Below are 60,948 nucleotides of genomic sequence, written 5' to 3' on the forward strand. Positions count from 1 at the left end.
GGAGAACTTGGACAATCTCTACAGGACCCTGCAGGGACGGTGCGGCTTAGCTGACGTGCCCGCCCGGACCTAGGGACAGTCTAACCAGGCCCGATCCTCCTGCTCGAAAGGCACTGGCGTTTCTGTCTTTTATATTCTTGGGTTTTTTCGGTAAAGTCACGTAGGTAAAAATAAATAAATAAAAAATCACGACGTTTCGGAGGCAACACAAGCTTCCGTCTTCCTCCTCGTAGAGGGCATTAATTAATTATTAATACCCTCTAATAATAATTAATGCCCTCTACGGGGAGGAATTCCACCTATCTGTTAGAATTTTTAACAGACAACGAGACAAGAAGTCACAGCTTCTCGAGACGCTGGCCTTCCTCAAGAGATGCCACCTGAAGACGGAAGCTTGTGTTGCCTCCGAAACGTCATGATTTTTAATTTTTTACCTACGTGACTTTACCGAAAAAACCCAAAGAATATGAATCCTTGCAGTCACGAAAGCTTCAAATCTAGAATTTCTGTCTTTTTTTTCACAAGCATTCGTTCGCTGATTGCGATCTGCCAGACTTAGCTATTGATGCTTTGCGAGCTTCTCACCACCTTTCTATTGGCAGACTGTGGGAGGCCGGCCACCAAACCGATTTAGCAGGGAGAGCCACGAGTCGGTCTCCAATAGGCGGCTGCGGGTTCCTCCCGTACATCAAAAAGAAGGGGGAGAGCCCTGTCGATGTGTGTGGTGCCCTACGGTATGCCCCTATGCCTCCTGGGATGTGTAAGTTCCAGTCTGTCTGATCATCCGTGACAGCATTTCACAACATCGCTGACTGTGTACGGTTAAGCCTTTCCACCTGTCCATCACACTGAGAGTGGTACGGCAAAGTTAGAATTTTCTTAGTTGCCCACGATGTCATAGACATCACGCAACAGTTTAGCAGAAAAATTAACCCGTAAAAACAAAGTTTTTCACTATAAATCCTTTATATGCGTGTTCAATGGGCCACAACCCAGCCCACAATGGTCTTTGAAACGGGCGGCTAGAGTCCTCTCGTCCTCTGGCTTGAGATGGCTGCCACCTATGGGTCAGATGATTGCCTGCCACCATTAAGCAATTGGTAATTAAATATAATTAATTTTTTCCTAAAAAGTGTAACATTTTGGAAAATTTTGCACGAAAATTAATTGTCACGCACAACGAGTCTGTGTGGAAAATGTCAGCTCGATTGGATCACGGGAAGTGGGTTAAAAAACGACCGAAAGATTTGCACGGTCGTAAGCGCGCAAGCAAGCAAGAAAGTGAACTTAATATAAAGGATTAAAAAATGGCGACCCTGGTCTGTGAGCAGTTTCTCAGGATGTGCCTTTGTCCAATACATACCCATGGAGAAAGGCTTCTGCTATAGTCGTAGCCATCTGATCTGGTCGTGGCCATGTGACTGGACGAGTTCTAGATTTGAAGCTTTCGTGACTGCAAGGATTCATATTCTTAGGTTTTTTCGGTAAAGTCACGTAGGTAAAAATTTTTAATTAATAAAAGTAAAATTAAAATAAAATTAAAATCGCGACGTTTCGGAGGCAACACAAGCTTCCGTCTTCATGTGGAACCGTCACAGCACGATTGCTGTATCAAGTGAGAGAAGTTCCAAAAAAACAGTCCTTGTATATATACCGGTTGAGGGTGGGAGGAGCCAAGGTAGGCCCTGAATATTATGAAAAAAATTATAAAAAAAAATTCAGGGCCTACCTTGGCTCCTCCCACCCTCAACCAGTATATATACAAGGACTGTTTTATTGGAATTTCTCTCACTTGATACAGCAATCGTGCTGTTACGGTTCCACCTGAAGACGGAAGCTTGTGTTGCCTCCGAAACGTCGTGATTTTTATATTATTTTAATTTTACTTTCATTAATTTTAATTTTTTACCTACGTGACTTTACCGAAAAAACCTAAGAATATGGACAATGAGTGCAATACTGCGTCCCAACAAGCAAATATTTATTTCCCCTTGATGTGTTTAGAAATTGACCCAGAATATCCAATACCACCAGCTCGTTCACCCTTGATACTGCGATCGACTGCCGGGGAGTCTGTATTGGTTGGGAAGGAGGTTTCCTTTTAGCACAATCTTGACAGCGATTTACGCACTCTCGCACATGCTTAGACATCCCCAGCCAATAACATCGAGATAGTAGCGTGAGCAACTTTCATGGTGGCACAAGTACATAAGTTGTTCGGCGTGCACTTCGAATAACAACTGTTGTCATACGGGGCTAGGTACCACCAGGCAACGACGCTAGTGCCCCACCTCATCAAAAGCCCTCGCCATTTCATAAATGGCGCCCTTGCTTGTCCATTTAATTCACCTTGCCATCTGTCCCGAAGGTTGATTCATTTTTAACAATAATTGCAATGCCGCATGATCGGTCTGCGTGGTAAACCAGCCACTGTATAGGCAGGGCCCAAACAAAATGACAAAATAATACACTTCTTGGTTCTTTTGGTAAAGTCACGTAGAAGGGACATAATAAAATAATAAAAATAAAACATAATAAAATACAATTCTCACGACGTTTCGGCCACAACGCAAGCAGCCGTCCTCAGGTGAAGAACAGGGCTGTCGAAAAGACAGCGTCTGAATGGCTGTCAGTGAATGACGCTTGTGTTGCGATCGAAACGTCGTGAGTTTTTGGTTTTTTATATTTGTATTTTTATTTTATTTTCTATCTATGTGACTTTACCCAAAACAACCCAAAAAATCATGAATTACTGCAGTCACGAAAGTTTTAAGTCGAAATTATGTGTACCGTCTGGCCGGTTGTCCAGGGTGTTACAACTAGCCTGATTCTTTCTCGTGAAGTCCAGCGAAGTCGCTTGGAGATGACTTGATCCTCTTGCCACGTGGCCCGGCCTCCTGCAGTGGTAGCAGTTGATCTCCGCACGACCCTGGGTACCTCTGTGGGTCTGCCACGGCCTCTGCTGTTGATCACGTCATGGGCTGTTGAATTCCCGGATGGCCGCTACCAACTCCTCCAAGGTCCCCTGAAGATCGTTACCCACACTAGACCTGGTGGGGGCCGCTGTTGTCGCTGCTCCTGTCGGTTCCATTGGTTCTCTGGCTCCTCCGCTGTCTGCTGTTTCTGTCACCTGTGTCGCCATCTGAAATAGTGCTCTTGTTTCTTCGTGTTCTCGGAGGCATTTCTCGAACCACATCGAAATGTGGTCGTTCTCTGGCACAATCGTTAGCACAAGGCCACTCCCTTGGATGAGTCCTTGCATCCACTCCGCCACCAGCACGTGCCCGACTTCCCTGCTCAGCACCTCCGGGTCTTCTTACAGGATACCATAGACGGAATCCCACTGCTGCCACCAGTGTAAAGAAGCTCCTTGTAGACGTCCATTTTGTAGAAGAAGAAACTCGAAGAAGCTCATTGGAGACGGCCATTTTGTAGAAGTAGAAACTCGTAGAAGCTCCTTGGAGACGTCCATTTTGTAGAAGTAGAAACACGAAAAAGCTCCTTGGAGACGTCCATTTTGTAGAAGTCGAAACTCGTAGAAGCTCCTTGGAGACGTCCATTTTGTAGAAGTAGAAACTCGAAAAAGCTCCTTGGAGACGTCCATTTTGTAGAAGTAGAAACTCGAAAAAGCTCATTGGAGACGTCCATTTTGTAGAAGTAGAAACTCGAAAAAGCTCCTTGGAGATGTCCATTTTGTAGAAGTAGAAACTCAAAGAAGCTCCTTGGAGACGTCCATTTTGTATAAGTAGAAACTCGTAGAAGCTCCTTGGAGACGTCCATTTTGTAGAAGTAGAAACTCGTAGAAGCTCCTTGGAGACGTCCATTTTGTAGAAGTAGAAACTCGAGGAAGCTCCTTGGAGACCTCCATTTTGTAGAAGTAGAAACTCGAGGAAGCTCCCTGGAGACCTCCATTTTGTAGAAGTAGAAACTCGAGGAAGCTCCTTGGAGACGTCCATTTTGTAGAAGTAGAAACTCAAAGCAGCTCCTTGGAGACGTCCATTTTGTAGAAGTAGAAACTCTGAGAAGCTCCTTGGAGACGTCCATTTTGTAGAAGTAGAAACTCGAAGAAGCTCCTTGGAGACGTCCATTTTGTAGAAGTAGAAACTCGAGGAAGCTCCCTGGAGACCTCCATTTTGTAGAAGTAGAAACTCGAGGAAGCTCCTTGGAGACGTCCATTTTGTAGAAGTAGAAACTCAAAGCAGCTCCTTGGAGACGTCCATTTTGTAGAAGTAGAAACTCTGAGAAGCTCCTTGGAGATGTCCATTTTGTAGAAGTAGAAACTCGAAGAAGCTCCTTGGAGACGTCCATTTTGTAGAAGTAGAAACTCGAGGAAGCTCCTTGGAGATGTCCATTTTGTAGAAGTAGAAACTCGAGGAAGCTCCTTGGAGACGTCCATTTTGTAGAAGTAGAAACTCGAAGAAGCTCCTTGGAGACGTCCATTTTGTAGAAGTAGAAACTCGAGGAAGCTACTTGGAGACGTCCATTTTGTAGAAGTAGAAATTCGAAGAAACTCCTTGGAGACGTCCATTTTGTAGAAGTAGAAACTCGAGGAAGCTCCTTGGAGACGTCCATTTTGTAGAAGTAGAAACTCAAAGAAGCTCATTGGAGACGTCCATTTTGTAGAAGTAGAAACTCGAGGAAGCTCCTTGGAGACGTCCATTTTGTAGAAGTAGAAACTCGAGGAAGCTCCTTGGAGACGTCCATTTTGTAGAAGTAGAAACTCGAGGAAGCTCCTTGGAGACGTCCATTTTGTAGAAGTAGAAACTCTGAGAAGCTCTTTGGAGACGTCCATTTTGTAGAAGTAGAAACGCGAAGAATCTCCTTGGAGACGTCCATTTTGTAGAAGTAGAAACTCTGAGAAGCTCCTTGGAGACGTCCATTTTGTAGAAGTAGAAACTCAAAAAAGCTCCTTGGAGACGTCCATTTTGTAGAAGTAGAAACTCGAGGAAGCTCCTTGGAGACGTCCATTTTGTAGAAGTAGAAACTCGAAGAAGTTCCTTGGAGACGTCCATTTTGTAGAAGTAGAAACTCGAGGAAGCTCCTTGGAGACCTCCATTTTGTAGAAGTAGAAACTCGAAAAAGCTCCTTGGAGACCTCCATTTTGTAGAAGTAGAAACTCGAGGAAGCTCCTTGGAGACGTCCATTTTGTAGAAGTAGAAACTCAAAGAAGCTCCTTGGAGACGTCCATTTTGTAGAAGTAGAAACTCGAAGAATCTCCTCGGAGACGTCCATTTTGTAGAAGTAGAAACTCGAGGAAGCTCTTTGGAGACGTCCATTTTGTAGAAGTAGAAACTCGAGGAAGCTCCTTGGAGACGTCCATTTTGTAGAAGTAGAAACTCGAAAAAGCTCCTTGGAGACGTCCATTTTGTAGAAGTAGAAACTCGAAGAATCTCCTTGGAGACGTCCATTTTGTAGAAGTAGAAACTCGAGGAAGCTCCTTGGAGACCTCCATTTTGTAGAAGTAGAAACGCGAAGAAGCTCCTTGGAGACGTCCATTTTGTAGAAGTAGAAACTCGAGGAAGCTCCTTGGAGACGTCCATTTTGTAGAAGTAGAAACTCGAGGAAGCTCCTTGGAGACGTCCATTTTGTAGAAGTAGAAACTCCAAGAAGCTCCTTGGAGACGTCCATTTTGTAGAAGTAGAAACTCGAAAAAGCTCCTTGGAGACGTCCATTTTGTAGAAGTAGAAACTCTGAGAAGCTCCTTGGAGACGTCCATTTTGTATAAGTAGAAACTCTGAGAAGCTCCTTGGAGACGTCCATTTTGTAGAAGTAGAAACTCTGAGAAGCTCCTTGGAGACGTCCATTTTGTAGAAGTAGAAACTCTGAGAAGCTCCTTGGAGACGTCCATTTTGTAGAAGTAGAAACTCGAAGAAGCTCCTTGGAGACGTCCATTTTGTAGAAGTAGAAACTCGAGGAAGCTCCTTGGAGATGTCCATTTTGTAGAAGTAGAAACTCGAGGAAGCTCCTTGGAGACGTCCATTTTGTAGAAGTAGAAACTCGAAGAAGCTCCTTGGAGACGTCCATTTTGTAGAAGTAGAGACTCGAGGAAGCTCCTTGGAGACGTCCATTTTGTAGAAGTAGAAACTCGAGGAAGCTACTTGGAGACGTCCATTTTGTAGAAGTAGAAATTCGAAGAAACTCCTTGGAGACGTCCATTTTGTAGAAGTAGAAACTCTAGGAAGCTCCTTGGAGACGTCCATTTTGTAGAAGTAGAAACTCAAAGAAGCTCATTGGAGACGTCCATTTTGTAGAAGTAGAAACTCGAGGAAGCTCCTTGGAGACGTCCATTTTGTAGAAGTAGAAACTCGAAGAAGCTCCTTGGAGACGTCCATTTTGTAGAAGTAGAAACTCGAAGAAACTCCTTGGAGACGTCCATTTTGTAGAAGTAGAAACTCGAAGAAGCTCCTTGGAGACGTCCATTTTGTAGAAGTAGAAACTCAAAGAAGCTCCTTGGAGACGTCCATTTTGTAGAAGTAGAAACTCGAAGAATCTCCTTGGAGACGTCCATTTTGTAGAAGTAGAAACTCTGAGAAGCTCCTTGGAGACGTCCATTTTGTAGAAGTCGAAACTCGTAGAAGCTCCTTGGAGACGTCCATTTTGTAGAAACAGAAACTCGAAGAAACTCCTTGGAGACGTCCATTTTGTAGAAGTAGAAACTCGAGGAAGCTCCTTGGAGACATCCATTTTGTAGAAGTAGAAACTCGAGGAAGCTCCTTCGAGACGTCCATTTTGTAGAAGTAGAAACTCGAAGAAGCTCCTTGGAGACGTCCATTTTGTAGAAGTAGAAACTCGAGGAAGCTCCTTGGAGACGTCCATTTTGTAGAAGTAGAAACTCGAGGAAGCTCCTTGGAGACGTCCATTTTGTAGAAGTAGAAACTCGAGGAAGCTCCTTGGAGACGTCCATTTTGTAGAAGTCGAAACTCAAAGAAGCTCCTTGGAGACGTCCATTTTGTAGAAGTAGAAACTCGAGGAAGCTCCTTGGAGACGTCCATTTTGTAGAAGTAGAAACTCCAAGAAGCTCCTTGGAGACGTCCATTTTGTATAAGTAGAAACTCTGAGAAGCTCCTTGGAGACGTCCATTTTGTAGAAGTAGAAACTCTGAGAAGCTCCTTGGAGACGTCCATTTTGTAGAAGTAGAAACTCTGAGAAGCTCCTTGGAGACGTCCATTTTGTAGAAGTAGAAACTCGAAGAAGCTCCTTGGAGACGTCCATTTTGTAGAAGTAGAAACTCGAGGAAGCTCCTTGGAGATGTCCATTTTGTAGAAGTAGAAACTCGAGGAAGCTCCTTGGAGACGTCCATTTTGTAGAAGTAGAAACTCGAAGAAGCGCCTTGGAGACGTCCATTTTGTAGAAGTAGAGACTCGAGGAAGCTCCTTGGAGACGTCCATTTTGTAGAAGTAGAAACTCGAGGAAGCTACTTGGAGACGTCCATTTTGTAGAAGTAGAAATTCGAAGAAACTCCTTGGAGACGTCCATTTTGTAGAAGTAGAAACTCTAGGAAGCTCCTTGGAGACGTCCATTTTGTAGAAGTAGAAACTCAAAGAAGCTCATTGGAGACGTCCATTTTGTAGAAGTAGAAACTCGAGGAAGCTCCTTGGAGACGTCCATTTTGTAGAAGTAGAAACTCGAAGAAGCTCCTTGGAGACGTCCATTTTGTAGAAGTAGAAACTCGAAGAAACTCCTTGGAGACGTCCATTTTGTAGAAGTAGAAACTCGAAGAAGCTCCTTGGAGACGTCCATTTTGTAGAAGTAGAAATTCAAAGAAGCTCCTTGGAGACGTCCATTTTGTAGAAGTAGAAACTCGAAGAAGCTGTTTGGAGACGTCCATTTTGTAGAAGTAGAAACTCTGAGAAGCTCCTTGTAGACGTCCATTTTGTAGAAGTAGAAACTCAAAGAAGCTCCTTGGAGATGTCCATTTTGTAGAAGTAGAAACTCGAGGAAGCTCCTTCGAGACGTCCATTTTGTAGAAGTAGAAACTCGATTTACAACGTAACGTATTTACAGTTCCAAGCGTAACGACCGCCACACCTGTAATTCCTACGGCTATCTTCAGTCCCGATGGTTTCCACCAAAATTGTTCACGAACAGTCAGCCCCGATGTCGTCCATCTTGGTCATCGATTAGTCCTTGAGGAAAAGCTCCGACCACGAGCCTCGCTCCCCCTTATATATTCGCTCGGCCCTGCCCCTGTCGGAGAATGGCCCCCTACTATACTACAACACGTGTGTTCTTTATTGAATTATGAGAACAGTGCCGTCTGGGCACTTGTTCCTAATGATCTCAATGCGTGCCTTCTAGCACTTTATCTGTAGAGTTCCCTACAATAGGATTTCAATTACAGTGGTACCTCGGTATACGTCGTTAATTCGTTCCAGCAGGTAGGACTTATACCGAAAATGATGTATACCAAACGCATTTTTCCCATAAGAAATAAAGGGAAAGGAAATAGAGTATAAGAAATTATATTTTAAGTGGCATATTATACATTAATGGGGTTGTATAAAATTATTTAGACACTACTTATTACTAAAATGCATACATAAATTAAAATAAATTTAAATAAAAATCAAATGTAACGTCACTTTACCTTGCTGAGAGGAGTTGATCGCCTACGAGGATGGTGGTGAGAAAGGGAAGGAGGAGGAGATGTTATTATCATTCAAACTTCGGCAAACTGAAATTCTGGGTTTTTAAAAAATCCTTTATATTAAGTTCACTTGTTTGCTTGCTTGCGTGCTTACGACCGTGCAAATCTTTCGGTCGTTTTTTAACCGACTTCCCGTGATCCAATCGAGCTGACATTTTGCACACAGACTCGTTGTGCGTGACAATTTATTTTTTAGTATTTTTTTTCATATTTAATTTAAATTACCAATGTGATAAAAATGAAACTCTTACTCAAGAAAAACAGAAATGAATAATATAATAAAATAAAACCGATGCCACGCATATAAAGGATTTATAGTGAAAAACTTTGTTTTTACGGGTTAATTTTTTTCTTTCTCTTTTTTTGTCTTTTTCTTGACTTGGACCTGGTTGAAGCTCACCAGGTTTGAGTTTTACTAAAAATCTGCCCATTGAAGTTTGTTTTTGCCTTCAACTAAGAATGATCCTAAAGTGTGACATTGTCTGGTCATTCCACACAATACTCTTACGGCTTGTTGACTGAGGAGCGGTGCTTTGTTTCAGTCGTGAATGGGGTATACTGTACGCGGGTACGCGGTGATTCGTCTCGACCCATACAAGTTCTAGCAAGCGCGTCGTATCCCAAGCAAGACGTCGTATCCCAAGACATTTTTTTCTCGTCAAAACACGACGTATACCAAATTCGACTTTTTCCAAAGTGGTCGTATACCGAGGTATGACTGTACATTTATTTTGAATACAAATTGTATTTCACTAAGTGGAATGCATTCTCCATCGATTTCCTTCACGTAAAATTTCAATATTGCAGCCTCCAGTAAACTTTCACTAAGTCACAACATAACATTTTTGGGTCAAGTGAGCCAGACTGCTGATGAGACACCGGAATTTGAAACCGGTTCAAAATGATTGCTTGTGTTGAATCAGTGGTCTAAGCAAGATTGAATGACAATGATCTGTTTTTTAAACTACTTACAGAATTTTGTGTGAAAGTGGTGTCCTCTACGGGGTGATTTCGGAGGTCGATCTATGATATTCACTTCCACGGGCCATTCCCTAAACTCCTCTCCCCCTCTTCCCTCCTCCCCCCTCCCCCGTTCTTCCCCTTCCCCCTACCCCTCACATATTCCCATCCCTGAAATTAAACAGGTCGATCCCTCTGCACCCGGACTTTAAGACCCTGCCCTTCAGCGCCAGCCTGAAGGCTCCATTGAACGAGCGGTTGAAGACCATCAGCAGGACCGGGTTGACGGCCGAGTTGAGGTAAGGAAGCCAGCACACCACCTCCCAGGCGGCTCGGCTCGTCCCGTAGCCCAGCAGTGGCTCGCTCGCCACCAAGATGAAGTATGGCATCCAGAGCAGAATGAATGCGCCCGTGATGATGCCGAGCGTCCGGGTCGCGTTGTGTTCCCGCTTCGTCGAGGCACGGTCGTCCCGCCCCGAGACCATCGCCGAACCCTCGATCCTTCTCGCCTGGGCCCGGGCGAGGCGGTGAATCTTCGCGTTCGCCACGATCATCAGCAGCATAGGCATCACGTAGGCCACCAGGACATTCGTGGCGGTCGACGCCGGGTTCATGTAGACGCGGCAGTCGTGGCGGCAGCTCGACTCGGCCACCTGGCGCTTGATGCCCACGAGGTTCCAGCCCAGCATGAAGGTGGCGCCGTACAGGGGGAGGCCGGACCATGACAGGAGCAGCATGGCGGCCAGGACACGCGGCGTCACCATCTGGCGGTAACGAAGGGGCTCCGCGATGGATGCGTAGCGTTCGAGGGAGATGCACGCTAGGTTGGCGATGGAGGAGGTGCAGGTGGAGAAGTCGAGCCACGTGTGAAGGCGGCAGAAGAGGTCGCCGTAGAACCAGCAGTTGTAGGCGGTGCGTGCGGCGCTGAAGGGCATGATCAGGAGGCCGACCAGGAGATCGGCGACTGCCAGAGACGCCACCAGGACATTGGAGCGAGATTGGAGCTGCCTGGACTCGCACACAGACCGATAAACTCACACAACAACAACAACAACTGGCAATTGCCACTCAGTGGTGGTGACATCACCTTGACACTTGTGCCAGGTCTTCTTGGTTCTTTCGGTAAAGTCACGTAGAAGGGAAGTAATAAAATAATAAAAATAAAACATAATAAAATACAATAATATAATAAAATAATAATATAAAATAATAAAATAATAAAATAATGTTAAATAATAAAATAATACTATTTTATTACTTCCCCTCTACGTGACTTTACCGAAAGAACCAAGGAGATGAATCCCTGTAGTCACGAAAGCTTTAAATCGAAACTTGTGCCAGGCTTTGTGCACTTTGAGGCTATGTAAAATATCGAACACCAGCTGGCAGGAGGTCAAGGTACAGTCCCAGGTGCGATGGGTTCACTGACTAAGATGATCTAGATCTGAAGTTTTCGTGACTGCAATGATCCATACTCTTTGGTTATTTCGGTAAAGTCAGAAAGAACCAAAGAGTATGACTAAGATAACTTTCCAATGCAAAACCTGTGCCACCTATCATTCCAATTTGCTGTGTTTAAGCCGCCCAGTGCTCGGCTCGTTGTTGCTCCTCTGTCCTTAATTGTTTTTTGAGGGCGACTGCCTCTTACTGCCTAGTAGCCTCCTCCACAGAGGGTGATCTTGACACTGCTGGTATCAATCATTGGCAAGTCCACTCAGCTCCACATTCTCTCGTGCCACATAATTCCATCTCTTCTCTATCCCTTGCCACGTCCGTTTAGCCCCCTCTATCCAGCTGAAGAGAATCGGTTTGGGCATTCTATTCTATTTCGAATTTATATAGCACCCTTTTCAGGGTGCTTTTAAATGCAAGCCGACAGCATTCAGTGAGGGAGGTGACAGAATGGTTGGAGGGACAGGGGCTGGGAATGGAGCTGATGTTGCTGGGGTCGGTAAGGCAGAGATGATGGTAGACAGCTCCAGAACGGAAATGGTGGACAAAGCATTTAAGGAATAAGTAGTACGGTGGGGGGGTCATTAGGTGCATGGATATCAGAAGGGTTCGCATTGATTATGGAGGAGTGGACGTGGGCGATCTTGGTCATGAAGCAGTTGGAGAGGACCACAGGAGTGGGGGCAGAAGTTTCAGGTGCAGTAGAAGATGGATGGAGCAGAGAGATTAGGGTATTGAAGAGCAGAGCAGGGTGTGAAGATAGGGAGGAAATGAGGGAAGGAAGGTTTGATTGGCGAGAAGCCTCCAGGGCTGAAGTGTAATTTGAAAGGAGGGAATTATATGAGGAACGTGAGTCATGGGTTGGTGAAGTTCTCCAGATGTGCTCTGCTTTGTGCACGAGCCGGCGCTGTTACTTGAGCGTTGATGATAACCGAGGACATGGGGGGCGTTGCCGAGGGTGTAAGGGGAGCATAGGTACAAGCGTTTCGATTGAAAGCTTTCGTGACTGCGGGGATTCATCTTCTTGGTTCTTTCGGTAAAGTCACGTAGAAGGGAAATAATAAAATAATAAAAATAAAACATAATAAAATAATTCTCACGACGTTTTGGTCACAACGCAAGCAGCCGTCCTCATGTGAAGAACAGGTCTGTCGGAGAGACAGTGTTCTCATTCAGACGCTGTCTTTCTGACAGACCGTCACAGCATGATAGCTGTATCACGTCGTGATTTTTATTTTATTTTTATTTTACTTTTATTAATTTAAATTTTTTACCTACGTGACTTTACCGAAAAAACCTAAGAATATAAGCCCCCAGCAGAGTTGACAGAGGTACGTGGTGAATGGAGCAATTGGGTCATGGGGGTGGATAATGCGGCGGGGTAGTGGTGTTCAGTGGAGAGATCCAGGTTTCCGTCAATGCTAGGGTGTCGATGTTTTTTGAAAGGAAATCATCGAGGGTGGATGCAGGCTTATTGCAAACGGAGCGTGAGTTCCATAGGCCAAGGTGCATGGGGGTGATTTGTGGAGGTATGTGATGGCTGGGCATGCAGGCTACATAACCCAGCCAACGCAGCCTTGACTGTCAGAGGAGCTCACCGATTGGACTGTGTCCAGATATTTCAAGGATGTGTGAGCTCTTCACTCAATCCAGACTGGTTTAACACAGGATGGATCGTATGCACGCCAGCCTAAATGTTTCTAACCAGCAACAATGTTCTATTAAGGGGTTCCACGTTTCGCAAGCATAGAGAAAGGAGGGCATGACCATGGTCTAAACGACCTGAAGCTTCTTGTGGAGCAACAAACCAGGTAGCATCCATACAGCATTACACAGAAGATGAAAATATGATGCCGCTCTACTGATTCGGAATGAGACTTTTGCTGTCAAACTGGAGCTGGTCATGAGCACACTGCCCATGTATGGAAACTGTTGTACTGTCTACAGAACTAACCCATCAATAGGGAGTTGAGGGGGTGGAGTATTTGATGATACAAAATACCCTGGCAGCTGCTTAGTTTTGCAGGGGGCTGATGGTAAGGTCCCACCAATTAGTAGCATGATCCAGGTCAAGCAGCAGTGTCTCCAACTTTTTCTCTGAGTGAGCAGCAATCACCAGATTATCCGCATACGTAACATAGTTGACCAATAGGGAACCATCTTTAAACCACACGCGGGCATCGATCAGCCTCCCATTGCATCTGTACCACATGGAAATTTTTCCGGTACAGCCATGGAAAGCTTCTCGAACTACGTGGTCGAAAGAAAGAGGTTCAATAATGTGGGAGCCAGAGAACATCCCCGTCACACGCCAAGGTGAACAGAGAACAGCTTTGAACCCTGGCCCTCCCACCATCATGAAGGTCCTTAATTATTGCGAGCAGAGAGTCAGGGACTCCAAAAGCACGGCGAAAACCCAGAGCCCAGGCCTTTTGATCGTATCATAGGCCTTGACCAGGTCAATAAAGCAGAGATGTAGGTCTGATATAGAAGACGAACAGAAAAATATAGCATCTGTGCATGATCGCCCTGGCCTTAAACCACAATAGCCGGTGGTTTACAGCTTCCCACACCTCACCACCACACTCCCACGCCCCCTTAAGTATTTTGTTCAGAAGAAGAGTCACTCTTTGTTGTTTTTACCGTCTCCTGCCCCTAATACAGGACTCTCCACTCCTCATGGTGACTGGAGCCAGAACCAGTCCAATGGACATGCTAAATACTGCAGAGATCCAGGCGGTACGGGTCCAGCTCCCGACTGAGCATTCGAAAATTTCACGTGGCCACTCGCAGTGACTTAAAGCGTTTTTCGAGCAACCCCGAGGGTATGGGTTCAGTCTCCTGGCTCCGCCAAATCATGTTTGGCCAGGAAACATCACAGAAGCCCGTTCTCCCAGAGCTTCCGGCACAAGCTTAGTTCGATATTTTCCACGTGTTTTCACGGTTGTTAAATATAAGATGGATGGATTACCAGCCCCTCGAACCTGCCCGGAGGCCGCATTGGCCGCTGTAGTGGCTACAAGACCCACTGATTCCTGCAGAGACATATAGACTCACACAGATACCTATATACTCACAAATAGATGCACAGACTCGCATAGAAACCTATATACTCAGATAGACCTATAGCCTCACACAGAGACTGACCGACTCAAACAGAGACCCATAGACTCACACACAGACCCATAGACTCACACAGATTCCTATATACTCACAAATATACATACAGACTCACATAGAAACCTATAGACTCACATAGAAACAATGCTGTATACTCACACAGAGACCTGTAGACTCACAATATTCACAAAAAACCAACATACTCGCAAAGAGACTCATAGACTCATATAGAGACTTATGGACATACGAAGAGACCCATAGACTCACACAGAGACCCATAGACTCAGACAGAGACCCAAAGACTCAGACAGAGACCCAAAGACACACACATAAACCCGGAGAGTCAAAGACAGATATCTAGAAACACAGACTCACAGACTTGGACATAAACCCATAGCCTGTCATCGATACCCATATACTCACACAGAGACCCATAAACTCACACAGAGACTGATAGACTCACATAGAGATCCATATAATAACCCATAGACCCATAGACTCACACAAACTCTCACACAGAGACTCGTACATGCACATACAGTGAGGGAAAAAAGTATTGATCCCCTGCTGATTTTGTACTAATTGAGAAGGGGTCAAATAGTTATTTCCCTCATTAAAATGCAAATCAATTTATAACATTTTTGACATGCGTTTTTTCTGGATTTTTTGTTGTTGTTATTCTGTCTCTCACTGTTCAAATAAACCTACCATTAACATTATAGACTGATCATTTCTTTGTCAGTGGGCAAACGTACAAAATCAGCAGGGAATCAAATACTTGTTTCCCTCACTGTAGAAACGTATAGACTCATGTAGAAACCAATATAATCACAGAGACGCGTAGACTCACATAAAAACCCCTCGACTCACACAGAAACCCAAATACCCAACCAGAGACCCGTGGACTAGAAACATAAAAACCGGCGGAATGATCAATGAACGGAGATCGTTGGTCACACCTGAAGAAGAGGATGGAGAGGACGATGAAGAGGTTACCGGCCACCGTGATCACCACGGCCCCCAGCAGCGTGCAGAGCAGAGCCGAGCAGCTGGCGGGGGTCAGGTCGGACGGGGGGCAGCTCAGGTCATAGAGAGAGGTGACGCAGAGGGCAGAGGAGGTAGAGAAGGTGGAGGAGTTTGGTGCAGAGGAGGCATTGAGAGGATGGATCATGTCTGTTTGGAAGGGGGGGGGGGTTCACAACAGGTTAAGCGCGCTTTAACATCACACCACGGAGGTCACAATCCAAAGTTCAGACGCGGCCACAGGCATGTGTACGTACGTGTGTTGAACTTTTTTCGCACAGCACATAGCTAACCGTGCTGATCGGAGGTGCTGTGGGAAAGGACAAGGTGCGTGTGCGTCTTTGGGTCTCTGTATGAGTTCGTGGGTCTGTGTATAAATCTATGGGTCTCTGTGTGAGTCTATGTATGTATTCATGTAGAACTTATTTTTCACCATGCGTAGTCAACCGTGCTAATTGTAGGTGCAGGGTAAGGACAACAAACTATGGGTGTATGTGTGAGTCTACGGTCCTCCGTGTGAGTCTATGGATATGTGTGAGTCTATGGGTCTCTGTGTGAGTCTATGGGTATCTGTGTGAGTCTATGGGTCTCTGCGTAAGTCTATGGGACTCTGTGTGAGTCTATGGGACTCTGTGTGAGTTTATGGGTCTCTGTGTGAGTCTCTGGGTCTCTGTGCGAGTCTATGGGTCTCTATGCGAGTCTATGGGTCTCTGTGCGAGTCTATGGGTCTCTGTGTGAGTATGTGGGTCTCTGTGGGAGTCTATGGGTCTCTGTGTGAGTCTATGGGTCTCTGTGCGAGTCTATGGGTCTCTGTGTGAGTCTATGGGTCTCTGTGTGAGTCCATGGGCCTCCGTGTGAGTATGTAACGGGTTCCGGAGACACTTGCAGATGTAACTTCTTTATTACAATACAACACTCCAACTCTCCAACAGTCCAACACTCCAACTCTGGCTACAGTCCTGATACTCTGCTAGAGCCTAGATACACAGCCTAGATACACTACTCTGGCTACGCTCTGGAACTCGCCCTCACAAGGTCGTAGAGTCGGGAGTTCCAGAGTCCCACCACTGGCTCTCACAGCGTCCCAGGGTCCTCCGATGGCTGGTCTTGGGTCTTGGGTCTTGAGCTACGACTGGCCCTGATCGTCCAGGGAGCTCCACTTTTATGCCCAGTCCCCAACGAGGGGTGGGGCCGTGTGCGCCCCCAGATATCCCACAGAGCACACACAGCCCCCCCCCCACCCTTTGGCGGCGCCAAGGGGATTAAGCGCCTGTGAACTCAACGCCTGACGCCAAGAGGCTTAAGCGTCTGACCCGCCTGGGAACTCACGCCTGGTGCCAAGAGGCTTAAGCGTCTGGACCCGCCTGGGGTCCCAGAGCCCCCAGCAGCCCCTCCCTTCTTATGTCACTACAAGTATATGGGCTTCTGTGTGAGTCTACGGGCCTCCGTGTGAGTCTATGGGTCTCTGTGTTAGTATATGGGTCTTCGTGTGAGTCTATGGGTCTCTGTGTGAGTCTCTGGATATCTGTGTGAGTCCATGGGTCTCTGTGCGAGTCTATGTATGGTATGTGTGGTGGAAGGAAAACAAAACTAAACACAACAACAAGCAGTTCTAAAGAAATGGCTTTTCAAACTAGATGATGATTTAAAAGTGAATAACTCCAGTGGCTTCCTAACATTGGAAGGAATGAGTGTTCCAGACTGCCGCAGAAGCCCATCTGAAAGCGACGCTTGATGCAGTGACCGTATTTGTGCGATGGCCAAGCCAACATTCGCTGCCGCTGCTGCTGCGAGGATGATGACGAGAGTTCTCGTGATCATGGTTCATAGCTCCTTGCTGACGAGATCAGCAGCGAGGTGGTATTGTGGTTCATTTGTGGCAATCCCTCTGTGCGTGTGTCTGTAATGTGCGCGACCTCGTAGCGTATTTGTCCAGCAACCGCAAACGCAGCTCAATGGAGAAAGAGGCGCATCACGTGGCCGACGACACCTTCACGTGTAGAGAACCGCAGAGCTTTGAGCAAAATTTTGGCGCCGTCTAACCGCGTTCCTGCCCTTCCTCCTTGTCTGTAGCTCCGAACACCTCTGCGTTATTCTCTCTCTTTCTCCACCAGAGTGAGCAAATGCTGTGGAGCGTGTTTACAAGTTGACATTATTATTGTTTCGATTTAAAGCTTTCGTGACTGCAGGGATTCATCTTCTTGGTTCTTTCGGTAAAGTCATGTAGAAGGGAAATAATAAAATAATAAAAATAAAACATAATAAAATAATTCTCACGACGTTTCGTCCTGATGACGGCTGCTTGCGTTGTGGCCGAAACGTCGTGAGAATTATTTTATTATGTTTTATTTTTATTATTTTATTACTTCCCTTCTACGTGACTTTACCGAAATAACCAAGAAGATTATTATTGTTATTATTATTATTTCAGCAGTGGTTTGTCTCTCCAAGATTTTTGGGGGCACTAAAAGGCCTTGACACAATGTTTCATAGGATCATCTATATTTTTTTTACGAGACTCCATATTGCAGACATATGGACGGATGGAAACACGGGGCCATCTGAGTTCATTTTGTTGAACCAGGTGAGAAGTCATGAGACCAGGAGAGTCTCATTTGCGCGTAATCAGATAACCAGACAATTCGCCTCATAGAGACGGGGGGAGACTCACAGAGGAGACTCACAGAGGAGCTCCACAGAGGAGACTCACAGAGGACCCCCACAGAGGAGCTCCACAGAGGAGACCCACAGAGGAGCTCCACAGAGGAGACTCACAGAGGAGACTCACAGAGGACCCCCACAGAGGAGCTCCACAGAGGAGACCCACAGAGGAGCTCCACAGAGGAGACTCACAGAGGACCCCCACAGAGGAGCTCCACAGAGGAGACCCACAGAGGAGCTCCACTTAGGAGCTCCACAGAGGAGCTCCACAGAGGAGCTCCACGGAGGACCCCCACAGAGGAGCTCCACAGAGGAGCTCCACAGAGGACCCCCACAGAGGAGCTCCACAGAGGAGACTCATCAGAGGAGACTCACAGAGGAGACCCACAGAGGAGACTCACAGAGGAGACTCACAGAGGACCTCCACAGAGGAGCTCCACAGAGGAGCTCCACAAAGGAGCTCCACAGAGGACCCCCACAGAGGAGCTCCACAGAGGACCCCCACAGAGGAGCTCCACAGAGGAGACTCACAGAGGAGACTCACAGAGGAGACCCACAGAGGAGCTCCACAGAGGAGATCCACAGAGGAGACTCACAGAGGAGCTCCACAGAGGAGCTCCACAGAGGAGCTCCACAGAGGAGCTCCACAGAGGAGACTCACAGAGGAGCTCCACAGAGAACCCCCACAGAGGAGCTCCACAGAGGAGATCCACAGAGGAGACTCACAGAGGAGCTCCACAGAGAAGCTCCACAGAGGAGCTCCACAGAGGACCCCCAAAGAGGAGCTCCACAGAGGAGATCCACAGAGGAGACTCACAGAGGAGCTCCACAGAGAAGCTCCACAGAGGAGCTCCACAGAGAACCCCCACAGAGGAGCTCCACAGAGGAGATCCACAGAGGAGACTCACAGAGGAGCTCCACAGAGAAGCTCCACAGAGGAGCTCCACAGAGGACCCCCAAAGAGGAGCTCCACAGAGGAGACTCACAGAGGAGCTCCACAGAGAACCCCCACAGAGGACCCCCACAGAGGAGCTCCACAGAGGAGACTCACAGAGGAGCTCTACACAGGAGCTCCACAGAGGAGACTCACAGAGGAGCTCTACACAGGAGCTCCACAAAAGAGACTCACAGAGGAGCTCCACAGAGGAGCTCCACAGAGGAGACTCACAGAGGAGCTCCACAGAGGAGACTCACAGAGAACCCCCACAGAGGAGCTCCACAGAGGAGCTCCACAGAGGAGCTCCACAGAGGAGCTCCACAGAGGAGCTCCACAGAGGAGCTCCACAGAGGAGACCCACAGAGGAGCTCCACAGAGGAGCTCCACAGAGGAGCTCCACAGAGGAGCTCCACAGAGGAGCTCCACAGAGGAGCTCCACAGAGGAGACTCACAGAGGAGACTCACAGAGGAGACCCACAGAGGACGCCCACAGAGGAGCTCCACAGAGAACCCCCACAGAGGAGCTCCACAGAGGAGCTCCACAGAGGAGCTCCACAGAGGAGCTCCACAGAGGAGCTCCACAGAGGAGACATCAGCAGCAGCCACAACAGCAGCGACTGCTACTGTGCCCTGAAACCTGGCTACCCGCCATACCAAAGTTCTCTGGCGACGTCGTACATTTCAACCTATTGTCGAGAAACCATCGCAGGGCAACACAAAATCTCCTTGAAACTCCCAGGACAAGGACCGTAATGTTTATTTTTTTTCGGTAAAGTCGCGTAGATAGAAAATTTAAAGAATAAAATAAAATAATGTTTCATTCGCCTGATGAAGACCGCTTGTGTTGCGATCGAAACGTCGTGGGTTTTTTGCTTTTATTTTAATTTTATTTTTTATTGAAAATTTTAATGTATCATTTTTATTTTCTATCTATGTGACTTTACCGGCAGAACCAAGAATATTAATTCCTGCAGTCATGAAAGTTTAAAGTCAAAATTTAACCGTAATGCTTCTCGTCATTTGATAATTGTTTTTTACCCTTCTATCTGGCAACAAACTGACACCTTTTTTACAAGGAGTCATGTTTGCATAGACCACAATACCTGCAATCATAATGCAAACAAAAAACATAACTCTGATAATGTATGCACTGTCCTTGAAGGTGATTGGTCCACACCCGAGACAGCTTTCCTTAGAGCCTAGTTTCCATTGGTGTTGGACTAGATGACGCCAAAAGGCGTACAACTCAAAAACAGTGCACTATCAGAGTATTGAGAGCTCGGGGTAAGCATTTACACGGTGATACCTCCTTTACCAGTATCAAAATATAGTAATAGGTTTTTACCCTTTAATCTGGGACAAAAACTGACACCTTTATACAAGGCATCATGTTTGCAATAACCAACTGCTTGTGTTGTGGTTATTGCAAACATGATGCCTTGTATAAAGGTGTCAGTTTTTATACCAGTTGAAAGGGTAAAACCCTATTACTATATTTTGCCACTGGTAAAGGAGGTCTCATAGTGTAAATGCTTACCCCGAGCTCTCAATACTCTGATAGTGCGCTGTCTTTGAGTTGTACGCCTTTTGGCGTCATCTGGTCCAACACCAATGGAGACTAGGCTCTAAGAAAAGCTGTCTCGGGTGTGGACCAATCAACTTCAAGGACAGTGCATACCTTATCATGATAAGAGTTTTTTTGCATTTTGACTGCTTGTGTTGTGGTTATTGCAAACATGATCCCTTGTATAAAGGTGTCAGTTTTTGTACCAGATAAAAGGGTAAAAACCTATAACTATATTTTGATACTGGTAAAGGAGGTCTCATAGTTTTTTACGTGGTGGTTTAGTTACTGCAGCTACATACTATTAACATTCCTTCCCTTTATTAATGCTACCCCTATCCCCTCCCTTTGATGCTGCTAATCCTGCATAATGCACGGGCATAATATGACTTTGAAACCCCCCGCATTTCACAAGTAGTGACTAATCCCATATCTGCATTTCCCATAAATATGCTAAATTCCTCTTGATATGCAAATTATTTTGTCAAGGCGCTCTTCCCCCTCCAACCCAGCTTAAATATACGCTCCAAGCTTGGTGGTGTTCATTCAGACGCTGTCTTTCCGACAGACCTGTTCTTCACCTGAGGACGGCTGCTTGCGTTGTGGCCGAAACGTCGTGAGAATTGTATTTTATTATCTTTTATTATTTTATTATTTTATTATTTCCCTTCTACGTGACCGAAAGAACCAAGAAGAAGAGGTCTCATAGTGTCACAGATACTGTGGTGGGACTCGCCAGCAGACACGGACCAGCATCCAATGTGCAGAAGAATTGCATTGTCGATCGGTTGACTCTCCGGTTTAAACTACACAAAATCCTTACCCCACTGTGCTACGATCTGCTGTGGAAATACCGACCCCCATGTCGACCGTGTTCGTCACTTGTTGCAATGCCTCGCTCGTGCTTGCGCTGTAGATGTGGTCTGTTCTGCTTCTGCCCGACATTCACACGATCACGGAGGAGCACCTTCATCGCCATACTGCTGCTGATGTCGGGCATCGAACCAAACCCTAGACCAGGGTTCCTCAACTTTCGATTGGTCAACGCATGCTCCATAGCCAACAAGGTGGCGCTGATCTACGATCTGATCGATGATTGTGGACTCGACATATTGGCCATCACGGAAACCTGGGTATATAACGACTCACCGGACGTAATTCATCATGGAGGCTGCACCTAACGGATATGCTATTGTGATCGTCGATTGCTTGTGTTGCGATCGAAACGTCGTGATCTATTATTTTTTCTATCTACAGTACATGACTTTACCGAAAGAACCAAAGAGTATGGATTCCTGCAGTCACGAAAGCTTCAAATCAAGATTGTGTTGGTCTGGGATTATCTCTGAAGTTGTCCATTACGTTGTGTGTTGGTGTGGGATTATCTCTGAAGTTGTCCATTAGCTTGTGTGTTGGTGTGGGGTTATCTCTGAAGTTGTCCATTAGGTTTTGTGTTGGTGTGGGATTATCTCTGATGTTGTCCATTAGCTTGTGTGTTGGTGTGGGATTATCTCTGATGTTGTCCATTAGGTTTTGTGTTGGTGTGAGATTATCTCTGAAGTTGTCCATTAGGTTGTGTGTTGGTGTGGGATTATCTCTGAAGTTGTCCATTAGGTTTTGTGTTGGTGTGGGATTATCTTTGAAGTTGACCATTACGCTTTGTGTTGGTGTGGGATTATCTCTGAAGTTGTCCATTAGGTTGTGTGTTGGTGTGGGATTATCTCTGAAGTTGTCCATTAGGTTGTGTGTTGGTGTGAGATGGGTTTTTTTGCTTTTATTATTTTCAATTTATTTTTATTTAGAATTTGTATTTTTTTTCTACCTACGTGACTTTACCGAAAGAACCAAAGAGTATGGATTCCCTCAGTCACGAAAGCTTCAAATCAAGATTACGCTACTGTACATCAGTACCGTCCCGGTGAAGTTTGGTACCGGAAGCCCACATTGTGGAGGGATCGCACCAATTCAGAGTAAATCCATCTGCCAAAGCCCCTGAGTGACTCATTAACAATCACCGCCATTGGAGCTGCTGCTTGTGAAGATAATGAACAGCATGGGGGGTTGGGGGGCTTACGATCGCTGCTGTCTATCGACCGCCATCCTCACCGCTATTGGAATTATTTTACGAGCTTTCCTGTCTGCTAGACTGTGTGAGGGTCACTTGGCTCATGCTCCATCATCTGTGGTGACCTGAAATGTCCCGGACCAACCAGTTCTTGTAGTAAAATCAACAGCGATAATGCCGACATTATCCACGGTCACAGTTTAACTCAGCACATCAGCGGCACAACATGTCACTCGGGAAATATTACCGGATCACATATTCGCAGCCGCAAATGCTGTAACTGTGACCGATGTTGTTATCGAAGACGTGGGTATTTCAGATCACAGTCTCGTGATGTGTAAAGTGGCTTTAACGATTATTCACCCACCCATCACAACGATATCATACGAGACTGCAAACGACTGGACGATGATGTTTTCCATCAGAAGATCCAGTGGCAATTATCATCGGCGCGTCCAGATCTTGCATCGATGGCCGATTAATTTTCAGCTAAATTAGAAAATGCCGTCATTAATGTTCTTGATCAACTCGTGGCCATCATCTGAACAACGGGCACATCAATAATGGGGAAAGTGCACCGCAATAACTGGCCGTCACCAGAGGCGATCGCTGCGAATCAGACGTGAAGAAGGCTCGTTTGACTCCTCGCTTACAAAGCCACCTGCAGATCCACCAACCGACTCATGAATGGGTCTAGAATATCGTTTCTCTGCTCTACGCATCACTGAGTTGGGTCACAACCCCTGCTGCACTACAACCACTCATCTACTAGTCAACCCGGGTCTGTGCACAGCACTTGTGATGTTCTTCGCCAATAAAACAGTGACGATCAAGACCGCAGTTTCAAAGTTGAAGGCAACACTTTCTCCCGCTCTGCCATCTGAGTTCGATCAACCTGGAACCAAAACTCGAGACCCTGGCACCAACATCGATGGCAGAGGTGTCGATGTTCATCGCACGGCTGCCAAATGAAGACATCGCCGCTCGACTACATCCACACGTCGATTTCTCAAATCGTGCTCGGACGTTGCTTGCGCCACTGATTGTCCACCTGAAAAATCTTTCATTCAGCGAGGGTTGTTTCCCAGACCGGTTCAAAATGACGCAGATAACACATCGCTCGCCCGATCTCAAACCTAAAGTCATTGAGTGCGTGTGTCTGAGGCGGTTACTGACCCACGTCACTTTGATGGGCAGATTACACCGGTTGCAGTCGGCGTACCGGAAGTTCCACAGCACTGAGATGCCTCTTACTAAAGGTCACCGATGACCTCTACAAGATCACGGATGACCTCTACAAGATCGCGGATGACCTCTGCAAGATCACGGATGACCTCTACAAGATCACGGATGACCTCTACAAGATCACGGATGACCTCTACAAGATCACGGATGACCTCTACAAGATCACGGATGACCGGTGCGCCACAGCGTTGGTTGGCCCTCGATCTCTCAGCCGCCTTTAACATCATCGACCATGAGATACTCATCGGGCGGCTAAGGTCAAGGTTCGGTGTACCGGATACAGCACAGGGGTGGATTGAGTCATACATGTATGGTCGATCACGGTTCGTCAAGCTGGGTGACCAACAGTCATCGCCAATGCCGTGCCTAGTTGGCGTACCATCCATTCTATCCTCGACTGAACCACAATACAGGGTGTTTTAAAAAGATGGACCCAATTTCAAAGCAGTATATTTCACGATGGCAACATGTTACAATTACACAAAAAGTTATAAACGTTTAATGAGTTATCAAGTTTTACTAACCATTTTATAAATGCTCGATATGCCCTCCACCTGCTGTACGGACAACATCGAGACGATAGTTGAATTCGTCCCAAACGCCTCTCTTCTCACGTTTTCCTACGGATTCAGTCTTGCTGAACTGCAGAACGCAAAACGCCTTGTATGTTGCGGGGTCACCATCTTGCGAATGACTGAGGCTAGGGGCTGTTTGTGCGCTGGGAGAGGCATCTAGCGGTCATCATTTGAAACTCTGTGCCCTGCCCTTTCAAGTGGTAAGAGTTTAATTCATGGGCGGTTCGTGGTTGCAGAGATATAGCGATTTCAAATCGGGTCCATGCTTTTTAAGACACCCTGTACTTTGCTGATCTAGTCAAGGATCATAAGCAATCATGGGAACTCCGGCCATCCTCACAACAGCAGCTTTTCAATAACCATCGAACAAAAGACGATCACTGCATTGCGTGTTTTCAGATGTGCTTCGACGACCATCTGAAATGCTCTACCTTCTGATATCAGGAAGCAACTGGAGCTATACAATTTAAAATCTAGATTGAAAACGAATTCATTTGAAATTGAATTTTGCGTTTAGTTTGTTGTCCTTCCCCAACACCACCGATTATCGCGGTTGGCTACGTACAATGCGAAAGAAGTTCAACATACATACACTAAACCTCCTCAACAATGCTCACTCACAGGAAGGGACTTTCACAACGTTCGTGTGGCCAGTGATCCACCAACTCTCGCCTCTACAGTGGTGGACTAACGGTCACCCGCATAGCCACCCCCACTTGTGGTCGTGGTGGTGGCAGAGGTCGCAAATGGGTTTTGATTCCTTACCCGTACCCGGCCGCACCAGGGTCGGAAACGGGTACCCGTACCCTACCCGATACCCGGCTACCCGTACCTGGCCGGGTATCGGGTAGGGTACGGGTACCCGATTGCGACCTCTGGGATGAAGCCATGTTGGAGGCGCGGGTGGGTTGATTCTAGGAACTTGAATTGTGAGAAGAGACAAGACGTTGGGAAATGAGTGACAAACGGTTACTCACCAGTGACTCACGGCCTACCTGTACCCGTACCCGGCTGCACCAGGGTCGCAAACGGGTACCCGTATTCGTACCCGGTCGGCTACGGGTAGTCGGGTATCGGGTAGGGTACGGGTATCGGGTACCCGGTTGCGACCTCTGGGTGGTGGTAAGGGGAGCAGCAACGCAGCGGTTAGAGGGCTCTTTTATGAACCCACGGACCCAAGTTCGTATTCCTGCTCACGGTCACTAACACTGGTGATAATTTTCTGAACCAGTCCTGGGCCTCCTCCCAGAGGTCGACTCAGCCTCAAATGAGTACCTGGTGTGGCGTGTGTAGTAGACAACGCCATTAGGGAGACAATGGTGGCCGGGCGTGGTCCTGGCCACCCACCTAGTGTGCCACCATTCATAGGTGCTGTTACTCGCTATGAACAGAACTTGCGCCAACATGCACGGCCAGCGCGAAAGCAGTAGGAGGCCAAACACCCCCCAAGTGTGATGAGCGGGCGCTTGCAGATGGAGCCGCACCTTTACCTGCGCGAGCGAGTGGGCCACCGATCAAGCGTCGTGGCGTCGGTTCTCTCCTCTTTCTCCACCGCCGCTTCCTCTCCGCTATCCATCGCATGCCTCGGATCGCCCTTTTTGTCCTCCGAAACCCACAGTCCCCCCCCCCCTCTCCCCCTCCTCCTGCTCCTTGTATGAGTCCGCGTGGACTCAGCCACGAGGGAGGTGCGCACACACAGGTTCGAGTCTCCGGAGGGGTCAAGGCTCTAATTGAGGCCCCTTACTTCCTCATGGGAAGGGATGGGTGGGGGAGAGTGTGTGTGGGGGGGGGGGGTGTTGTGTTCACACTCAGGGTGATAATGAGAGCAATTAGCCGGATGAGATTGGGTGCGCCACGGGAGGCAATTGCACAAACACCTACACAATTACCAACTGCGCTTATTTATGAAGGAGTCTAATGAAGAGTGTCCTTGGAAAAAGGTCTGCGTACGCATGGCAAAACTAAAAATATACAAGATAGTGTTGTATTGGATTTAAAGTACATTGCATCGTAGACAATCTATTTCCTGCTTTTTGCGTTTTAGTTTGTTGTCCTTCCCCCGTACCTCCGATAAGCACGGTTGGCTACGTACGGTGCGAAAGAAGTTCAATTTACATACATAGACTCACACAAGGACCCATCGACTCACACAGAGACCTATACACTCATAATTATTAAGGACCTTCATGATGGTGAGCAGGCCCCAGTAAAACTACTTGGCCAGGAGTTGGAGTCATTCCCTGTTCACCTTGGGGTGCGATAGGGATGTCCTCTGGCTCCCATATTTCTTTAATATTTTTTTTACCACGTAGTTTGTGAAGACTTCTATGGCTGTACCAGAGGAATCTCCATCAGCTACAGATAAAATGGAAAGCTGATCAATCCCCGGCTGTGCGGTAATTGATGGCTTCCTATTGGTCAACCATGTTATTGAACCTGGATTGTGTCACTAATAGATAGGGTCTTACCATCAGACCCACAAACAATAAGCACCTTCCTTCGTATCTTGTACCATCAAACACTCCACCTCTCACCTCCCAATTGGTGATGGGGCAGTTGTGGGAAGAGTTGAGATTTTCCCATACCTGGGCAGTGTGCTCATGACTACCTCCGGTTTGACTGCAGAGGTCTCACTCTGAATCAGTCGAGTGGCATTATCTTTTCATCGGATGCATAACGCTGTGTGGAAGCAACCTGGTCTGTCGCTCCACACGAAGCTTCAGGTCTACTCGACCACGGTCATGCCCTACTCGCAAAACGTGGACCTCCCTATTGGAACATCTTCGCAGATCAGAAACATTTTGGTTGGCCTACTTACGATCCATCCTGGGCTTAATCAGGCTGGATTGTGTGAGGAGCTCACAAACCCTTGAAAGATCTGGACAAAGTCCCATTGGTGAGCTCCTCCGGCAGGCAAGGTTGCTGGGTTATGTGGCCTGCATGCACAGCCACCGCATGCCTAAACAGTTTTTGTTCGAGCCAATAGACATACTTAAATGGGTGTGGCATGGGCTCGAGAAGAGATGGGATGATGCGATGCAGGGGTATGTGGAGCTGAGTGGACTTGTCAATGACTGGTACCAGCGGTATTAAGATCGGCCTCTGTGGAGGGGGAGTTCGTGAAGGACACTGCTACTGGGCGGTCAAAGGCAGTCACCCTCCAGCAACAATGGAGGGCAGAGGAGGGATGCTCACAACAACGAGCGGAGCAGCGTGTGGCTGAAACACAGCAAGTTGGCACAGTCCGGGGCACAGGTGGTGCATCAGCGAGTCATCTCAGTCACTCAACCCATGGCATCTGCAGGGTCTGTCCCGTGATTTCTTGCAGCTTTGAGTAGATAACGACGACGACGGGTCATCCTTGCAGCTTGCCAGGAACATCCAGGTCAACCTGGATCTACGCGACGAGCCATCAGCAGGGCCATCTCAGCCCCTGGTGGTGGGCTTTGGAGCGGACGGTGGTCTACCGGAGGGCAAACCGACGCCGCCGACGGCAGCGGCCGCACGACCACCGTTGAGCCCACACCGCCGCTCGGATACGGGCGGACGTGGCGGTCCGCTATGGTGCTACGAGTGCGGGCGTCAAGGACACTTCGCGCGGGACTGCTGGAGACGGAGACACGTCTTCCCATGTTCAGCAGGAGCCTACAATCGCGGATTCTACCCAGCGCAGGATTACCAGGCGAGTCGCGACACATGCAATACACGGCCGTATCCTACACCTCACCCATCCGCGACGATACACAATGTTGATCTCCCTTCGTATGATGCACAAGGTAATGCGGTATGGGGTGCGTTGGCTCATCGTGTTTTGGGGGCTGCGCCGGGCTCGTCGGATGTGATGGCGCTTGTTCAAGAGGTTCAAGTTTGGGTTATTGTCGATACGGGGGCATCCGCGACGCTTATTTCATTGCACACCTTCCGATTGCTTCCTACCTCGGCCCATGTTTTGGAACCGGTGGAGGGCCCGTGTATAGCGGCAAATAGGGGTAGTTTGGGAATTATGGGTCGTATACTAGCATCGATACAGGTCGGGGAGGAGTGTGTAACGGGATACATTTTGGTTTCATCTGTTCTGGCTGTGCCGTGTTTGTTGGGCACGGATTTTTTGCAAAAGATGCCAATTAAGATTTCGATTGAAAAGGGACGATTGGAATTGCCGTCAGGGAAGTGCCTACATTTTTTGGGAACTCCGTCTAAATTTGCTCGTGTCAACGCTGTGGTCCAGGCGGTGGTTAGCCGCACGGTGCGCGTTCCGCCTGCGACACAGATGCTTGTCGTGTTGAAATTGAAAAAGGGGCTGTCAGTAGGTAATTTGGAGGAAGGCATATTATTGTCGCCTTCAAATGCCGTGACACGAATGCCCTCCTTGGTGGGGGCTTTTACGATGGTGCCGGCGATGGCCGACCCGTTCATTCAAATTGTAAATACGGGGCACGAGCCGGTCGTTATTCAGGAAGGGACTACGCTGGCGCACGCGTCAGTCGAACGAGGTTTGGAAAGTCATGTGTGTTTGGCAGCAGGGGGTGGTAGCACGCTGCCGCGAGCGGAGGAGGAACCGAGCTGGTTTCGCGAGTTGTATGAAGGCAACGACGATTTGACACCCGAGCAGCGGACGCGGTTAAGGGAGTTGCTTTGGGAATTCAGGGACGTGTTTAGCTTGGGGAAGTTTGACGTCGGTCGTACGACCTTGTTGTGACATCACATTGACACTAGGGATGCGCCCCCTGTTCGATTGAATCCCCACCGGGTGAGCCTGCTGGAGAAGGATTGCATTCGGAGAACGGTTGACGAGATGTTGCAACAGGATATCGTCTCCCCTTCGTCCAGCCCATGGGGAGCCCCGATCGTGTTGGTTAAAAAAAGAGATGGTTCTCTGCAAATTTGTGTGGATTACCGTAAATTTAATAAGGTTTCGGTGGCGGATGCATACCCGCTTCCGCGCATTGACGACTCATTGGACTCATTGTCCGGTGCTAAATTTTTTTCCACATTAGACCTCTTATCTGGCTTTTGGCAATTGCCTTTGGACGAGGAATCTAAACCGAAGACGGCTTTTCGCACGCCGCAAGGATTGTTTCACTTTAATGTATTGCCGATGGGGCTGCACTCTGCACCTGCCACTTTTCAAAGACTGATGGAACTTGTGTTGACGGGATTGCAGTGGGAGTCGTGTTTAATATACCCGGACGACGTCATTGTGTTCAGTAAGGATTTTGAGGGACATTTGCAGCGGCTGCGAGCTGTGTTTGGCAGGGTACGGAGCACCAATTTGAAGTTTAAACCCCAAAAGTGTCATCTGTTGTGAACGTCCGTCATATATCTTGGGCATGTGGTCAGCGAAGCGGGCGTCGCCACGGACCTGGAGAAAACTAGTTGTGTTTGTGCGTGGCCAGTGCCTAAAACGGTGTCGGAAGTACGTAGCTTCGTGGGTTTTGCATCATATTATCGTCGATTTGTTAAGAATTTTGCTACGATTGCGAGGCCGCTGCACACGCTGACTGCTAAGGGTAAGAAGTTTCTGTGGGGTGACGAGGAACAGCGTTCATTTGAAATGCTCCGGGACGCTTTGGCGGACGCACCGCCGCTCGGGTATCCAAATTTTGCGGAAATGTTTATTTTGGACACCGATGCCAGTGATACGGGCATCGGCGCTGTATTGTCGCAAACCATTGACGGTGATGAAAGGGTCGTCGCATATGGCAGCCGGGTACTGTCCCCGGCAGAACAAAGGTATTGTTTAACACGCAGGGAATTATTGGCGATTGTTCACTTTGTGCAGTTGTATCGACCATACTTGTACGGGCGACAATTTTTGGTCCGCACCGACCACGCGGCACTGCAGTACTCCTTGCGGATCGATCAACCCTCGGACCAAATGGCCCGCTGGCTTGAGGTCTTGCAGGGATACTCATTTACGGTCCAGCACAGGAAAGGTACGCGTCACGTTAACGTGGATGCTCTGTCCCGGTTGCCTCAGGCATCGGGCTCGTGTAGATGCTCCGAAGGATCACTGCATTGTGGGCCGCCGCTGCAGAGCATGCCGAGCATGGCTGCTGCAGCTAATTCGATCCAGGTTGACGAAGCACCGGCTACTGAGCCTGGGTTGCTGGGATTGTCACGGGGGCGTTGGGTGCGGTTGCAAATAGACGATCCGTCGCTTACCAAGATGAGGCTACGTGCCTCTCGTTCCAAACAGTCGGATGATCGGGCCTTTCTTCGACTCATTGACGACATCCTGGTTAGATGGGATGTCGTCTTACAGAAATGTTGTATAGTGGTACCACTGTGTTTACGAGGGAAACTCATTTCCGACACGCACGAGCGATTGATGCACTTGGGGGAGAAGAAAACCGCTTTGACTTTGAGTAACGATTTCTATTGGCCGGGTTTACAGAATGATGTTCATTTGTATGTTAAAGCTTGTCACGAGTGTGCACGGTGGAAGGCGCCGGCCCAGCCATGCCGGGTACCATTGCAATCGATACGTGTTTCGCGGGTCAACGAAATTGTAGCCCTTGACATTCTGGGACCGTTCCCCATTACCCCGCGGGGTCACAAATACCTGCTCGTGGGGGTCGAGTACCTAACTCGGTGGCCTATGGCATGGCCGCTAGTGGACCAATCGGCGGGATCAATCGTGGAGGCCTTCCTGCAGGGTTACGTTTTCGATAAAGGGGCCCCAGAGCACCTGCTTACGGACCAGGGTAGAAATTTTTCGTCCCGCCTTTTGAAGGAGGTGTGTGACGTATTGGGTACGAGGAAAATCCGGACATCCCCATACCACCCGCAAACCGACGGAATGGTCGAGCGTCTTCATCGAACATTGACGTCTATGTTGTGCCAACAGGTTAATTCGGCTCAGACAGATTGGGATCTACATGTCCCGGCGGCTTTAGCCGCTTATAGATTGGCCCTACACGCTTCCACAGGGTATTCGCCATGTTATCTAATGTATGGGCGTGAACCAGAAGCCCCGGCCTTGGTCAGGCTGGGTGTGAAATCTAAGAGCAAGTCGCCAATGGTGGCTGTCCCCATGCGCGAGTCATTGGATCGGTTGAATGAGGCCAGGGAGGCCTCGCTACGAAACACGGAATGAAGGCAGGCAGCTAATGAGCGTCTGCACGGTGGGCAGCCTCCACGGGAACCATGGCAGGTGGGGGACAAGGCTTGGTTACATTGTCCGATGGTGCCGGTGGGCACATCACCAAAATTCCACCGGCCCTGGCAGGGGCCCATTGAGATTGTAGAAGTTCGTCGGGATCAAAGTGTAAGGATTCGCTATGGTCGACGGTTGTGGCACATTCACCCGTCACGGTTGAAGAGATATGTGGTGCCGTATGATGCGTCATCTCCAATCCCGGAATGGCCTGTATTGGATGTGTCCGACGAGTGTCCTGGGGGGCGATGGAAGGATGCACCTCAGCGGTTTGCAGGAGCACCATTTTTGAGGCAACGGCCACACCGGGACGCACAAGGCCGTGGGTGGCTCTTGTCGAGGAATGGACAGGGTGATGGAGATGGACGCACGGTTCGGGCAGAACGCTGCCCTGTGGCTACGGACAGGGATGCCCTAGCCCCTGTTCAATCAAGTCGGGGTGACGGACCGGCCGCGGGAACACGTTCAAGAAGATTAACTTTTACTTAATTCCTTGGGGACTTGGGGTTGTGTATATTTGTAATGCGGGCGTAAACGGCCTCGCGGATATGACGTCACGGGGGGAGGGGTTAGGTCACGTGAGAGAGAGGGGTAAGCTCTTAAGGGAGAGAACCGGAAGAGACGGGAGGAGAGTATGTGAATAGAGACAGGGTGAGGCCACGCAGGGCGGAGAGTGGAGAGTGGCGAGATCGCCACGCGGTGAGACTCGGCACCGTCGGCCAGCGGTGACCGGGCACGGGTGGAACGGAGAGCAGCGGTGGAGCTGCCGCGAGAGCAGCTGAAAGACTGCACAGGGAAGCCTGCAGCGGAGCTGCATCGGAGTGGAGAAAGGCTACGGGAGCGACGGCAGCTGTCGAGCTGCCAAGCGGGGAAGCTCTGAGCGAGGGCCGTGTGGGACAAGTTGTAAGAACCCGAATAAAGGACAACGGAGACAGACACAGTGAAAGAGTCCTTTATTACATATTGAGCATCTTGTGTATTGTGGGTTCCGCGTGGCGTATTTTTTACAACAAATGAAGGGCCCTTGGTCTCACTAGCTGGCTTTTAAGTGCAGCTAATTTGGTTGAAAGGGCAGATATCTGGCAAAAAATGTCAGCTAGCTAACTAATTTCTGTTAACAAGTTGAATAATATGGGCAGCTAGCTAGGGAAAATGGACAGCTAGATAAAAAGAGATAGCTAGTTACGGTAAGTCAAATAACGAACGGCTTGCCATAATATGACGCTCTTCAAACTGTCCTGTTATGCAGAATGAACTGACTTGTTGGTGAATATTGTATCATGTCACAGCATATTGTAGCATGCCAACCAGTGGCTCAGTTGTACAGAAGCGCTGTACTCTACGAGAGGCTCTCGTTTTAAGCATGCACTGCATGTGTAGAGGAGTAAAATGGGGACGTGACGTCAGGTGTGCCGTTCAGTGCGATGACGTCACGTCTCCGAGGGTACTTAAGGGAGACCCCGTGACGTAAGCGGGGTCACTGTGGGAACGGGTAGAGTAAGAAGGGTGAAGAGGGAACCAGGTGTAGAGATGGATCGAATAGTAAGTCTGGGGAGAAGCCGGTGGTAGCCGTAGAGGTGCTCTCTCTCTGGTCGGTGGAGTCGGCAGAGTCCCCGATCTGACACGAGAGAGAGAGACCGGAGCTAGCCGGCAGTGACCCGGACTCAGAGTAGGCCCCCCTAGCCCCTGGGAGTTGTGTACCCTGGTGTGTGTAATATTGTAACAGCTTTAATAAACCCTGGCGGAAGCCCTTAACTTACCTCCGTCTACGAGTACGTCCGTGGGAGCTTCTCTACACATGTACCAAGGGGCCCAGCTGTTACGCTCGATGTAAGCACCGAGAGGCCTGGGGGCCCTAGTGGTCAGATCACGCTTTAAGCCCTAGGGGTCTACAGCTCACGCTTTAAGCGCAGAGGGGCCCAGGTACCCTCACACCGTAGGTGCCGAGGGGCCCAGGGATCCTAGTGGTCAGATCAAGCTTTAAGCCCCAGGGGTCTATGGGCCCTATCGGTCAGCTCACTCTTTAAACGCAAAGGGGTCCGGGGGCCCTCACATTGTTAGCAATGAGGGGTCTGGGGGGCCCTAGTGGTGAGCTCAAGCTTTAAGCCTCGTGGTCAGATTTCGATTTAAAGCTTTCGTGACTGCAGGGATTCATCTTCTTGGTTCTTTCGGTAAAGTCACGTAGAAGGTGGTCAGTGGTCAGCTTGCGCTGTGCGCACTGAGGGCCCTGGCGTTCAACTTCCTTTGGAAGTCTTGGGCCACGCACCGTTGTGTGGCCTGAGGCTTGGAGGTCCTCTGGCAGTCCAAGGCCCCGGGGCAGTTGCCCCATTGGCCCGGTCCATTATCTAGCCTTGCACCCGGTAACCCCATGGGATGTGTGAGCGGGCCACTTTGAGCACAAGCTTGGTGAAACGTTCGTGGTGTTATGGCTTTGGTGGAATTTGGGAGATAGTGTGCTTGCCGTCTTCAGTAAAAGGTTCGCAGTTTGCCTTTCTTAAATTGTATCGTGGCACGGGAGTGGACGCGATTGTTGTGATTTCGACCCCGATATGCACCAATACCGGCCTGTGCTGACTTTTTAGGAAATTGTCCAGAACCATTCTAGAAGTACACAGCGGTTAGATCCGAACTGGGAAACGGCACAAAGCACAGGTCAGAGTTTAAATCCTTCCTCCATTGTGCAGAATGGAAGGTGCCTCGATCTTTAGTGTCGAACAGGAGGAACAGGTTACCACTTGCTGCCCAGTGACTGACTTCTTCTGCGCAAGTTTTATCGGTTGCATAGCCCCAGGCCATGTGATGGCTGTTGAAGTTACCAGCGAAAACTACGGGATGAATTGTTCAGGCAGCATGTTTGGGCTCCATGCTGTACTTGGAGGTGTGAACTGTATGCATTTATCATAGACACCAGTGGTGAAGGAAGCTGTCAAGTTGCTCGAAAAAAGGTCTCCCGACTCGATTGAGAAGTACCGGCTTGCCAAGAGGGCAGCAGCTGCAGCAGTTGCTGAAGCGAAAGCACCGGGTTGTGGGAGGAATTTTAAGAGGCCATGGAGAGGGAATACTGGGCAGCCTCAAAGATGTTCAGGCAAATCATCCGACTCCTTAGACAGGACGTGTACCGGGCTGTTCTCAGTAAGGGTGATGGAACATTGACCTCAACTAAGGAAATAGTCGAAAGGTGTAAAGATCACTTAGAGGAGCCCCCACGACCTGGTGGACATGCCCTCCAGCTGGGAGGGTTGGATCCATCACGACTGCTGAAATCGCTGGGGTGGTCGAGGGCCGTCATAGCAGCAATGCTGCTGGTTTGTACGAGATGCGCCCAGAGTTGTTGAAAGTGCTGTACGGTGTGGTAGGAGTGTCGTGATTATCACGCCTCTTCAATGTTGCATGGAAGGCGGGTACAGTACCTCTGGATTGGAAAACTTGGGTCGTGGTTCCCATCTTTTAAAAAAGGGACCAGAAGGTATGCTCCAACTACAGAGGGATCACACTCCTCAGCGTCTCAGGTAAAGCCGATGCCAGAGCGCTGGAGAGGATGCTCCACCCAGTGGTCGAGTTTCAGATTCAGGAGGAACAATGTGGATTCCGTCATGGTCATGGAACAATTGACCAGCTCTTTTCCCTCTCACAGATATTTGAGGGGTCATGGGAGTATGCTTCTCAAGTCTACCTCTGATTTTTTTGACTTGGAGAAAGTGTCCCACATTAGGAATGGATCACTCTTTTAATTATGTCCTTGTGCAGCAAGGGAGTAAGGTGTGGTTCTGTGACAGTCCTGATGTGCTGTGCAGTGCATCAATGCATGTGTGTACAGCAGCATGTGGTGACTGAGTTGGGCCATTAGGTGGCTGGCAGGGTTATTGAATGACCACGCGGATATACCAGTCACATGGTTAATGACGACTCTGGAGCAATGCTGTTTGTAACACGTGCTGTTGCATTTTACAGGTAAAGGACCCAAAGGTTGTTTTTGATCGTTATATAAATGTTCTAGACTTGTTCTAGACTTGTTATAGACGTTAAGCTTGGCTTTGAATTGTTCGTTTGTGATATATGCAATTAGAGGGGTTTTAGCACTGTGCATTGTAAAGGGATGACGCACTGTAATTACCTACTGTCATTGTAATTGTCTAACTCTAATACTGTTTAGTCTATAACCATGCCCATGTACCCAGAGTATAACTACTTGCAATGCTATTGAGACATGTAAAGTAGTAAGCTATACAATGGTGATATACAGTACGTATACTGTACACATACAGTACATATAATGGGTGTAAGATACCGATATAATCGGATGGTATAGATAGACATACAGCTTAGGGTTAAATGAATATTCGAATAGTGATGTGCAAATGTGATTGTCAAAGACAAAGATGGTTTAGCAGTAGTAGAATTGGGTTTAAGAGAAAACTGTTAATGATTAACCGGACTTGGACACCAGCCACATGGTTAATGGCGACTCGGGAGGAATGCTGTTTGTAACACACGTGCTGTTGCATTTTACAGAGTGACGGTGCTGTTCTTCACAAGATTAATAGTAACCACAATAAATGTGTCTGCCCTCGATTTGGAACGCCTGCCCACGTCCTTCATTTCGAGTGTGCAGCAAAAGCACATGACCGTGTTTCCCACAATATTTTATTGGAGGTGCTGTGGGCGTATGATGTACTGGTGCCGCTTTTGTATGCTATCCGGTCCCCTCTATTCTCAGAGTAAAAGCTGTGTCCGTATTCTTTGTGTTAAATCAGAGTCGTTCACTGTGGGTGTTAGACTCAACCAAAGATATGTCTTGTCTCCACTCCTGTTTGTGATTTTCATGGACAGGATATCAACACACAACCAAGGTATGGAGAGTAACCAGTATGGGGGCATGGATGTGGCGTCGTTTCTTTTTGCAAATAATATTGTCCTTTCGCCTCGCCAGTCTGTAATTTCCAGCAGGCACTTGAACAGTTTGATGCCTCTTGTGAAACGGCTGGGATAAGGATCAGCACCTCCAAATCTGAGGTCATGGTTCACTCCCAGGAGATGGTGAATTGTAATCTCCAGGTGAGGGGGGAAGTGTAGAGGAGTTTCAGTATCCCGGGGTCTCTTTTGTGAGTGATATTACGTGGGAGCAGAAGATCGGCTGGTAAATTGGTGCTTCGCCTGCAGTGTTTTGGGCACTATACCGTTCGGTGGTAGTGAAGCTGGAGCTGAGTTCTCGAACAAAGCTCTTGGTTTACAGGTCGATCTACAGATGGCACAAACGTAGTGATGGCCCCACATTGTGGTAATTTTGGCCCTGAAAAGGATCTTTAGTGTTGCAATCCTGATCCGGAGGCCCTTTTCGGGCATTCGATCACTGGGATAATAACATTAGTTTTTGACAAGCACGTAACAGTGGAGACCACAGGAAGGTTGCCATCTTCTCCACTCGGAGGTGCAGGGGAAGAACAACATACTATGGGTCTCTGTGCGAGTCGATGTATGTTGAGCTTTTATCGCACTGTGCTAATCGGAGTGTCACGCAATGTGAAGTGCACGTGATCAGGGTGGGGGAATTGGTGGTCTGACTGCACCCAAGGCCTTGCCGGAACAGTGGGTGCTCGCCCAACGGCAACTCCTGCCTCTCAGGCCCTCGTGAGCCATCGCTCTGTTTCCGCTTGCAACTCCTCCGGGGGCGCATTGTGGGACCCTCTACCACGCTGCCGGGCCTCCATACGAACTCGACAGGCCCACTTCCTCTGGTGGATCTTTACCTTAATCTAAGTTGTCTTGTGGTTGTTGTTGTTTGACTTGCATCCCACTGGGATTTTTGCACACAGTGTTGGTGTACGGTGCTTTTTCTGCAATATTTTGCTGTCTTTTCTTGGATTTTCTGTTTGCACTTAGTCACATAGTCCCTCTCATAGAGTTAGCTACCTGCCTAACAACAGCAGTCACTTGCACACCCACAACGGACCACCAACAATATGAAGACCAAGACGACAATCTTGATTTGAAGCTTTCGTGACTGCAGGAATCCATACTCTTTGCTTCTTTCGGTAAAGTCACGTAGGTATTTTGTACCAAGACTACACTCACTGTGTAATATGTAATCTCTCACCTCGGGTTTGGCTGGACATAGAGCAACATTATGGAGTGATTCTAGCTCGTTTGCACAGTGCTGTAGCACTCGAACTCAGAAGGTTACGACTTCCCATTCGTCTACCCACGTCCACTCTCCAGCGTGCCCTCCTCCAGACTAACCCGCTTATGTACTCTGCACCCCCCTTCCTGGTTTATGCCCACTTTGGGCCAGAGGTCGCAATCGGGTACCCAATACCCGGCTATCCGTACCCAGCCGGGAACGGGTACGGGTACCCGTTTGCGACCCTGGTGCGGCCGGGTACAGGTACGGGTAGGCCGTGAGTCACTGGTGAGTAACCGTTTGTCACTCCTCATTTCCCAACGTCTTGTCTCTTCTCACAATTCAAGTTCCTAGAATCAACCCACCCGCGCCTGCAACATGGCTTCATCTCAGAGGTTGCAATCGGGTACCCGTACCCTACCCGATACCCGGCCGGGTATCGGGTAGGGTACAGGTACGGGTACCCGTTTGCGACCCTGGTGCGGCCGGGTACGGGTAAGGAATCAAAACCCGTTTGCGACCTCTGCTCTGGGCCCTAGATCCCTGATGCACTACCGATTGTGGTGGGGTCATACGGGATTCGCCAGTGCCAATCATGTGACTCCGAATGTCCCATTCCACCCCTCCCTGCCGCACTCAGTGGCCTGCCAACTGTCAATCAGCTTTTGAGTTATTCCCAGTGAGAAGTGGTCATTCCCACGGGATTGGGGACCGCCATGTATTCGATCAACATTGAACCGCGTACTTGAGGAAAACACAGAGTCAGCCCTCCAACTTGCAGCGACTTGGCCTAAAAATCTTTACTCTTTGGTTTTTTCAGTAAAGTCGCACAGGTAAAAATTAAGTAACTAAACTAAATTTAGTTGTTTAAATTTTTTTTTCATTTTTTTGTTTATTTTATTTTTCACCTACGCGACTTTACCGAAAAAACCAAAGAGTATGGATCCTTGCAGTCACGAAACCTTCAAATCTAGAACTAAAAATCTTTGTTTATTGTGGTGTGGAATGGCGGTCCCAGCATTAACAGAGAGTGAGAGCGACTCATAAACAACGTCTCCCATATTCCGCTTGCCCCTCCGTCGCCAACACAGGGACCCCTAGCCCGGTGATTTATGGCTCAACATAGTTGCTACTCGCTAACAACACTTGCCTCTACACGGGTGATCTTTGTATTTGTCTTTTTGGGAAGTTGTCGCTATCATCATAACGTTTGATGATCTGTATCTCACTCAGTCTTCGTTGACTAAAAGCACTACTTTGTTGAATATCTGTGTAGAGGAATAGTGGGATGACGTCATGTCATCTGTAGAGGAGTGGGTTGACGTGATGTGATGATGTCATGTCATCGAGGCGGCGGGGTACTTAAGGGGGACCCCGGGACGAGGGCGAGGTCACCGTGGGGAGAGTGAGGTAGTCGCCATAGGGGAGTGAGAGAAGATGGGAACGAGACCCTGCATGGAAGACATCCCAGCCACCGCCGAAGAAGGGCTAGAGATGTGGAGGTCTCACCTCATCACTGGGCGGTGATGGGTGAGCCCCCCCGCCCGGGGCAGACGAGGTGATAGACATAGGGAAAGCCGTACCGGAGCATAGATGGCTGAGGAATGTTCGCGTAGAGAGTTCTGACGTGCGCCATGACGGGTGTAAGCGTCGAGTGTAGAGAGTGTAAACAGAGTGTGTGAGAGTGTGAATGAACGGCAAGCAGCCCTATTTAAGAATCCTTGTCTCCGTCTGGCTCTACAAGTCTCCTGGGTGTCAAGAGTTACTACACTACAATTGGTGACGGAAGTGGCCATCGATCCTTCGCTGCTTAATTTCAAGAAAGCTGGAACCCGTCGCTGGCATAGTGCTGACCGGTGGAGCGGATGGACGACGAATGCTGCACCGGAGCTGTATCATTAATTTCACAAGCAAAACATGTACATCTTATTGGTTCTTCCGGTAAAGTCACGTAGAATGGAAATAATAAAAATAAAACATAATAAAATAATTCTCACGACGTTTCGGCCACAACGCAAGCAGCCGTCCTCAGGTGAAGAACAGGTCTGTCGAGAAGAGGACGGCTGCTTGCGTTGTGGCCGAAACGTCGTGAGAATTGTATTTTATTATCTTTTATTTTTCTTATTTTATTATTTCCCTTCTACGTGACTTTACCGAAAGAACCAAGAAGATGAATCCCTGCAGTCACGAAAGCTTTAAATCGAAAAATAAAACATGTACACTTAGAACATAGGTTTTCATAGCCTCGCAGTAGGAGTGGAATGCTAAAAAATGTCCACATTATTCCTACACGACTTGACAGCGATTATCACGTTCACAAATATATATTATTTTTACGTGCCAATCTGCTGATCAGATCATGACCAATAAAGCCCCTGATCCGATGTCTTCATATTTTGTGATTGAATTTGACATCATCATGCAATGACGTTTCACTCAAACCACTTTTATGATTTACCACCAGATAGTGAACTCGTGCTATTGTTGTATCGTGGCAACCACCGTGGTTATTGTCCGATTATGAACCTGGCACCAGTGACTTGAGTGAAGTTACATTTATTTCAATCTCTTTGTGCTTAAGTCCGTAACATAGCAGATACAACCATGCCAGATACAAATGAATCAATTCCAGATGATACCCAGATGAACCAAAAGTGAATATGAAAGCCAGGTAAAACTAATCTCAGATTAAATCAGATACAAACCAAATAAAATAAAATACAATTTTTTTCAAGTGTAACCCAAAATATCCAACTGTAAAATGTACTGTGTTTACCGTACCTTACCACTCCAATCTGGAAGACTGTGAATGGGGTGATGTACGTAGTACTACGCTCTTGTATCAACAAGAACAATTTTATTTTGTTTGACCATCGCAGGACTGGTACAGCCTTTGCAGCAGTTTTACCGGTTTCGCCGTATTGGCCCGAGACCACCAGGTAATGTTGGAAACCGGATAATCGTGCGCCGCATAATCGATTATCAATTATACTTTCAAGTCAATTTCATATTACGTATATTGCGCAGCTCGAGAAAGGTATTGACGTGAATTTCTCACCGCTCCTGGAATTGTGAGATTGCCTTCGTCCCCATGATATTTCTCGAATTTTTTGTAACTCAGAGAGTGGTAACCCGACATTATTATTACCTGGAGGATTCAGCCCTAAATGCAATTCTGGACACAATTATTGTACAGTATTTTGGAATGCAATGAGCATGAATGACGCTATATATTGTGAAATTAGTATTATTATCATTACTTAAAGCCAAATAAGATAATGGATACAGTCAGGAGCAGAGGGAGAGATGCGGGCCTTCAGGGCAGGCTGTCCCTCAGGCGCAGGTCAGTGCTGGCCATTTTCTCTTTGTAGTCCTGCTCAAAGGCCTCCAGCTGAGCAGCAGAGAAGTGATTCCTCCAGTCACCCACCTCCCCTGCAAAGACAAAACAAAGACAAAGATTCCCCGTATAGGCTTAACAAACTGTTGGGGTAAGGGCTGTTAGCGAGCACCTATGAAGACACACGAGGCAATGGGAGTTCATCACCACGCTCGACAGCTTTGTCGACTTTGGGGAGGCCCAGGGTCAGTTCAGATTATCATCACCAATGTTGGCTGTGAGCCGGAATCGAACTCGGGTAGCCGGGGCAGGGTGCTGTAATTCGTCATGGGGTTGTCTCAATATCATCACCATCAACAACCGCCACTCACCACTAAGTGATGGTGACATCACCACGGCGATTGTGCCAGGCTACGTGCACTTTTAATGCCACGTGAAGTGTCGAATGCCCACTGGCAGGAGGTCACGTGACAGACCTAGGTGCCATAGGTGGACCGATTGAGATGACTGGAAGATCTACCACCTATGCCCTCTACTGTGCAAACTTGCTGTGTTTTAGCCACCCGGTGCTCCGCTCATTGTTGTGAGCGTCGCTCCTCTGCCCTCCGTTGGGTAGTTGGAGCCAACTTCCTCCAACTACCCAGGAGCGGCATTCACGAGCCTCCTGCTCCACTGAGGCCGGTCTTGACACTGCTGGTATGAAGATCATCCCCATCCTACCACCACCTTCATTATTATCACCATGTGCCCCAACTGAGCCTCCAAAAAACCTTGTGATCTTTACCCTTGCGCATGAAGGGTGACACGGAGTGGTCCAAGCACTCGGTGGGCAAGGTGCTGTAGTTCGTCATGGGGTTGTCGCGCATCATGGTGAAGGTGCTGAGCTTCACCACCTCACGCAGCTGCTGCTCGGACAGTGGCCGCTCCAGGAAGTCGGCGATGCGGGACACCTCACGCATGGGGTCCTCAGCACACACAAAGGGGGAAAGAGGAGGTGGCAAGAGCTTTACGCTCACAATCAGTGACGAGGCTAAGGGACTAAACAACTTGGGTCTCTAGGCTTTTTATAAAGACACACAGCCAGCCCCAAATTGTCTGTGGCGGTTCTCATTGGTCCCATTTGGGAAGAGGTCCAAAAAAAAACTAATGGGTGGGGCCGCCAGTGCGGAAACATCTTTGGTGGGGCTGCCGAATACTAATCTGATCATAATTGAGCGGCCCCACCAGGGCATTTGCCCTGTGGACTGCTGCCCCATCACAACACAAAAAAACAAAGAGAAAGATCCCCGTATAGCGTTAACAAACTGTTGGGCTAAGTTGCTGTTCGCGAGTGACACCTATGAAGGCTGGCACAGCTCACGAGGGGGTGGGAGGCCACCACGCTCGTCCGCCATTGTCTCCCTGAGTGGCGAGGTTTACTACACATCGCACCAGGTACTCATTTTGAGGCTGAGTCGACCTAGGGGAGGCCCAGGACTGATTCAAATAATTGTCACTGGTGTTGGCCGTGAGCGGGAATCCAACTCGGTCGGCTGGGGTTCATAGCGTAGTGCGCTAACCGCTGCACTACCGCTCCCCACGGTACATAATAAATTCATACTCACAATACATACTTAATGTATGCATTCATCAACTCATGCTTGTGATGTCAACTGATTTCAGCCCACACTACAATTCCCTCCACACAGACCTCTGAATGTTTTTGTTGGATCATAATAAGAAAAAAAAGTGAAATGTGGTGGCATTGGCTAAGATGACCACTTTGCCTTGGTTCTGACTCAGGCCATGTCCACCGTACATCAATATTGTAAATGTCGTGGGTTTACTCTCCAACACAACGGCGTGCTGAACTAGTAACTACTAATTGGCTGTGTCGGGTGGTGGAGAGTTTACTGACATTTATATCTAGGCGATCTATCCCAAAAAAAGACAAACCTCTATTTTTGATCCATATTTTTAAAAGTCGTTTTTAAGTCTGAGAGCCGTGCTACTTATGTCCCAGATTGCTTTGCGACCTTACTTCCTTCATGTCCTCGTAGAAGAGGTAGAGAATCCGGTGCTGCTCCCTCACGTTCCACCACCCGGTCACGTGATCATACCACGGGCCGAAGCACACTGTGGGAAAGGGGACGTGGAGCGACCGTGTTGACACATTAAAAGTCACGTCAGGGGGCAATAAATTGCATACACCTAGGTCAGGTGGCTGGTCAGGACTCTAAAGTATTTGACTTGTCCAGTAGTCCCTCGGTAAACAGTGTGACAACCTCCATAATAGAAGTTTTTTGGTTTAGAATATATAAATGTGTCGTTAAAAACGTCAAACTGAGATTGTAAAAGTTGTGGCTTGGCTCTCCAACACACCGGTGTGCTGTACTAGTGACCAATTGGCACGTTCTGTTTACGTGACAACCCTTACTAGTTGGCTGTGACGGGTGGTGGCAGGTTTTAAGGACACATTTATATATTTACGCGATCAAACCCAAAAAACATGTATTATGAATGGTATATGCGTTTACGTTATGCAAGCAAGTGCCATTTTCGGCCAATCAAAGGGCTCGTAAGTGGGGCTGAGCCATGCCCGCAGCCAATCAGCAACGCCTATTTATGAGCGTTTAGACCTCTACTGTGCTTTGTTACATTATGTTTTCTGTTTCGGCAGTGGAAACAGCTCTCTTGCAGACTCAGTGATTATTCACTTATTTTTCAACTTATCAGCGAATTCATTGTGATTGCAATTTTTCTATTGCCGCTCACGGCCAACACCAGTGACGATTATCTGAACCAGTCTGGGCATCTCCAAGGTCGTCTAAAATTAGTACCTGGTGCGGCGTTAAAACATTGCTATTAGGAAAACAACAGCGGTCGTGCGTGGTGCTGGTTACCCACCCATTCGTGTGCCGTGCCGGCCTTAATAGGTGCTGCTGGCTAACAGCACTTGCCCCAACGGTCTGTTGAGGCTAAACAGATCATTTTTGTTTTTATACCTATATGTGTGTGCGTGGTTATGTTGAAACTAAGTTGCAGGCCACGTGAAATGAATTCGGTTCCTCACTACCGGTAGAGTAGTGGGGGACCAGCAGCGTCTGTGGTTGCAATAACCCAGGTGCCTTCACCATTGCCGGTCATGAAACGATGCAGATATTCCTCCCAGGTTCCGGGCTCCGGCTCCATCTTGTTCATTCGTCCAAAGTGGAAGTTGGATACGGCGTTGTCCTTGGCATTACGTGCGATGTAGATCACCTGGGGAGGAGACAGCAGATGTAGGGGTTGGGGAGAGTGGCACAGGGAGGCACTAAACTAAAACTGCATTCCCTGTTCACCTTGGGGTGCGACAGGGATGTCCTCTGGCTCCTACATTATTAAATATCATCTTTAACCACGAAGTTCCAGAAACTTTACATGGCTATACCCGAGGAATTACCATCTGGAACCGATACAATGGGAGGCTGATCGATTCCTAGTGTGGTCGAGGGATGGCTTCCTATTGGTGAACTATGTTACGTATGCTGATGATTTGGTGATTGCTGTTCATTCAGAGGAGGAGTTGGAGGTGCTCCTGCTGAGCCTGGAATGTGCCACTAAGAGATGGGGTCTTACCATCAGCCCCACCAAAACTAAGCACCTGCCTGGGTATTTTGTGCCATTAAACACTCCACACCCTCAGCTCTCCATTGGTGATGGAGCAGTTGTGGTGAGAGAGGAGAGTTTCCCATACCTGGAAAGTACACTTAAAGCCAGCTCAGGTTGACACCAGAGGTCTCCCTCCAAATCAGTCGGGCGACATTATATATTCATCAGCTGCATAACGCTGAATGGAAGCTACCTGGTCTGTCACTCTACACGAAGCGTCGGGTCTTCTCGGCCACAGTCATAACCTCCCTTCTCTATGCTTGTAAAACGTGGACCCCTCTAATGAAACATCTGAACCGGTTAGAAACATTCAGGCTGGCCGACCTACGATCCATCCTGGGTTTAACAAGGCTGGATTGTGTGAGAAGCCTGCACATTCTTGAAAGATCTGGACACATTCCCATCAGTAAGATCCTCCAGCAGGCAATGCTGCTGGGTTATGTAGCCCGCATGCCCAGCTACCGCATGTCCAAGCTGCTTCTGTTTGGATGACCCCAGATGCATGCATCGCTGCTCTCGGGCTCCAGCCAGCAGTGGAGAGAGGAGCGGTACAAGGAGACAGCAAAGCTTCAGGCGGTAAGTAGCAGCTCGGCAGTACAATGGACTGTGCGGTTAGAGCGCTGATATGAGAAGAAGTGTCTTTTTATAATGCACCATAGTCTATATTAGCATTCCCTGCGTGAATTTTAGTGGACGCCCGGTGGGGAGCAGGTACGGGCAAGGACATTCAGCAGATGGTGAAGGGAGAGCAGCACAAGGAGGCTGCCTCTAGCGCCACGCTATGGTGGGAAGGAGCGAGCAGGTGCCTGGCTCGCTTCCTCTGCTCTGGCGACGGTGTTAGGCCGGTGGTGGTCCACGACCCGCGGGGTCGAGCTTGACCCTGGATTCGGGTTGCTGCGACTGTGTCTCCGTCTTTTTATTTCTTCGTTATGGACAGCTCGCGTTCCGCTCTCCCGGTCACTCCGCGGCACGTCGCAGAGTTGACGCCCCGCTCCCGCGCCGCTCTCGCGTCTCCGCTCTCGCTCGCGCTGCCCCCGCTCCTGCGCACCGCTGGCAGACGGTGCGCTGGGAGCCGTCTCCGCGTCGCCACGTGGCCGATGGCTCGCGGAGACTCCTGACGTGGCCCAGCTTCCAGCTCCCACTAACTCCCCCGAGCCCCTTCCGGCTCCCGCTTCTATCCCCTTTCCACGTCACCCAGACTCCGCCCTTCGCCACACCCCTTAAGAACTTTCCAGATAAAACCCCTCCCTTAACGCCCCCCGGCTCCGCACTTAGACCCTGCCCCCGATGCTTCGTGGCGCCTGATTGGCTTAGGGGCTGGGGCGGCGAAACCCCAAATACGCTCGCATTACATCTGTGAATGCAGCCCAAAGCGGGTGGTAAACGCCATCTAAGACTTGAAGTGCCATACGGATATATGAGTTCGGGGACGCATTGGCTTATGTGTGAGCTTTGGGTTAAAGGGATCCTCCTGTAACACATTGTGAGTGTACTACCATGGTAGCTTGTCTGAAAATTAAAGAGAGACCAACCCTATTGAATCGCTTCAGACGAATGCTCTCGATTTATCTCGATAGACTCGAACCCACACAATATACACGGAAGTGGCCTGGCTAAAAAAAATATGATAGTGCCGTCAATGAAGGGCAGCCTGGAAAATCAAGCAAGAGACTAAGCGTGGTGGTGGTGATGGTGATGGTGGTGATGGTGATGGTGGTGATGGTGGTGGTGGTGGTGGTGATGGTGGTGATGGTGGTGATGGTGATGGTGGTGGTGGTGGTGATGGTGGTGATGGTGGTGGTGATGGTGGTGGTGGTGATGGTGGTGGTGATGGTGGTGATGGTGGTGATGGTGGTGGTGATGGTGATGGTGGTGATGGTGGTGGTGGTGATGGTGGTGATGGTGGTGGTGGTGATGGTGGTGATGGTGGTGGTGATGGTGGTGATGGTGGTGGTGGTGATGGTGGTGGTGGTGATGGTGATGGTGGTCCACCTTGCAATCGTTGTCCCAAAATGAGGGTGGCACCAGCTGGTAGGGCAGGTGAGTCTTGATCGTGCGAGGAGACGGCAAATCATTCAGCACCTCCACTCCTGGAGATACACGTGACCAGGAACATCACAATCTCTGTGGGTCTCTATGAGTATGGGTCTCTCTGAGTACAGGTCTCTGTGGATGTTTATGAGTATGGGTCTCTGTGAGTCTCTATAAGTATGGGTCTCTGTGGGTCTCTATGAGTATGGGTCTCTGGGGGTTTCTATGAGTATTGGTCTCTGTGGATCTCTATGAGTATGGGTCTCTCTGAGTACAGGGTCTCTGTGGGTGTTTATGAGTATGGGTCTCTGTGGGTTTCTATGAGTATGCGTCTCTGTGGGTCTCTATGAGTATGGGTCTCTGTGGGTTTTTATGAGTACGGGTCTCTGGGGGTCTCTATGAGTATGGGTCTCTGTGGGTCTCTATGAGTATGGGTCTCTCTGAGTACAGGGTCTCTGTGGGTGTTTATGAGTATGGGTCTCTGTGGGTTTCTATGAGTATGGGTCTCTGTGGGTCTCTATGGGTATGGGTCTCTATGAGTATGGGTCTCTCTGAGTACGGGTCTCTGTGGGTGTCTATGAGTATGGGTCTATGTGCTTGAGTATGGGTCTCCTCTGAGTGTTGGTCCATGAGTATGGGTCTCTGTGGGCCAGGTAATATCTGAAAAGAGCTTTGTAGCTCAATGGGGGACTTACACCTGGTAAAAGTAAAAGATAAATAGTTGAGTTATGTTATTTTGTTTGTATTATGACTGCAGGTATTGCGGTCTATGCAAACATGACTCCTTGCAAAAAGGTGTCAGTTTTGTTGCCAGATAGAAGGGTAAAGAACCAATTATCATAAATAGTTGAGTTTAGTTCGCTGCTGCTGTCACCTTTGCGAGACGTCATGACATTCAAGCCTGTCCACTCCATGAAGACGATCCTCTCGTACACGGGGCCACGTTTGCAGTGTTCCACGTCTACTCCACTCTGAATCAGATCCACGATCTCCTGGATCCACGTCGTACCTAAGAGAGGTAGGGGGTGGGCGGAGGGGGGGTCAAGATGGAGGTGGTGATGATTATGAATGTGGTAGTTGTGCTGTTGATGATGATGGAGGCAGTGTTTGTGATGAAGGCGATGAAGATGGTGGTGATGATGGTGGTGGTTATGATAATATTGAATGTCGTGATAGTGGTGATGATGGTGATTATGGTGGTAGCAGTGGCGGTGATGAAGGTGGTGGTTGTCATGATGGTGGTTATGATGATGAATGTGGTAGTTGTGGTGTTCAATGAATAGCTCCGTATTGCCTAAACAACTTTTGTTCGGCCGGATCGAGGGGGCTAAAGGGGCGCGGCACGGGCTAGAGAAGAGATGGAGTGATGTGGTACAGGAGGATGTGGAGCTGAGTGGACTTGCCGATGATTGGTACCAGCGGTGTCAGGTTCGGCCTCTGTGGAGGAGGCTCGTGAAGGACGCTACTGGGCAGTTGGAGGCAGTCGCCCTCCAGCAACAACGGAGGGCAGAGGAGCAACGCTCACAACAACGAGCGGAGCGCAGGGTTGCTAAAACATAGCACGTTGATACAGCAGGGGGCACACGTGGTGCAATGGCAAGTCATATCATTTAGTCAACCCATGGCACCTGCTCGGTCTGTCCTGTGACCTGCCAGCGGGCATGCGACACTTCACCATCATCAGCCTGGCACAAGCGCCGTGGTGGCGTCACCACCACTTCTTGGCGGTTGGTGTTGTTGTAGATGGTAGAAGTGGTGAAGGTGGTGGTGGTGTTGGTGATGAAGGTGGCGGTGATTATGGTGGTCGTTAGGATGTTTATAAATATCGTAGTGGTGATGATGGTGATTAAGAAAATGGTGGTAGCAGTGATCGTGGTGAAGGTGCTCGTGGTAATGATAAAGGTATCGGCGATTATAATGGCTACCGTATTAAGGTAGTGGTGATGGTGATTATAATAATGATGATCACGCTAATTCTGATTGATGGTGATGATGATGAAGATTATTATGATTGTCATCGCGATTGTCACGATGATTATGAAGGTGGTGAATGTGGTGGCAGCGGTGGTGGTGATGATGACGATGATAATGAAGGTGGTAGTGATGCTGATGGTGGTGCTGATGGTGGTGCTGCTTCTTCTGTTAATACTCACCCGCCTTGGGGTAAGTTGCTATCAGGAGGTCTCCGGGCCTGGCTTTAAACGACTCCACCAGGCTCCAGTCCCTCGCTATGAAGTCCAGCATGGCGACTCCATGCACCGGCAACAGTTTGGGCCTCTCCATACCAGCAGCTCAGCAAGTAGGACGCTGGGAGAGATGGGAGCAGGTGAGGAGGAAGAAAAGCAGTTGGTTGAGTCGTCTGCCCCGTTATTGAACCCGAGTACTTCGTTGTTAATTACAGGAGACCTGGGTTTGAGTCAGAGTATTGTATACATTGGAGTTCATCAGCGATCTCCCAAGCTGCACACTGCCAATGGAAGCCCCCTTGTGTGTTTGTGTGAAGGTGAGTGTGTGCAGGGGAGCGGTAGTGCAGCGGTTAACGCGTGGAGCTACCAACCCAGGTTCAATTTCCGCTCACGGTCAAAACCAATGAGGGTCATCTGAACCAGTCCTGGTGCCCGCTTCAAATAATTAAATGGAGCAGTGCGTAAAAACATCGCAACTGGGGAAACAAAAGCGGCCGTGCGTGGTACTGGTCACCAACCCCCTTCATAGGCGCTGCTACTCGCTAACAGCACTTGGCCAAACAGTCTGTTAAGGCTACACGGGGAATCTTTGTCTTTGTAGTGTTGGTAATATCGTTTCTTAAAGTTCACAGCAGAGGGCAGCACATTCCCACCTACTCGGTCACGTGATATAAACGTTTGTTGCCTGGCAGTCCAAACCGTTTTTTTGCCAAATTAAAATGTTTCCTGTTTCCAATTAAGCATGCATATGTGTACGTCATCAGGTTTTATTCCGGTTCTGTTCCGATGATGCACACGGTACGTTCTGTTGACGTTCATATGTTACTATCGGTACCGAGGCGACCACTGCCGTGTTTCTTTGGCGGAGTTTTTGCGTCAACTATTGGAGAGTGGAGTGGCCGTCGTGTCGGTACGGTTCTCTGCGGTGAATAAAAACGTCTTTATGAAAAACAAAGGCGCAGCTTGAACTGCGCCTCTCTGTAAATTAAGTTAATGCCGAGCCGCCCGCGTGGGTTCCGAGATGCGGCGGTGAAAGGAACCCCATCATAGACTCATCACACAGAGACCCACAAACTCACCACACAGGGACCTATAGACTCACACAGAGACCTATAGACTCACACAGAGACCCGTAGACTCGCACAAATACCCGTAGACTTACCACAAAGAGAGCCATAGACTCAGAACACAGAGACCCGGAGACTCACCACACAGAGACCCGGAGACTCACTCACACAGAGACCCACAGACTCACCACACAGAGACCCGGAGACTCACTCACACAGAGACCCACAAACTCACCACACAGAGACCCATAGACTCACTCACACAGAGACCCACAGACTCACCACACAGAGACCCGGAGACTCACCACACAGAGACCCACAGACTCACCACACAGACCCATAGACACACTCACACAGAGACCCACAAACTCACCACACAGAGACCCGGATACTCACTCACACAGAGACCCACAAACTCACCACACAGAGACCCATAGACTCACTCACACAGAGACCCACAGACTCACCACACAGAGACCCGGAGACTCACCACACAGAGACCCACAGACTCACCACACAGACCCATAGACACACTCACACAGAGACCCACAAACTCACCACACAGAGACCCATAGACTCATCACACAGAGACCCACAGACTCACCACACAGAGACCCATAGACTCACCACACAGAGACCCATAGACTCACTCACACAGAGACCCACAGACTCACCACACAGAGACTCGTAGACTCACATAGACCCATAGTTTGTCATTCTTCCACTGCACCGCCAATGAGCACGTTTTGCTACTTACATCATCAGTCTGTCAACTCCAGATGCCTGGGTGAATCGTTTGCTAAGTGTTGCCCAATCCTAGCCGGCTGGCTTAACAACTTAATAACGTTGGAGGAGGTGGGCATATCCACACTTTACCCCACCACCACCACCAGATGATCAGCTGATCACAGACTCAACTCGGATGAACCCATTCCCATTGCTCGGGAGATAGAGGTGGAGCGAGGGAGTTATCGATTTTAACCACCCTACTTTGAACCCAGGATCTCAGCTCTCTGACTTATACACCGTGAAACCACAGTGGCTAGGATATGTTAAATACCTCGCCTGGTATACAGGAGGTTGTGGGTTTCGTTGTATTCGCTTTATTTTTATTTTTATATTTCTTATATCTACGTTACTTTACCGAAAGAACCAAAGGATATGGGGCAAGTGCTGTTTGCGAGCACCTGTGAAGGCCGGCACTGTGACACACGAAGTGGTGGGTGGCCAGCAACACGCCCGGCCGCCTTTGTCTCCCCACTGGCGGTCTTTACTACACACCACCGCACCCGGGTCTCATTTTGTGGCAGAGTGGACCTAGAGGGAGGCCCAAGACCGGTGCAGATAATCGTCACTGGAGTCGGTGACCTTGAGTGGGAATTGAACTCGGGTCGCCGGATTCGTAGTGCAGTTCACAGTCCACTGCGTGCCCGCTAGGCACTCTTGACACACTCAAATTTCATGCATGTAATTTGAACTTCTTATGCACCGTACGTCGCTAATCGTGCTTATAATCGAAGGTGTCTCTGTGTAAGTCTGTGGGTCTCTGTGTGAGTCTGTGGGGTCGCTGTGTGAGTCTGTGGGTCTCTGTGGGGTCTCTGTGTGAGTCTGTGGGTCTCTGTGTGGGTCTGTGGGTCTCTGTGTGAGTCTGTGGGTCTGTCTGAATCTGTCGGCTCTGTGTGAGTCTGTGGGTCTCTGAGGTCTCTGTGGGTCTCTGTGTGAGACCGGTCTCTGTGTGAGTATGTGGGTCTCTGTGTGAGTCCGTGGGTCTCTGTGTGAGTCTGTCGGTCTCTGTGTGAGTCTGTGGGGTCTCTGTGTGAGTGTGTAGGTCTCTATGTGAGTCTGTGGGGTCTCTGTGTGAGTCTGTCGGTCTCTGTGTGAGTCTATATACTAATTTATGTCGAACTTCTTTCGCACCGTACGTAGCAAACCCTGTCACTCACCTGATATAGCCGCACACACTCGAACAAATACACTCACACTGACACACAGAGATAATTAGTTTCCCTGTGTGTCAAGTAAGTGTGACCCGTTCTGCTCAACACACCTGGGCGCGCATGAACCTGGATGCGGACAAACAGCTGGGCGTGGATGAACCACCTGAACATGCATGAACGACCTGAACACGCATTAACAACCTAAACACAAATGAACACCTCGCACGGATGAACAATTGACACGGGTGAGAAACCTGAACGCGGTTGAACAAACGGACGCTGGTGAACGCCCCGACACGCGTGAACATCTGAACAAGAATGAACCCACCTTAACGCAGACGACGAACCAACCCCCACGCTTGAGATCCCACAGCCTCCGACTTGCGGCTCAACGGTGGCGCGATGCGATGCCAAACTCCCCCCCACCACCGAGGTCGGCAAACTGAGAGCCCAGAGCGGATGGAGACCTCGCCTACACGACACAGGCCACGGTGCCTCACAGCTAAAGGGGTTGGGTGAGTCTGTGGGTGAACTCCCGTTTGCGTTGCTGCTTAAGAATCAGAGTGGGCGGTGCGTGGGGTGGGGTGGGTGGCTTTGCGCTGTGCTGACCGAGGACACGGCGTTCCCCCACACCCTGGCCCCACTTGGAGCCATTCGCACACAAAAGCAAAGATCCCCCGTATAGCCTTCAATGTGTGCATATGTACGTCTCTCTCTATGCATCTCTGTGATATGTCTCTGCTTATATGTCTGTCTATATGTCTCTGGTTCTGTGTTGTATCTCTCTCTCAGCAAGAACGTAATCAACCAGGTAGGGTGTTGACTGTTATGTTATCCGACTCTCTGTTGTATTACATTACATGTCTAAGTATACTAGATTTGTGTTTCTATTTCATTTATACCTGATGATGATTGCTTGTGTTGCAATCGAAACGTCGTATGCTAGTATTTAATTTATTACTTTCTCTTTATACGTAACTTTACCGAAAGAACCAAAGAGTAATTCCTGCAGTCACGAAAGCTCCAAAATAAGAATACTTCAATAGACAGTTGTGGCAAGTGGTGTTGGCACCCAATGAAGGTCGGCGCAGAGGCACACGCGGGGGTGGGTGGCCAGTAACCACGCCCGGCCGCCTTTGTCTCCCCAGTGGTGATGTTAACTAGACGACACGCCAAAAACTAATTTGAGGCTGAGCAGACCTAGGGGAGGAGGTGTTCGTGGCCCTGAGCGGGAATCGAACTCGGGTTGTAGCGTAGTTTGTAACGCAGCGTAGTGCTAACCGCCGCACCACCGCTCCCCATTTCCACACTTTCACCACCACCACCATCACGTGACCTGCTATTCAGACTCAACTGGGATGAACCCATTCACACTGCAAGGGGTGGAGAGGTGGGGGGGAGGGAGTTATCGATTTTAACCAACGTACTTTGATCCCGGGATCTCAGCGTTCTGACATCCACAGTGGGTGACCCGTTGGCTAGAAGATGTCAACTCCCTCGCCTGGTATACAGGAGGTCGCGGGTTCGATTTCGACCATGACGACACCTGCTGTATATTTGGAGTTTGCGTGCCTCTCTCTCTTTTTTACGATCAGTGGAAATAAGAAGATGCTCGGTGCTTCGTTCATCATTTCGTTTATTTTTATTTTTTAAAATAACTTTGCTTTATGTAAACCCCCACCTCTCGCTCACTCTCTCCCTCTCTCTCTCCCCACTCTCTTTTTTTACGATCAGTGGAAACAAGAAGAGGCTCGGTGTAGTCGGCACTTTGCTTCGTTCATCATTTCGTAATTTTTTGTTAGATTTTTTTTTATAACTTTGCTTTATGTAAACCCCCACCTCTCGCCCACTCTCTCACTCACTCTCTCTTTCTCTTCCTCGTGGTCGCGTGGATTTTGTTTTTCTGGTCCTGCGGTTTTTCGCTCCACATTCAGAATGAACATCACGGCGTTTAGACTATTTGGCTGCTTTAAAATTCCACGCGATGATGATGATGAGCCCACGGCGTTGAGATGGCCAGGTAGCTTCTAAAACTAAGAGCAACTATATAGCTCAGCGGGTCCTTACCTGGTAGAATTAAACATAGTTTAGTTCGGAGTGAACTCCAGTGCTCTTGCTTTAAAAGAATGAGGGTGGGCTGATGTGCTGTGTTAAAGGTAGGGAGGGTGAAAGTGTGCGTGCGTGTGTATATGAATGTGTGTATTGTCTGTATTTGTGTGTATGTATGTGCGTGTCTGTATGTGTGTGTATGTGTCTGTATGCGTGTATGTGTGTGTATATGTGTGTAAGTATATGTGTATATGTGTGTGCATGTGTGTGTATGTGTGTGTGTCTGTATGTGTGTGTGCATTGTCTGTATTTGTGTGTATGTATGTGTGTGTCTGTATGTGTGTGTATGTGTCTGTATGTGTGTATGTATGTGTGTGTGTCTGTATGTGTGTGTCTGTATGTGTGTGTATATGTGTGTGTATGTGTGTAAGTACGTGTGTATATGTGTGTATGTATGTGTGTGTATGTATGTGTGTGTCTGTATGTGTGTGTGTAAGTATGTGTGTGTGTAAGTGCGTGTATGTGTGTGTATGTGTACGTGTGTACGTATGTGTGTAAGTGTGTGTGTGTATGTGTGTGTGTGTAAGTGTGTGTGTGTATGTGTGTGTATGTGTGTGTATGTATGTGTGTGAGTATGTGTGTGTATTTGTGTGTATATGTGTGTATGTCTGTGTGTATATGTGTGTATATGTGTGTGTATGTGTGTATGTATGTGTGTACGTGTGTGTATGTGTAGTGGTGATACGCGCTGGCAGTAGGGATCGTGTGGCAGCGCGTGGTGATTGGCTATGTATTGGTGATACGCGCTGGCAGTAAGGGATCGTGTGGCAGAGCGTGGTGATTGGCTATGTAGTGGTGACACGCGCTGGCAAAAGGGATCGTGTGGCAGCGCGTGGTGATTGGTCAACTAGAGTGGGTGCTCATATCGCGGTCCGCATAGGCTCCGCCCCCTCGGGAGCGGAGGACTATAAAAGGCGATGTGCGCGGGCGCTCGGGGAGTTGGTAACCAGTGAAGACAGAAGACGGAGGAGGAAGAGATAGGGCCCTGAGACCCCTAGCCCCGCTGTCCTTGTAAGGGCCGGGACCCTGTGTGGCTCAGAGGTGGGATCTTGGGACCCGCGGCCGGACGTCCTTGTGAGGGCCGGGCTGCGGGACCCAGTGGTCGTGATCCATACCCCAGCCGGGGTGGGTCTGTGAGTTCCCCTGGAAGCTACGGGGCTGGAGAGCCCGTGGGTGTGTAGCCGGGTGGAACGCGTAGCGTAGGCTGTAGTTGGCCACACGTGTTATTGTGGCTAAAGAACGTGTTAATAAAGTGTGCTACCCGTCAAGTGGTCTCCCGCCGTAATTTACAATATTACAACTGGTGTCAGAAGTGAAACAGTCTTCCAGCCATGGATACCAGGAAGACTCATCGGACTCACGAGCGTGACCGGGAGGAAAACCACGACGATTCGGGCCAGCAGGCATCGGGAGGAGAGGAGGAGGAGATGCCGATGCTACAGGACACCTCATGGGCGCCCAACGATCCGCTGGGGTCCGATACCGGACTCCGCGACGCGCACTCTCGTCTGGCAGAGCTGCTACTCACCGCGGCGTCCATCCTAGCGGAGATCACCACGTCAGGAGGAGGGAGAACGTCGATGGACATCGAAAGGGGTCGCGTTGGAGATTCCCGCCAAAATGTGCTTTGCACGAATGACTTTGAAAATGCCGCCATTTATACCGAGCGACCGTCTATTGGCGGGAATCGCGAGCAACACGTGGCCGGGGACCTCCAATCTCTGCCGCTCACGTCATCAGCGTGCGCTACGGGCCGCTATCAGCCACCCGTCATAGGGGCCGCCATTTCTCCTATCGACGGCGCGGGAAAAACACGAGTCGGAGGACGACATGGTTTCTCAGCAGCGTCTTCCCGCGTTGACGGCCTTCAAAGCGGAAGGGGGTGACTGGGGCGCATTCCAGCGGAGATTTCTCGCCCATCAAGAAATGTCGGGTTGGTCCGACGCTACGGCGCTACGGGCACTGCCTGCGATGCTGGACGACAACGCGCTCGCGGCCTTCAGGTTCGCCCCGAGATCGGCCCGCTCCACACTCAAGGCTGCGCTGGGCCTCATGGCCAAGGTGTACGGACCACCTTCGGCCTGCTGCCACCAATTCTACGAGCGACGGAAGGGAGACACGGAGACCGCGCTCACCTTCCGCACGGCGTTGCTGGCTCTCGCGGACGCCACATTCCCTCGTATGGACGAGGAGGGGCAGGACGCCATGGTTTTGGAACAGCTGCTGAAGTTGGCTCAGGACCTGGGGGTCCCCATCAACACAGCCGACGAGGTGGACATATGTTCGTTGCGTGTTGCGACGAGCATCCAGGCGCATGAGGTCCTGAAGCGGAAACAGGTGGTCGTCTGCGCTTCTGCCGCGGTCTCAGCTCCGGCCCCGGTGGACACCGAACCTCAAGTCATTCGCCCACGGGAGGAGGCATTCGCTACAGCACGACCGGGAGATTGGAGGTCGGGGGGTCGGTCGCCTCTGCGATCGACCCGCAAGCTGGAGCAACCGAGACCTGCGACGTCCCTCGTCACGTGCTACAACTGCGGCCTTCGCGGCCACGTGGCGTCCGGGTGCCGCGCTCCACGTCAGTGCGCCACGGGACCTCGGCTGGACGACGACCAGTGCCCCAAGTCGTCCCAACTACCCCCGGCAAGTCGCGGCACTTCATAAGCTCGGTCCACATACACAACACACATGGGCCACTGCTTCGCGGCGGAGGAGGTGCGATTGGGGGCCGGGGATTCGGTTCGGAAAGGGGGGTTCGTACGAGGGCCGGGAGAAATTAAATGGTCCGAGTTGGACAACAGAATGGTGGCTGCGTCGGCCGGGTCGTCTGTCGTTACGGGATTCATAGACGGTATCGAGGTCAGGGTGTTGGTGGACACGGGAAAGTCAGCGACTATCATTTCCGATCTCATTTATAACATTCTCCCCGTCCAATATCGGCCTCTGCTCCCGGTGGACGTGCCATGTTAAGCGGCGAATGGGGGCTCGTTGGGCATTGTCGGTCAGATTCGGGCGAGCATTGGCATAGGGGATATTAAATTGGCGGGGCCTGTTTTGGTCTCTTCTTCCCTAGCGGTTCCATGTCTGTTGGGTACAGACTTTTTGGCTAAGATGCCCATTAAAATTCTTGTTGTTCAAGGTTGTATTGAGCTGCCATCGGGTCGCCTTATTTCTTTTTTGTCTAACCCTACTAAACTGCGGACGGCTTGTGTGACGATCCAAGCGCTAGCGACCCATACGGTGCACGTACCCCCGGGTTCGCAGATGTTGGTACCCCTCCGGTTGCAGAAGCCATTGGGTGGGGAGACTGCGGGACAAGGCGTGCTTTTGGGTCCGTCGAATAGAGCTGTCGGGGGTCTGGACTTGGCGGTGGCTCAGACGTTGGTTCGGGCTGACGGGGACCCGTTCGTTATGGTTTTGAATGCTGGTTCGCGGCCAGCCGTTATTCCGCAGGGCTCCGTGCTTGCTCACGCAGCACCGGTCCCTGCGGAAGAGCGGCTTATTGCGCATGTTGATCCCGTCCCGGCGCGGAAAATTCAATCAGGTGAGGACCTGCAATGGTTGGACTCGCTGTGTGCGGGCTCCAGTAATTTGTCGAGGGTGCAATTGGGTGCGCTGCGCGCTCTGCTGATCGAATTCTCCGATGTGTTCAGTAAGCACAAATATGATATTGAGTGCACAGACCTGTTACGCCACCACATTGAAACAGGTGATGCAGCACCAGTCCGGCAGAATCCCTTCCGGCTGAGTCCTACCGAGAAGGAACACGTTCATTGGCCGTCAATGACATGCTGACTGCCGACATCATTTCGCCCTCATCCAGTCCATGGGGAGCACCCATCGTTCTGATTAAGAAACAAGACAGGTCCTTGCGGTTTTGTGTAGATTTCCGTCGCCTTAATAAGATCTCCATGGCTGACGTGTATCCGGTCCCCAGAATGGATGAGTCTCTGGACGCATTATCCGGGGCGCGGTATTTTTCTACACTTGACTTACTGTCGGGATTCTGGCAATTACCACTCGACGATGAGTCTAAACCTAAGACCGCATTCCGGACTCCTGGGGACCTGTTCCAGTTTAATCGGTTGACCATGGGACTCCATTCCGCTCCCGCGACGTTTCAGCGCCTTATGGAATTGGTTTTGTCGGGTCTGCAATGGGATACTTGCTTGATTTACTTTGACGATGTCATCGTTTTCAGTAGAACTTTCGAGGAACACCTCCAACGATTAAGGGGGGTGTTCTTGCAGATGCGATCGGCTAAGTTGAAGTTTAAACCGGCTAAATGCCACCTGCTTCGGCAATCCGTATGGTACTTGGGCCACGTTGTCGACTCTTCGGGGATCTCCACCGATCCCGCGAAGACGAACTGCGTCAGTTCATGGCCGATGCCCACGTCGGTTTCTGAGGTCCGCAGTTTCATTGGATTTGCTTCCTACTACCGCCGATTCTTTGAGCATTTCGCCACCATTGCCAAACCCTTGCATGCTCTGACAGCCAAAGGGGTCAGGTTTCACTGGGGGCCAGAGGAGGAGGCCGCGTTCTGCTCCCTTTGGGACGCCTTGGTGGGTGCCCCGCCCTTACGTTACCCTGACTTTACGAGTCCCTTCTTGCTGGATACTGATGCTAGTAACACGGGCATTGGGCGGGGGTGCTCTCACAGGTGGTTGGGGGAGTCGAACGGGTGGTCGCCTATGGTAGCAGGGTTTTGTCGCCAGCGGAACAGCGCTACTGTGTGACCCGTCGCGAGTTGCTGGCTATTGTTTTTTTTGTACAGCAATTTAGACCGTATCTCTATGGCCGTCATTTTACGGTCCGTACGGACCACGCGGCGCTTCAGTACGCATTGAGGGTCGCCCAACCCTCAGGCCAATTATCACGGTGGTTGGAGGTCCTCCAGGACTATCAATTTACGACCACTTACCGTAAGGGGTTGCACCACACCAACGCGGATGCCCTGTCGCGGATGTCACCTCGTCCCGAATGTGCGTGCTTGATGGGGTCGGCGCGTTGTAAACCGCATGTTGCTGTACCCGAGGGTGAGTTGGTCGCGGCCGCGAATGCACCGTTGTTTGACGTTCCCGCTACTCTTGCGGGCGGGGACTCGATACTCTCACTGTCTCTCGTTGAGTGGGGCCGACTCCAGATGGTGGACAGCTCCCTGCTTGCGTTGCGTCGCAGGGTGTGGGGTCCCGAGGAAGGTCAGAAGCGAGCCGGCTCCTGGCTGCTTAAACAGGGCCTGCTAATGAGATGGGACAATATGTCCCGGCGGCACGCACTCGTCGTGCATTCCGCTATGCGGGGCAAAGTTGTTCTGGCCGCACACGAACGCCTCTTGCATCTGGGAGTAAACAAAATGCTCACTCTGCTCCTGCGTGACTATTATTGGCCGGGGATGGGGAGTGATGTGGTCAATATACTAAATGGGTGTGTGGATTGCGTGCAACGGAAACCACCACCCGTTGCGCCAAATCCACCGCTGCAGTCCATTCAGGTCTCGCGCACGAACGAGCTCGTTACGCTGGATATCTTGGGGCCTTTTCCTGTCACGCCTAGGGGTAACAAGTACCTGCTGGTTGGTGTGGAATACTTTACTCGATGGCCTATGGCGTGGCCACTCGCCAACCAGTCGGCGGCGGCCGTGGCGGATGCCTTTGTCCAGGGCTACGTCTTGGACAAGGGGGCTCCCGAACGCTTGCTGACCGACCAGGGGAAGAATTTTTCGAGCAAATTGTTGCATGAGGTGTGCGACCTTTTGGGTACAAAAAAGGTGCGTACCTCCCCATACCACCCACAGACTGATGGGATGGTGGAGCGACTCCACAGAACTTTAACTTCCATGTTGTGCCAGCAGGTGTGCGAGGCACAGGTTGACTGGAACTTGCAGGTCCCGGGGGTCCTCGCCGCGTACAGGATGGCCCCCCATGCAGCTATGGGATTTTCCCCAATTTATCTGATGTACGGTCGGGAGGTCGATCCGCCCATGGAGGCTCAGCTGGGGCTTTCCGTGCCACGGCTTAATTCCAAGTTGGCCGACTATATTAAATTTAACATTGCAAAACTGGCCGAGGCACGGGAGGCCGCACGGCTAAATTCAAGGTCTCGCCAAATCGCTAACGAGCGCTTGCGTGCACGGAAGGTGTCCGTGCACGATTGGAAACCGGGCGATAGGGCCTGGCTGCACTGCCCTCATGCACCGTGGAGGTCGTGCGAGTTGCACAACCCCAGTGTGTTCAGATAAAATGGGGAAAGCGCCGTTGGTACGTTCACCCCTCCCGGCTGAAACCATTCTCGCCACCATATGGCCTTCCTTTATGTCATGAGGACCGAGCATGTGATGTGACCGGCGACCCGGGGAGGGAAATGTCTCCGCCTGATCCTCACATGTTTTCGCCTGATCCGCTCCCAGGTGTCTCGGAACTGACGGCTGCCGACCACCGGCGACCGGATCCCCGCGTCACGGGCGGTTCTTCCAGGCCCGCTCCGTGCCTTCCTGGGCTGCCGGAGCCACCGGACGGGCGACAACGTCCCGTCCCGTACGACAGACCGGCCAGGCGGACTCGCGCTAGATCGCGCCACTTTTCCTGACCGAATAAATGAGGTGGAGGTGCGGGACGAGTCGGCCGGATCGTCTCGTCACAGCGTTCCCCGTCCGTTCGACCGCTCTATCGTTCCGTTCAAGGGGTGAGCGGGAGGGGGATCGGGGGTCGAGGAGACACTGGACACGTCGGCCTTTTGAAAATTACTTTTATTGTGTTACTCGTCGGTTTGTACATAGTTCGTTGTTGTTACTGGTTAACGTTCGGTGTTGTGTTGTTGTGTTGTGTTGTTGTGTTGCGTTGTGGTTATGTTACGGGGCACACTTGGGGAGTGGGGTTTTTTTTTTTGCAGCCGGGCCGGCTGCGAGCTATGTGGGAGGGGGTGATGTAGTGGTGATACGCGCTGGCAGTAGGGATCGTGTGGCAGCGCATGGTGATTGGCTATGTATTGGTGATACGCGCTGGCAGTAAGGGATCGTATGGCAGCGCGTGGTGATTGGCTACGTAGTGGTGACAAGTGGTCTCCCGCCGTAATTTACAAAATTACATATGTGTATGTGTGTGTATGTGTGTGTGTATATGTGTGTGT

The 60,948-nt window shown here is 49.5% G+C and overlaps 2 protein-coding genes across 3 annotated transcripts; both read right to left on the reverse strand.

Annotated features, from left to right (window-relative positions):
* Positions 1–9,762: 9,762 nt before the first annotated feature.
* Positions 9,763–15,350, reverse strand: LOC133360623 (trace amine-associated receptor 7g-like). Its single transcript, XM_061579417.1, has 2 exons — positions 15,139–15,350; positions 9,763–10,615 (listed from the first exon to the last, which is right to left on the reverse strand). Exons 1-2 carry the CDS (start codon positions 15,348–15,350, stop codon positions 9,763–9,765), a joined length of 1,065 nt encoding a protein of 354 aa, XP_061435401.1.
* A 24,716-nt stretch (positions 15,351–40,066) lies between these two features.
* Positions 40,067–52,223, reverse strand: LOC133360711 (sulfotransferase 1 family member D1-like). Of its 2 annotated transcripts, none has more exons than XM_061579497.1 (8): positions 52,043–52,223; positions 48,678–48,831; positions 47,399–47,533; positions 46,486–46,583; positions 43,977–44,103; positions 42,884–42,978; positions 41,648–41,828; positions 40,067–40,958 (listed from the first exon to the last, which is right to left on the reverse strand). In XM_061579497.1, exons 2-8 carry the CDS (start codon positions 48,805–48,807, stop codon positions 40,843–40,845), a joined length of 882 nt encoding a protein of 293 aa, XP_061435481.1. In that variant the 5' UTR covers positions 48,808–48,831; positions 52,043–52,223; the 3' UTR covers positions 40,067–40,842. The 2 variants fall into 2 exon arrangements, with proteins under 2 accessions (XP_061435481.1, XP_061435482.1); XM_061579498.1 differs by lacking the exon at positions 52,043–52,223 and adding an exon at positions 50,965–50,984.
* Positions 52,224–60,948: the final 8,725 nt, after the last annotated feature.

This window comes from Lethenteron reissneri, chromosome 69 (genome assembly GCF_015708825.2).
Source record: "Lethenteron reissneri isolate LAM-NWPU_2019-01 chromosome 69, ASM1570882v1, whole genome shotgun sequence".
Taxonomy (NCBI): Eukaryota; Metazoa; Chordata; class Hyperoartia; order Petromyzontiformes; family Petromyzontidae; genus Lethenteron; species Lethenteron reissneri.

Coding starts and splice junctions, on each gene's coding strand:
- LOC133360711 (XM_061579497.1), bottom strand. CDS start 48,807: ATGGAGAGGCCCAAACTGTTGCCGGTGCATGGAGTCGCCATGCTGGAC. Junction 47,534..48,677: donor AGCAACTTACCCCAAGGCGG/GTGAGTATTAAC, acceptor TACCTCTCTTAG/GTACGACGTGGATCCAGGAG. Junction 42,979..43,976: donor TCGTTTCATGACCGGCAATG/GTGAAGGCACCT, acceptor CCTTTCCCACAG/TGTGCTTCGGCCCGTGGTAT.
- LOC133360623 (XM_061579417.1), bottom strand. CDS start 15,350: ATGATCCATCCTCTCAATGCCTCCTCTGCACCAAACTCCTCCACCTTC. Junction 10,616..15,138: donor CTCTCCATCCTCTTCTTCAG/GTGTGACCAACG, acceptor GTGCGAGTCCAG/GCAGCTCCAATCTCGCTCCA.